Raw genomic sequence first — 72,089 nt, forward strand, 5'->3', positions numbered from 1 at the left:
CGAGCGTGACTGGTTTAATGTAGTTGAGTCGTGACAACTTAGTCCTATATTAACTTTGACAAACACCTAAATTCAATGAAGTCTGAAATTCCGTCTGACAAACACCCTAATTTCTTTTAATAAATGGCTAATTCATTTTGACAAACCCGTGGATTCGCTTTGACTGCACCTAAATTCCTTTTCAAATATAACTTTTGAACACTAAACCGGACGACAGTGCCTCTTAGCGTTCTTTGTCTCTGCGGCAAGTCCTTACCAAGCATTAACGAAATTGATGATAAATTACCCAGTTACTCTTAAAGAAAAGAGCTTGTTGCAGAAGTCGAATATTAAGGTGGATGTGTTGCTTAAGTGGACGCTAATGCCACTTTATGAAGTGTTATCGGGAATAACGTACTGTGCTTTCAGTGATGGAGCCCCATTAAGTCATGAGTGCAAATGGAACATGCCTAATTAAATACAGTGTAACAAGGTGTAATGAGCATTAATTTTGTTCACCAGGCTCTCTTCAGGGTATACTTCACGCTCATATCAGCGACCATTAGCAAATTTACTGCTCGTTATATTAATCAGACAGTGGAACGCCCCAGTTTAACTGGACTAAGATTTCAGTGAATGTATGGAACTATAAGGTCACGGTGGCTATTTAAAAACACATACATACTCATACGCACTCTCGAACGCACGTGCCTAATGTGTGTAACTGTAAGGTCACATACACACTCATACGCACTCTCGAACGCACGCGCATAATGTGTGTAACTGTAAGGTCACATACACACTCATACGCACTCTCGAACGCACGCGCATAATGTGTGTAACTGTAAGGTCACATACACACTCATACGCACTCTCGAACGCACGCGCATAATGTATGTAACTATAAGGTCACATACACACTCGTACGCACTCTCAAACACATGCGCATAATGTATATAACTGTAAGGTCACGGTGGCTATTTGAAAACACATACACACTCGAACACACGCGCGTAATGTATGTAACTGTAAGGTCACGGTGGCTATTTAAACACATATACACACATACGCACTCTCGAACGAGCATACACACGCGCACAAGCACACACACACACGATGTGTGTGAATGGAAGCTAGGAAGATGGAAAATTGAATATTTGTAGGGAAATATGTGCATATACAACATAGCCTACTCATCCAAATTCACACACTCTGACATGCATAACACTTGAAAATGTCTTAGCAAGAAAATAATTATGACGGCTGATGAGGTCCAGGAAGATGGAGCGTGAATTTTAGTCAGTAGGGATGGTGGAAGAAAGGAATTAGCTGACTGGTGTAGGCATGTAGGAGCAAATGTCATTGATGATGATAGGAGTAGAGAAAAGGCGATCCACGGAATAGGTAAGGCAGAGGACGTGGTATGATATTTGTTTATGTGAGTGTATGATGGGATTATTGAGTCAACTCTACATTTATAAAAATGAAGTAAATGAAGTGGGAAGTTTGAATGCCTTAGCTCCATTTGCGAAGTCATCCTCTTAGTGGTAGCTGGAGAACCTCCTCAAGGACTGCCTTCACTGGGATGTCTTGGCCATTATTCCTACAGCGAGGCTGTCCTTCGACGTACTTCCCTACCAGAGTGCCCTGCCGCCCTGTGTAAAGTAATCTCTTGAGAGGGGCTAGAGACCCTCCTCAAGGCATGTTTATAGCTAGGAAACCTTGGCCTCCACCCATATGGTGAGGATGATTTCTGGCATAGCAGGAACCCTATTGGGAAGGCAGCACCAGAAAAGGTCTTCCCTTCTGGAGTTTCTCTGGCCCCTTCTGGGAAGATATCATTCGTGGAGGGACCCTTTCCCTAGGAAATCTTGGCCACACTCTCATGGAAATGATTCCCTGCTTGGCAAGAGCCCTGTCTCCATGCTGGGGCTGCAGTCCCTGAGGAGACCCTTCCTGGTGGGATGTCAAAGCTCCCTCTTAGAAGGCATTCATATGGGAAGAGCTGGAAACCCACCTTAGAGATCCCTTCCCTAGAAAGCCTTGCCCTCTACCCAAGTGGTGGGGCCATTCTCTGAGGATGCTTCCCGACTGGCAGAGCCCTGCCTCCCACTTGGGGCTGCAGCCCCCAAAGGAAGGCCACCCTGTCAGAGGTATCCTGCCTCCCTTCGGGAAGGCATCCCAGTAGGAGGGGCTGCAAACCCTCCCTAAAGATTGTCTTCCCTAAGAAGACTTAGTCCCTAATCCAGTGAAGAGGCCCTTCTCCAGTGACGTATCCCCTGCCTCACTCCTGTTGGGGATGCCCAGGCTTCTTCTCCTCTGAGAAGGTATTCCTAGGCAAGGGGTTGGGGAACCTTGTAAGGATGGCATAGAGTGACATACTGGCTGGGTGTTGTCTAGTTTATTGGTGATTCCTTACTGACTGCATGTACAGAATCTTCGAAGTTGTTATTGGCTGGTGCGAGCCGCAAAGTAGTGTCTACACACAGACAGGGCAAAACAGAGATTATGTTTCGGACATCTGTGCCCGTGGACAGACAAACAGATGGCGATTGTGAGAGACATAATAAACGTACAATGATAAAACATATATCAATGGAAAGGCCAGGAAATTCCACATATGGCCAATAGCATGAGATTCGAGACAGATTAATGAATACAATGCAGTAGCATAATATATGTGAAATGGCGAGACGTTTGGCGTCTTCACAAACAGAAACATACATTCAGTTTGATACATGATTGGAATGCTTGCATGGCAATGCAATTAGTGGTGATTGTACATAAATCGAGACAACAATGGTTAGGGAGAAACAGACAGAAATATTGTATGGTAGAAGTTGCGTTCCTTGAGAGAGAGAAAACGGGATGCTTTGTCTTGCTTTTGTCTTGTTTCCTCCGATGGATGACGCACACACACACGTGCGCCCGAAAGACCGTAATGCGGTCTCTTACAACCTTCTTATGGGATACCTACCTAGGAAGGTTTGGCCCCAGCACCTGAGGTGAGGTCCTCCTCCGAGGAAGATTCCAGTAGTGACATGAACCCTGCCTCTTTAGTGGGAAGGCTACTCGGGGGAGGTCGACCCTGGCAGGAATACCCTGGCTAGCTTTGGGAAGGTATCCCATGAGATGGGTCCTCCAAAGGCCAATTGTTTTTGATGTTGTAAATGACTTATTTTCATAACACGGTACATGAAGAACAATAAGATATATTTCTAGGTTTAAGTCCACGAAAAATCAACCTCAAGGAATCTGGGGTCTCTTAGAAGACTTCAGCCTTTATAAAGAGGCTCCAGAAGCTTGTATAATGTTAGTAATTGCCGGTTTTAGATTGAAATTAAGGCTTCTGTGAATTCTTTCCGGTCGTTGAAAAAAATTCTTTATTAAAGATTTCGAAGCATATTTCTGTGAAACATTCGGGGAAAATCGGTTGTTTTTCCAAAATCTGAACTGGAAACTGGCAAGATAGATTATATTTTTGAAGCAATAAAAACAGTCGCAATATGAAAATAGCAGATAATAAATATCTGCCAGCCTTTTACCAATTTAGAAAAACAGGGGTAGGATAAAGGAAACAATAATTTCCAGTTACAATAAAACCAAGGTCAAAGATTTAAGAAAAACTGACAAATAGTTTCAAAACACGTAATTTCGCCTCCAGTGTTATGCAATAGGGAAAATAGAACGAGAGGTCTTGAAACTGTGTGCGAATTAAACTTTGCGTTTTTGCATTCAGTACAGTTTAATACTGAATTTTTACTTGCATTACCAACGACTTTGATGAAATCTGATATGAGATTAACTGACCAAGTTACGATGAATGAATACAGAATAAGGACACAGAAATATCTCTGAATTAGCCCAAATGAATGTTATAAAACTACCAGTCCCTCTCGAAAGCATTCTTCTGAAAAACATATGGATTATTGGACAATCTTCGAAGAATTTGCTGAAGTGTTTTTGTTTATTCACATGGAATAAACAGCAAAGGATATTGAAAATCAGACACAAGCGATTGTTTTTCCACTTCATCTTTTCACGGATCTCACCAGTGCACCGCAGCCACATTGATATAAAACCTCTTTTATATACATTGTGTTCTAGATGTGAATTTTCTTCTTTTCTAATTTTCTGTAAAAGAAAACTATTGTGCCGGCTTTGTCAGTCCGTCCGCACTTTATTCTGTCCGCACTTTTTTCTGTCCGTACTTTTTCTATCAGCACTTTTTCTGTCCGCCCTCTGATCTTAAAAACTACTAAGGCTAGAGGGCTGCAAATTAGTATGTTGATCATCCACCCTCCAATCATCAAACATACCAAATTCCAGCCCTCTAACCTCAGTAGTTTTTACCTTATTTAAGGTTATAAAGTTAGCCATAATGGTGCGTCTGGCAACGATATAGGACAGGTCACCACCGGGTCGTGGTTAAAGTTTCATGAGCCGCAGCTCATACAGCATTTAGCGATACCACCGAAAGGTAGATCTATTTTCGGTGGCCTTGATCATATGCTGTACCGGCTGTACAGAAAACACGATTGCGCCGAAGAAACTTCGGTGCATTTTTTTCTTGTTATTTTTTACGTCTTCTATTAAACATCCTGTTCTGAGGATGTTCGCTTCATGAGTTGAAGTCCTTTAAGACTTGAATAATAATAATAATAATAATAATAATAATAATAATAATAATAATAATAATAATGATAATAATAGGTTGAAGAGCATACAAAAACTATGAATATGTTTTACTGTACTAACATCCACTTCTAGTTGCACACAAGGCTTCCCATTCGCCAAAAGTCTCTTTCTCTCTTTCTCTCTTTCTCTCTCTCATGCGCCTAACGATGATTTTTCCATTTCCTGTCTGCATAAACAGACAATTAACTCGCAGACTGAAAGCATGACGACGTTAGTATTACAACTTTATTAATCTTTTAATGTAAAATCTAAATCGACTGTTTTTAGTTAGAATCTGTCATAAACACGCTAACAGAAAATATGAGAGCCAAAGAAGCACTTATTAAACTATCTTTCACTCTTTAAGAATATAGTTGCTTTTTCGGTCAAAAGTATGCACTGTAGAATTTGCCACAGTACGTAATAGATCTACCAACAGTCGCTTCTTGAAGAATAAAAGATGCTCTTTTTTTCCTAACTTTATTTTTGTTACAGCTTTGTGACTATAGCGTTTCGGGCTTCTACGTACTTGTTTATTCAAGGAAAGCATTACAACAGTTTCTAACCAGATTTGCAGTCATGGGAAAATCTGCACAAAATGCGTTAACGGGAGGGAAATTAGTGACAACACAGCTACGACTAACTTTCATATAAGTAGATAAGATTATCTATGTAGGAAAGGAACGCTTAAAATGAAAGTTAGTTGTAGCTGTGTCAGGGGCGTCATTTTGGGGGAGCTGGGGGGCAACGGCGCCCCCAAGACTCAAGTTGCCCTCCCCCAAGCCTCAACTTAACCCCCCCCCTCACACCACCAAGCCCCAAGAAGTAATAACAGCCGGTTTTCCATTATTCCTACCGAAATTCAAATGTGTCACCACATTAAGTTATAAATCTATCTATCTATCTGTCTATCTATCTATCTATCTATCTGTCTGTCTGTCTATCTATCTATCTATCTATATTTCTCTGTCACACACAATGTTTGTTTGTCTGCCTATTTTGCTGAAATACCTTGCTCATGTGGCTTCAAAAAGCACCTAAAATAGCTCAAATTCAAAAAAAACCCAGCTGGTTAGGTTCGCTTTGGTCGCCAAACCATCTTTGCCCGCCCCTCCCCCACAACAAAAATCTGAAATGGCGCCCCTGAGCTGTGTTGTCACTAATTTCCCTCCCGTTAACGCATTTTGTACAGACTTTCCCATGATTGCCCATCTGGTTAGAAACACTGTTGTAATCAGGATCCAGAGAAGAACTTCTCTGGATCCTGGTTGCAATGCTTTCCTTGAATAAACAAGTGCGTAGAAGCCCGAAAAGCTATAGTCACAAAGCTGTAACAAAAATAAAGTTAGGAAAAAAGAGCATCGTTTATTTTTCAAGAAGCGACTGTTGGTAGATCTATTATGTAATGTGGCAAATTCTATAGTAGATAATCTTATCTACTTATATTTCACGAAACAGCTCCCATACAGTTGAAAATTAAGATCTGGTATGAAAAAGCAAGGCGGGTGCAGCATTTAATGGCGTGAATGAATCTCCTGATAAATTGGAATCCGATCCATGGAAGTGCATAAATCGTAAAATGGAAATAATCTACTTTTCATAAATCTATAAGCTAGCCCTTGCCCGGGTGTTTCATGACTTGCATATTTTTCAACTTAGAAAGGAAATAGTGGCACACATTCGAAAGGAAACGGAGTCGTGCGTGGATAAAAAAAAAAAAGTCCATCCTGCGCAGTTCCTTCAAAACGTTTTCGGATGATGGCGTTGTTTATCATCTTGGTAGAGCTTTTACCATAATGATGAAACGATATCTCACAACGGATTTTGTGTGAAACAGCTTCCAGGTTGTGGAGACTTGGTGAAGAAATGAATGGCATCAATTCAAAACAGTTATGAAATAGAAGAAGTACTTATTCGACAAAAATACCTTCTGTCTGACGAACCGGATAAAGGGAAAAGAAAAAAAGAGGTTCCAGAAATAAACCGGGATGATGATGATGATGATGATGATGATGATGATATTACCAGCACCAAGCACATCAAGGACAAGTTTTCTCTTGTACCTCTGCCAGGGGAGCACAAAGGGTAGGAGGGGTACTGAAAGTGAAAAAAATATTAATCTGCAACAGAACTATCTCCTTAAGAAGACAAAAGTGAAATGGCCCTGATGCCTTACAAAATGAGGCAGCCCGTACTAGAGAGATGGACCACCAAGGGTAGGAATTGTGCTCAAAATGAGAGGAAAAAGTAGTAGTTTGTGACGAAGGTGTCTCCCCAGAGAAGCGAAAGTGATATGACACTTGCCTTGAAAAAGAGGACGAGCCATATTAGAGTGCCGCAAAGGGTAAAATGGGTACTGAAAATGAAAGGAAACAAGTTTTCTGTACAGTGTATAATGCTGCATGAAACTCTCAGCCACGGACCGGTGGTGGCCTGTGTGGCTGGCACCTATAGCGGTGCCAGACGCACGGTCATGGCTAACTTTAACCTTAGATAAAAGAAAAACTACTGAGGCTAGAGGGCTGCAATTTGGTATGTTTGATGATTGGAGGATGGATGATCAACATACCAATTTGCAGCCCTCTAGACTCAGTAGTTTTTAAGATCTGAGGGCGGACAGAAAAAGTACGGACGGACTGACAAATAACCATCCCAATAGTTTTCTTTTACAGAAGACTCAGTAGTTTTTAAGATCTGAGGGCGGACAGAAAAAGTGCGGACGGACAGACAAATAGCTATCTCAACAGTTTTCTTTTACAGAAAACTAGAAATGAATAAGTAACCAGTGTTCCTCTCCAAGAAGGCAAAAGAGAAATTTCTCTAGTGCCTTAAAAGTGAGGCAAGGCAGGACTCTCTTCTAGAGTTTCCACAAAAAGGACTTCTTATCCCCAAACGTTCAAATACAGTTTTAAGCTCTGGAGAGATTCATAAGTACCTAAGATACTGCACTAAAGGTACTTAGAGAAGCCGTAAAAAATTACATGAGATGATTTGTCTTTTTTCAACAAGTATACTAATCGTCTGCTGTGGAAGGAAAGGGTCGAGGTAGGAGGAGGAGGATGAGGGTGGTGTGGTAAGGGTGAGGGAGTCAAATGAGGATGGGAAGGTAGGAGGGGGAGAAGGAATATCTTTCACTTGATCTGTAGCGTCCGTGGATTTCGTCGTTACTGCTTCATAAAAACTTTATACCGAAAAGAAATAATGAGCTATAAAATTTTGCTTCTCCCTGGAGTTTATCGTGTCCCGCTAATGTCAGCCTGATTAATCTCAGTATTCTAAAGCTTCTTCCTTCTCGTAATACTGCCGTCACAGGATTCTTTAAATGTATTCTCAAAGCAATAAATATTTATGGAAATTTTTGCCTTTAAATCAAAGAAATTAACTCATTAGAGAACAGTCCGTAGTAGGCTGGACATGGTATGACTCATAAACCCAACTCCCAGCGAGGACTCTTGATATCTAGATGGCGGCGTAACCAGTTTCCTTGAGTGGTATCTGTGGGTACTATACGTACTTTTGTTTCTTTTAGCATTTTATATTTTAAGCTAAAAATGCCACACTTTTTCTTTTATAAACCGTAGATTCATAGATTAAACAACCTTTTATCTTAATTCATCAAAACATTGAAATCTAGATATTTCTCATCAAATGAGTGATAGAGTTGTCTTTGTGTTAGCATTATTTGTTACTCCTTTTACTATGAAATTTTGAGCTATTTCAGCATTTTTTTAACGCATATTAGTTTCTATTGGCATTTGGTTCAAGCATTCCCCCTGTAGTGTTTAAGGCACTCTATTTTTTTTAATGTTGATGTATCATTAGTCAGTGATTCTCAAATTGGCATTTGCCACAGACAGTTCAAGGGTGCCGCAATATTTTCATGAGTTTTGTCTGCTAAACCATCTCAGTGAACATTTGCAAAAAAAAAAAAAAAAAAAAAAGGTTTTTTAATATAATTATTATTGTTTTAATGTTGATATATCATTACACACACATTACATATATATATATATATATATATATATATATATATATATATACATACATTTATATATATATAAAGTTAATTCATGCGATATTTGGGATGGTGAAGAAGGGTGCCACAGATGATTACAAAGTTAGGGTTGTTTTCAAAAAAGATTGAGAACCACTGCATTAGTCATTACATATATCTATGAGATTTCTTCATGGATCTTTTTTTTTTTTTAAGTAGATAGCAAAGCATTGTTTTAAGTGCAAATATGATTTCTCATTCTCAGTAAACTTGCGCGTTTGTCGAAAAAAATATAAAAATACTCTGGCAAAACTCAGTTTGATAAATTTGATCTAGAAATAATATTTGAAAAATACATTTAATTTTCATTATAATTTTTGGTACTCAAAATTATAGTAATTTATCGATAATGACTAATGTATAAGGGCTATAATACTAGATAATTTGAAACTCACAGGATTTTATGTTTCTTTTTTTTAATCTCTGTTTTATGTGCCTGATTTGGTGATAACATGGCAGAACCCCTTTACCATCGATAGTCTCATCTTACACACGCCATATTGTCTGAATATTGCTGCCTGCTATTGATATACACTACTTTTCCATGACTGCCGCATCGCTTATTATTGCTCAACTCATGAGTAGTCTTGTGATCCCGCGTCCTGCATGAACACTTTTCCAGCAAGTCCAACGCTTCCTTTTATTCCCCCGGGTTTTGATGCTCTCTATGGCTCGGTCACACAGTTGCAATTCACGGACGCGCTATGCGTAACCGTCGAAATTTTGCTAATTACGACGTCATTACGCTGTAATTACGACCAAATCACCAACAATCATCATGAACTGTTACCGCGTCGCCAAGTTTGGCGACAGGCACCAAGTAATGGCGGATGTTTTAACCATTTAAAACATAATATGCGTTCTGGTGTAAAGGCGTCAAACGCCTCTTCATTTCTGAATTAATCACGCCATGTATATTACCCGTTATTATTTCATATTTTTTATGTATCTCTCCATACGCATTATTGTCCGGCCTTTCCGCCGATGTATGTAACTACTTTGTATGTTTATTGTAAAGCAAATTATTCTCATTTATATGTCATCTAACAAACGCAAATTTTTGTCCAAATGCGTGACATAGAAATCCGCAGGTCGGTCACTTCCACGGTCGGTCACTCCGTCGGTCACGTACGCATTCCTCAATGTACTGTATACCTGGTTTCCGAGAAATAAATCAGTCATACTCAGACCTGTATTCTTGAACCTCACAACTGGCCGCTTCAACTGTCATTTGTCATGTCATTGCGCACTACGCTGCAATTAAGTCGCCATAACTCGACATGCATTTATGCACTACGCCATCCTGTCACAACCGCCAAATGTAGGCGTGGCCTAATTATCGGCGTAATACGCGCATGATTACGGATATACTTAGGTTCATCTCGAACTTCGCAATGTTGTCGCTATGGTTAATGGTGTATTACGCCAAGGTGTCATAATCAGCTGACAATTTTTTTTTCTGGCGGCCCTAGGCACGCGAATGATGGCGATGATCGCCAAAACCAGCCATTATGACATGCATGTCCTTGAATCGCAAATGTGTGACCGAGCCTTTAGGTTTGTTGGACTTGAGCTGTGGTGTTTTCTACTAGGACGTCTAAACTCGTTGAGAGTCTATCAGTTTTCCATATCTGAAATTACAGTAATATCTCCAGAGGTCGTAGCACATCTACGAGAAAATATGAAGTGCAATCAAAACTGAAATCGGTCGCTCGACGGTCTCTTTTAAAAGCTGATGAACATGCTATATTAAAGTAAGCCTATGCAGAAGTAGGTAATTAGCTTTAAATATTTATAGGCTTAAGCAGAGTGTAAGTAGATTGATGTTTTCCTTTTTTTACATGTGATATGTTACGCCAAAGGATTATTTTATAAACGAACACTGAAGAGTTGTAAAGACAAATAATCAACATTGTAAAACATTCGTCCAAGGGCTGGCAAACTTAACAGTATCTAACTATGTAATTAGCCAAAATAAACATTTGCTCTATAGTTATGAAAAACACCAATATCAGACACCAAAACACTGACCTTATAAGGAAGAGCTCATATTTGCCATACGTGAGATTCGTAGTTTGTGAACTTCAAAATCCGTTCCACATTAGCTTGTTTCAAATACTTGTGCAGCCCTCGAGTAAAACAGTGAATAGTTTCATTTTCATGGAACAAGCATTTACCGTCTGCTTTATTGGGTATGTTAATAAAAATGTAAATTACCCATAAATTGTTCTATTTCAAAGCATTTGGTTCATATGGATTCCTTTACATTTGCGATCTCACATTATCAAATAACGACGCTTTGATTCTAGAGTTAACAACGTACCAACTCCTCTGAACATTGGCAAAAAAAATATATATATATATGTGTGTATATATATATATATATATATATATATATATATATATATATATATATATATATATATATATATATATATATAATATATATATATAATGAAACACTTTCATATCGTTTTTCCTCATTAATTTCAAGAATGTGTTTAAATTACTTCCTCCAGCAGTTTGTTGTTCGGAGCTTACGGTAAATAGCGACTACCAATATCGTTGAAAGACTCTATCTTGCTTTTGAATGGCAGATGCATCTGAATTGTAACCATGGGCATAGCCAGGAATTTAGTAAGGAGGGGGGCGCACTTTCGTGGAAGATGAACCAGGCGAGCGCAGCGAGCCCCTGCAGCCGGGGTAAAAATTTTTAGTTTTTTACCAATTTTAGAGGCATTTTGATGCACGTGAAATGTATATTTTTGACATATCCAAGGACAGTATTAAGTGCTTCATCTGGTAGAAGAATAATAATAATAATAATAATAATACTAGTAGCTAGTTTTTTATATTTACCCTTAAAATCAAAGATAATATCTCATTACACATCACTTTCATATCTCAATATACAGGCACTTAATAGCCACACATTTTTTGAGCAGAACAATGAATAGAAAAACTTCTACAGTATTTTATTTATTTTTTTCTCACTCATCATACAAATAATGCAGTATCTGATCACAACAGACAAGAGGAATATAAACAGTAGCTGAACAATGGCAAATCTGGACTTTCAGTATGCAAAATACTGAAAATAAAATTAGATACAGAAAATTAGAATTTGACTTACATTTTGGCTGCTGGAAAAAAAACGTTTAATTTTCTGATGCTTTGCAGCCCTCCTCAATGTTTCGTTGCTCCTTTGCTGTTCACCAAGCGAAGAAGCTTTTGTCTTTTATGATCCGAGGACAACAGCAAAGTAACAGCAGACACTCGGTATTTGTAGATGTCGAGAAAGAAAATCAGTAGCTTATATGTAATGACTACTGATTGCCACTATCGTTCGGTAATTCAAAACTTCCAAAAGCATCTAGTCACTAGTCAAACGAACTGACTGTTGAATTACCAATTTATATAACATACTTACACACACACACACACACACAGACAGAGAGAGGTATGGCGAAATGCAATATCAAAGTTTGTTTTCTTGGTTAATGGATTACTGACACTAAGGTTCAAATGTCAGCAAGAGTATGCGGACTGTAAAGACGTCAGACATCTCTTCGTTTTCGCATCAATCACGTCATGGATTGCATTTCTTAATATGTCAAGACTCTCGTGTAAATATTCGTGTGTAGAATTTTCTGGCCTTTCCGCCGATATGTATTTCATCATTGTACATTTATTATGTCTCTCAAAATTGCCATTTGTTTGTCTGTCAACAAACACAAATTGCTCAGAGTACAGGTCACGGCGATCGGAGGTCGGGGTCGGGCACCACGTTTCCGTCCGCACTCTGCCATGTATACCTGCGCTCGGGTAATAAATAATTACGGGCTGCTCTAGGAGCAAGAGCCCGTGCTGGCACAAGGCCAGCTAAATCTAAAACAACAACAACATAATAAATAAGTTAATACCCAGTTGACCATTCTTGTCCTCGCAACTGGTGACCTGAGGAGTGACAGTAAACACAGCAGTTTTGGCTTCGCCATTAATGGACTCACTACGGCCACTTTACCTTCAGAGAACCTTTAACAGAACCACACAGCGACAAAAGTCTAGGCCTCTGAAAGCTCCTTCCTCGGGGAACACCCACACCACTAACGGACTAATTATGGTGTACTCCTTCAGGTACGTTCTGGCGTGCTCAAACGGTTTGGCCCCGCCATTTACGATTCACGTCAACCGTACTCAGAAGTCATTAACGGAACCACACAGCGTATAGTTTTGACTCCTGATGAGCCCCAAACTCCGTTAACGGACTAAATACAAGCTCATCAAAACATACTCCATGCCTGTCCCAGAGAGAGCCCAACGCGCCCTCGACCTGATGACCCAGCCCCTGGGGGACACATCACCCAGGGACACCTGGGATGAACTCCGAGGTCTCCTGATGCTGCCAGGGGTCAACACAGACGGTCGGAGGAAGGAGATCAGCTTGTCGCAAGAAATATTCCTGAGCCGCCTTCCACAGGAGGTGAGGGGGGGGCAAATCATGTTTGCAGACGCCCTTTCAATGGATGAATTGGTGAACGTCGCACACAAACTCCACGAGACCACCAAGGCCTCCAAACAAGCCGCAACACCCGCAGCCTGTAACCTGGTAACAGAAGAAGATGAGGCAGAGGACACTAATGCAGTGTACAGGAGGAAGGTGCTGCTACAGCAGCAGAGGACGTGGGCAAATCCAGCCTGGTGTTACTTCCATCGGAGGTTCAGAAACGCCACGAGAAATTCCAGAGCCCCCTGTTCTTTCACAAAAAACAAGAAAAGCGGCCACAAGTAACAGCAGTGGCCACAAACCTTAAAGACTCCCGACCAGTAGGATTCTTCATCCACAACGCCATATCAAAACGATGGATGCTGGTAGACACCTGGGCGATGCAATCGGTGTTTCTGCCATTGAGAGAGGACCGCGACCGCACATCCAGCGCCGCAACCGCACTGGTGGCTGCAAATGGAAGCCCCATCCACTGGTACAGAACTTTGACCCACAGAATATCCATCCTGGGCCCTAAATATGATTGGTCCTTCATCACTGTGGACGTCAAGCTCCCTCTCCTGGGCGCCGATTTCCTCGCACACCACAGACTTCTGGTAGATGTCACCTGAAAACGCCTACTGGATACCAGAACCTGCCGCTCCCAACTGCTCTCCATCGGGCCAGGGATGCCCGCTGTCTGCTCCATCTCTTCAGACAAGTACAGCACAGCACCCTCCTCCACGAGTTCCCAGACGTCTTGAAGCCAGAGCTGTGTCAGTTTCCAGGAGCCCAGGCCAAACACAGCATCCATCACCATATCACCATGACAGGTCCGCCAACACATGCCAAATTCTGGCGCTTGCCACCCAAAAAACTCCAAGACGCTAAACAGGCCTTTGCCGAGATGGAATAGATGGGCATCTGCAGGAAGGCATCAAGCCAGTGGGTGTCCCCCCCTCCACATGGTAAAGAAACCAGACAGCTCCTGGAGGCCCTGTGGGGACTATTGTTGCCTGAACCTAGCAACGACACCCGACCACTGTCCCTTGCCAAACATGCAGGACCTAACAGGCACCCTGCACAGGGCCAAAGTATTTACAAAAATGGATGTACTCAAGTCTTATTTTCAGGTACCAGTGGACCCCAATGACGTTCTGAAGACAGCCATCTCTCACGCTGTTGGAACGTATACCTTCTCCCACTCTACCTTCGGCCTCAGGAACGCCAGGGCCACATTCCAGTGCCTTATGGACACCATCTTGGGTGACCTACCTTTCTGTGTTTGCTACGTAGATGACATCCTGATCTTCTCCAGGTCCCCAGAGGAACACCTGCGCCACGTCCGGGCCGTGCCAAAGCGCCTGCAGGAGAATGGTTTGGTCGTCAGGTTCGACAAGTGTACCTTCGGAGCAGAAAAGGTAGACTTTCTGGGCCATGAGATCTCCCCAGCAGGTGTTGCCCCCATGGCCTCCAAGGTGGATGCAGTAAAGAAGTTCCCAACGCCAAAAACTACCAAGTCCCTGCAGGAGTTCCTCAGCATGGTCAACTACTACCATCGCTTCATACCAGACGTTACCCGCATCATGTATCCCCCGACTGCAGCCCTGAAGGGGAAGCCAAAAGCACTGGCGTGGGCAGCTCCACAACAACAGGTGTTCGAGCAGACTAAGGCAGCCCTCGCCAAAGCCACCACATTAACACATCATGACCCCACTGCCTCCCTGAGCCTTACCACCGACACCAGCAAAATCGCTTGTGGGTCGGTGCTGGAGCAGGTGTTAGACGGCTCCCCACTCCCGCTGGCCTTCTTCAGTTGCAAGTTAACACCACCAGAGACCCGCTACATTGCATCCGACAGGGAGCTGCTAGCAATCTACCAAGCTGTGTGACACTTCAAGTACCTCTTGGATGGCACCCCTATTACCATCCTTACAGACCACAAGCCTTTAGTACATGCATTCACAAAGGTGGGAGATGCATGGTCTGCGAGGCAGCAGTGGCACTTGGCCACTATCTCCAAGTTCGGCTGCACCATTAGCTACATCCCCAGCAGGAAGAACCCAGTAGCCGACGCCCTATCAAGGGTCAGGATAAATTCCATCCACCTGGGCATAGACTACGAGGACCTGGCGAAGGAACAGGCCGCAGACCCAGAAACAGCAGCCTACTGCACGGCACTCACCGCACTGAGATGGGAAGATGTGTCGATAGGAGGATCCAGTTCAACACTTCTCTGCAACACCACCACTGGCCGCCAGCACCCCCTGATCCCCTCTTCCAGGAGAAAGCAGATGTTCAATGTCATCCACGGCCTGTCCCATCCATCAGGCCGAACAACAGCGCACCTGACGACAGAGAAGTTCGTGTGGCATGGCATCAGGAAGGACGTTCAGCAGTGGGCAAAGAACTGCATACTGTGCCAAACAAGTAAAGTCACCCAGCACACGGAATCAGGCATTGGAGAATTCCCTCAACCACTTTGGCACTTCACTCACATCCATGTAGATGTCGTAGGTCCTCTGCCACAGTCAGGGGGCACCAGATACCTCCTGACAGTCATAACTGTTCCATACGGTGGCCGGAAGCAACCCTGATGACGAAAGCATCAATGAGCGCCTGTGCAGAGGCCCTCCTGTCGAGTTGGACCAGCCGTTTCGGTGTGCCTGACAGCATAACTATGGAAAGGGGCCCGCCATTCTTGTTGAAGCTCTGGGTCGCCCTGGCATGGCTGATGAGGACAACTCTCCAAAGTACGACAGCATATAACCCTGCAGCCAACGGCATGGTGGAAAGGGCCCACAGTTCATTGAAGGCAGCTCTGATGGCACACTGTATCGATGACAATTGGAAGGCCCAGCTCCCCTGGGTCCTGCTGGGTCTCCGCACCGCACCGAGGGCAGGCGACGACGAATCTCCTGCAGAGAAAGTCTACGGCGAAACACTAGCCGTTCTGGGAGAGTTCTTCCCCATGGCGTCGGATGACGCAGATACCTCCCTTCCAATGCTGAGGGAGGTGGCACAGAAGTTCACGCCCTGCCGAAAGACTTTCACGGACAGGACCCACGTCTACAGCCCTTGGGCCCTGAATACCTGCACCCACATCTTCATCAGGATCGACACCCACCCTTGACCAGACCGTACAGGGGCCCATACCGTGTCGTCAGCAGGTCATCCAAGGCCTATCTCATCAACATCCATGGGCGTGAAGACTGGGTTTCTGTCGACCGGCTGAAACCAGCTTTCCTGTTAGACAGCGAAACTCGGGAGGAAACCGGCAGGCGCCCCAGAATTCATCCACAAAACGTGGCCGCAGATGATCCCGTCGCCATCCCGAAACGGGGTCGAGGATGTCCCAAGGGCAGCACTAAGGAAGTCATCTGCTCAGCTAAGCCACTGGGCGATTCGGCAGTCGAGGCCGCCCCACATCCACAGGTATCAAGAACTCGGGGCCGGCTCCTGCTCCCAAAGCGGTTCCGTGATTGATTTTTCAGATATCTTCCAATCATTATTTTTGTAATTATTGTCTTTGGGGGGTTGAGTTGAGTTGAATATAGAATTTAGGCTTTAAAGGCCAAGCACTGGGACCTATGGTCATTCAGCGCTGAAATGGAAATTGATAGTAAAAGGTTTGAAAGGTGTAACAGGAGGAAATCCTCGCAGTTGCACTACGAATCAATTGTTAGGAGAGGGTTGAAAGTAAGAGGAAGAAAGAGAATATGAAAGGAGGTATAGTAACAGGAACGAAAGGAGTTGTAACTAGGGACCGAAAACACGCTGCAAAGAACCTTAAGTAATGCCTACAATGAACCGCATGAGGTGCACTGACGGCTCTACCTCCCTACGGGCGTCTTGGACGCGGTGGGGGGGGAGTACTTGTAAAGACATCAGATGTCTCTTCGTTTTCGCATCAATCACGTCATGCATTGCATTTCTCAATATGTCAAGACTCTCATGTAAATATTCATGTGTAGAATTTTCTGGCCTTTCCGCCGATATATATTTCATCATTGTACATTTATTATGTCTCTCAAAATTGCCATTTGTTTGTCTGTCAACAAACACAATTGCTCAGAGTGCAAGTCACGGCGCTCGGAGGTCGGGCACCACGTTGCCGTCCGCACTCTGCCATGTATACCTGTGCTCAGGTAATAAATAATTACGGGCTGCTCTATGAGCAAGAGCCCGTGCTGGCACAAGGCCAGCTAAATCTGAAACAACAACTAATAAATAAGTTAATACCCAGTTGACCCTTCTTGTCCTCACAGGACAAACACGTAATGAGATGATCTTGCTGTTTCGCGATTTATGTTATGCGCGACTCTCCAGTTTTTAATTTAATAAGCCCAGTCTGCATTAAGTATCTATTTTTCCCTAAGTGGGTTTGGCATCTCTAAGGTTAATCTTTTGTGGCGTGGACGGATTATCTGTTTGGTTTGTCCAGTTAATCTTGCTCCCTCTCTATATTTTGTTTAGCTTTTTTTCCTAGATCTGTCACTTAGTAGCTCAGATCATAAAGGGGGCCGCGTGCCCCTAGCCCCCAGCTACGCTACTGGTTATAGCCTCTAGTGGATGGTGAGAGCAGGGTTCTGGATTATCCTCTCTCTCTCTCTCTCTCTCTCTCTCTCTCTCTCTCTCTCTCTCTCTCTCTCTCTCTACCCACCCGCCTACGTACCTATCTACCGAAAACCCAACGACCTACCCACGACCGTGTTATTGAAGGGATCTATGAATAATCGCCTAATCAAAACAATGAATTTCTATAGTATAGACAAGCTGGAACTGCTATGAGATAATGGCAATTGCAAGAGCGATATTTTAATGTGTAAAATAATATAAAAATTAGAAAGAGGTGGGCTTAAAATATGAAAACGATAAGATCTTCCACGGAATCAAAACAAAAGGGTGCAGGTAGCAGAGTCAAACATCATTTTCCACATCTCTCTACGGCTAACGTCAACAATACTCTATCGTCGTGAAGTCACTTGTGAAATCCTTAAGTGTCATTAATCTGTAGACGTTACCGGTGATGTCGGCGGCAGCGACAGACGGCGAAATGGGGGACTTTGAACCCCTAGAGCCAAATCTGAAGAATATCGTCGAACAGGAGACTCTGAAATGGGTATTTGTGGGTGGCAAAGGCGGTGTTGGGAAAACCACAAGTAGGCAAGTTTCTATCCCGTGTGGTGTGTTCATGGAAATGTTTGGCCTGTTTTCTTGCATAGCCTTTGTGTATCATAGCATCTGGTTGTTAGGATAGAATAGCATAATAATTTCACGGCTCTAAATCATTTACGTTTTCTTTATTTGTATTATCATATGACCCAGTTGTTTGCAGTAAAGGTTATGTTGGCCTGGCATACGCAATATGGGTAACTTCTAGAAAACAATTTTACCAGAAATTGTAACTTGCGGCAGGTGAAGCAAATGCTCTTGGCTGCTTGCCACATGATGGGCTTAGGGTGTCTCTTCCTAATTTTGTATTGATACGAAGTTTGCCTTTGTTGAAGCATCAAAATGGCCTAGTCTTTCAGCCTAGGCTAGTACCGTTTAGCAGCTGGTCTTCTATGCTAGTTTCCACATGTGTGGTGCTACAGTATCTAAATTAAGAGAAATATGCTTAAGGCTTCTTAATGTTGAGTCCTTCTGAAGTGAATGTTATAAATGGAAAGTTGGGGTAAAGTTTAAAAAAAAATGGGAGCACATGCCAAGATATTCAGTCATTCCATGTGGTGATATGGCCAGCTAAAAACAAAAAAGTTTGGTTGGATGATATTAGAAATTTTTGGTTTTAAGCTAGATAGGGAGAAGCGACAGAGTTAACAGTATGTGAAATGGATGAATTTAAGTAGCCAAACGTTATCATTTTAGAATTTTGTAAGGTTGCAATATTTCACAATTACTTAATACCCAGCTATGACTATTACAGCACTCTTGACCTTATGGCAGAGGGAATAAAGAGAATTTTGTACTTCAGTGTTGATAGGCTGTCTAGAATCATTGGAAGTTAATCTTTGAGAATTCAGTTGCTTGGCAAACTAGAAAGAAAGAGTGCTAATGTTTGAATAGTGGTTATGATGATGATAACATATTTTCCACAAGGTGTGTGAAGGGGCAAGTTACCAATAAGTAAGATATTTTCAGGTTCATTTGGGAAGATTTGTAACTTTTCTAAATCTCTCAAGAGACTTCTTCAGTATTTTGCAGAAGTGGGATATTTTACCCATTGGTTTTTCCACCCATTTTATAATCTCATGTCTTATATTATTGTTTCATTACCTTTTTAGTCAATGAAAACATCAAGTTTTCTTGTTTCAAAGTTTTGCACCTCTTTTCATATTCATCCTTTTCCACACACAAAGACACTTCCAGCTCCAGCATTTTTCATTGGTGACAGTTGAAATGTATAATAAAAAGCAGCTTTACGATTTCTTCAAATCATGTTCATAAATCTTTACCTTGAATTATCTTATATGTCCATGATGTAATTAGTTTTCTTTAGATATGCTAGATCTTGATGAATTACTGAATGCCTTGAGAGTTTTTGAAATACTGATGTCACTGACTAGCAGAATTTGGCAATGGGGGTTTATAAAAGTGGACAGGTGATGGTGAAGTCAGTCTGCTGAAGACAGTTATTGATTAAGTAGGATGTGGTACCATAAGTATTGTTAGGCTGTATGCTGTGAATTGTCAGTATTAAACTTTTTCGGGAAAGGTTAGTGATTTGAGTATGTCACCATTGCTCTAAGAGTTATTTATGTATTTTTCTCTTTTTTTCCCAAATGAAAACCCCTGTTACCTGCTATGGTCCCCCATAATTGTTAGATGCATTAACAGTAAAAAATAGTCAAAGCAAAAGAGAAGCTAACCAGAAGTAAATGCTTCATGTTTATTTGATGAATTTTATGTCTAATTAACCAGAATTCATCACTAGATATACAGTAGCATATTATTTATGGAGGCTGAATTCTCTTTTTTTAAATCATGAGTTAACAATGCAAGACCAAATTCCTGTATTGGTGTAATATTGGGATAGATAATCACTAACCAAAGATAGCAAAAACCTTAGAAAACCTGACAATGAAAGATTTAGGCTAAAGTGAAGTTATATGATTGACAATGCTCATACATTTTCATGGAAGACATGTTACCAAGAAGCTGTTTACTTGAATATCAAACTTTGATAGAATATACAGAGGCAAAAGCAAGAATAAGAAAGACAGTACACTTACATGTAGCGAAGGAGTAACATTCAGTAAATTATAATTGATTGTAAATCTTTACTGTAAATGAATAAATTAATAACTGCTGAAGAAATTACAGTTGATTGTAAATTTTTATAGTAAGTGAATAAATTAACAATGGCTGGAAATAATCTAAATACTATACTGGAAGCTGATACAAGGAGAATGAATTTAAGGTAACATTATAGTCTTTCTCAAATTTAGTAGCATCAGTATATAAAAGTGAAAGTTAAGTGAAAATCTAAATACTGTATTAAGTGAATTGAATACAGTAGTATGATTGCAAAGTAATTAATAAAAAACGTAGGAAAGCATAATAAGAAAACTCCAAATGTAATTTTATTTAACATGTATCAAATTTAAAGGTACACGAGAAAAGGGTAAGTAGACTCATATATTTACAGTATTTTATAAAATATGCAAAATACCTAAGAAAGAAATTAAGAGAAATCTTAATATATATGTGTTTGTGTTTGTATCCCATTTAGGGTAAATTAGCTTCACCAGGTAATTTACCCAGTCCTCAGCTATGGTAATTGTGCTCATAAAGTGAATAGTTATGATAATAAAAGTTGTAATTTTTATATCCCAGTTGGGATTTCTTTTGCCATAAATTTGTCACTGTTGTAGGTGAACGTGAATTAATGTTTTTTAATTTTCTTAATTCCAAAATACATTGTACACTACTGTGCAACATCTAGTATCCTATACAGCCATGTGAGAGCAGTTTTTCCTGTCAGCTTATGTTAGAACTTTTGTATATAGCAAGTTGTTAATTTTATATTAATATTTTTGCTCATGGAAAAATTTAAATGCAAATTATATTTTTGTACTTACAGTTGTAGTTTGGCGGTACAGCTTGCTAGGAAAAGGGATTCCGTTTTGATCATCTCAACAGATCCTGCACACAATATATCAGATGCATTTGATCAGAAGTTTTCAAAAGTTCCTATAAAAGTAAAAGGCTTTGAAAATCTTTATGCTATGGTAAGTTTGGGACCAAAAAGTTCTTGGTTTAACTAATTGTTGATTGCTTTACAGAATTGCTTATTGATTTCATGTCAGTGATAAAGTATTTCTTCTTATACATATGAGTTTTAAATCTTGTCCTCAAAGGAAATATTATAGTTAAATGTATACACTTCGTCTATAAAACTGCTGCTAGAGTAACATGCCTTTTGTAAGAATTTAAAAGTTGCTTATTACACCATGCACTGTATGTATGCAATCAGAGGAACATTTGGTCCATCGGTACTACTGTACTAGTTAGGGATTAGACCTGTGTAGTTTAAGGGTAACTTGTGGCTAGGAGGCAGTGTGCATATCCACAAGGAGCTAGTGCTGGCAGAAAAAACCTTCAATATCTTTACTTTTCTAGCTTGAGTAACATATGCTGCTCAGTGTTTAATTTTTGTGTGCTACATGTTCATATCAAATTGATTATCTGTGAGTAGTGGGTTAATGTGGCTTTTCTTTAGCAACATTCACTTCAAAGTGTGAAGTCCCTGCCTACACAAGTCAGGGTAGAAGAGGCTCTTTATCCTTGGTAGGCAACTCTTGTAGGAGAAGGTCACTCCGAAATCAAACCAGCGGGTGGAAGGGACCCTTCAACCTTGGTAGGCAATTCTTCTAAGAGGAGGTTACTCCGAATACAAACCTTGTTCTCCAACCTTGGACTGTGCCATAGCAATTGTATCGTGGCCTCCCATGGTCTTGGGTTTGAGTTCCCTCACATGAGGGTGCAATCAGGCATTTTTTCCCTATTTTTTCACTTTCCCATTTTTTCAAAAAATGTGTAGGACAGGCTGAGGGGAAAGCAAAAGTTGCTTGGTGTAATATCAGGTAAGCACCTTCTTCTTTATCTAATCTTTTCCTTCTGAGCTCTTTATGATTTCTAAATCCATTGTGACTGTCCTGCCCAGTTGTTATGGTGAGCCTGGCAGGTTTCTTAAATGCCTTATAAGGTGTGCTAGCTCCACCTTATTGACCAGTTGCTTTTGGCATATTTTCAGTGACATATGATTAAGTTTATTTATACTTTCAATGTAATTTTTGTAAATAATGTACTGTTGTTGATTGTATTATTATTTTTATTCTGTTGATTTTTATATGTTCCTGGTGTTAAGAGTCAGTTTATTAGTTTTGCTACTGATTTTATGATTTTAATTTTAATTCTTTTGGGAGACATTTGGCTGAACCCCTGGGCCTGCTGTTCATTACTGTAATAAAAATTGCAGAGTACTTTACTCAGATATTTGAAGTTTAAGGTCACAGTTTCTTGGTCTCCAGAGTTGTGCTCGTAACTATGATTTGATGTTTTTATCCGAGACACTAGTAAGTAGTAACAAGTCAAAGGTTGAGTTTTCAATCCTAGGACTTGATGGCCCTGAGTTTATTTATGGTCTTAACGTCCCACACGCACAAGGTATGGCTGTCCTTTATACACTAAGTCCATTAGACCTATATATCATCAGAAAAACTTGGAGTGTAGTCTCCATGAAGTTCTTTGTTTTAAGATTTTCATTAAGTTCAACTGCTGTTTACCACATTCCAGATATTGATGATTCTATAGATGACTGTCTTGGAGAGAATTAGTATGGCTCAGTCACAGGACTTAAAAACTTCATTTGTTATTTGTGAGACTGCAGTGCAAAGCACAGCGAGTTGCTAAATTCAAACTCCACAGACCAACATGGCCAGTCTGCTCTGGAGTTCAGTGTGTTCTCCAATTTTTTCCAGCTAATTGAGGAACCCACGCATATTTCTGGTAATAGATTAGACCTCATATTCACAGATGTTCCAGCTATTGTCAAGTCTAAGGTCTGCAAGTATATAGGCACTTCCAATCACTGTGCCATTGAGATGGACATATCAGTCAATCAGTATATTCTTAATTCCACCATTGGAAAAGAGGTCTGGCTGAAATCTAGAACCAATTGAGATCGCATAATTGAAGCTTGTCAGACACTTAATATTTCAGATACTATACAGTATTAGACCCAGATCACAAGAAGAAGTTAAATGAAATGGTGATGGTTATTTTAGTAGGGTATGTCCCTAGAAAGGTCATTACATTCAGGACAAATGACAACCATGGTTTGATGATACATGTAGAAGAACTTACCAAGACAAACAGACCATATTCAACACATGGAGACGAAATCGTTCACATGAAAATTACACCATTTTTGTTGAGTCTCACTGTACTGCAAATAGAATTTATCATATAGCTGAGAGAAATTACAGTAACTCCATAAAGAGGAAACTTGAAGGAATTACTGAGCCACATCTGTGGTGGACCAAATTGGCATCATCTGTCTTTGGGTCAGGCCCATCTTCCATTCCTCCACTTCTGACAGATGATGGTAGATTGGTTACTGGCCCTAAGGTAAAAGCTGAACTGCTTCATTGAGCTTTTGAAGCTAGCAGTCATCTTAGGATGTCCCTCTCCCTGATACTTGTCATCCTGAACCTGTTCTTACAAAATTTACATTTTGCTGTAGGGATGTTAAAATACAGTAATCTTGATAGCTGTTGTGGAGAAGATCCTGATGGTTTCTTCCCTTTATTTTTTAAAAAGGTTTTTGTTGTGTTGTCTCTCAAGATTAGTAGATTCTATAGATTTTTAGGGTTGCATAGTACCTTTGCGGATGAGTACAAGCTTTGCAATATATTGCCTGTTCCAAAGAATGGCGCATCTGCAGACACTAGTAACCACAGGCCAATCTCTGTTCTTCCTGTGTTCTCCAGTGTTGCAGAAAAACTAATTTTTAAGCCACTATATAAGTATGTGGAATCTAATGGATTGTTAGCTGATAGTCAGTATGCATATAGAAAGCAGTTAGGTACCTGCAATACTTGTTTGGATTTGACATGCCATTTGCAAGAGAACCTTGATATTGGTTTTGAATGTAGAGTAATTCAAATAGATTTTGGTGCTGCTTTCGATTTAGTAATTCTCAAGGCACTTATTTCTCAACTGGAGAATCTTGGAGTTGTTGGATATGTTTTATGTTTACTTGAAGATTCCCTTACAGAGGCAGGAACAAGTTGCTGTTGACTGGGTCTTTAGCGAACCAAGACTTATTGTGTCTGGAGTTCCACAGGGTAGTGTTCTTGGTCCACTGTTATTTTTAGTGTACAGTATACAATATGCAGTAAATGTGCCTTGCTGTCAAACTTCTCAGTTCCAGAGGTCTTTTATTCTTCACACTGTTGGACTTTGGAGCAGTCTCCCCGAGGATGTTCAATTGGAACTTCAAAAGTTCAAGTCAAGATGCAGTGCATTACTATCCTAATGTTAATTTACTTTTTCTTTTTTAATAAGTGAGATCTCTTCTTTCTGTGTCCTTTTACCTCCTCTTACTTCTTCCTAATGAACACCATTTTCTTTGGAAGCATGAATTTCAAGTCAGTGGCCCCTGTGGGCTTGTTTCTTATGAATAGGGTTCGTCTTCTGATAATAATAAAAATAATAATACATAATCTTATCCATTCTCTTACAAGTATTCTTAGTAAGCCTATTATTCTACTACTTCAGTTTATAGAATCTGAGAATATACAAAAAAAAATTACTGGGTATCCATTGGGTCTCAGTTTAATCAGAGTGCTGTATGGTGACTGTGTTATCATCCCCCAAGTAACACATCAGCATACTTGAAATATGAAGTGTAAAAAATAAAAAAAAAATTTCTACTCTGTAATTATAGTTATTTTTTTATTTTACTGCTCTCATCTCAACCCCACTAATTGTTTTGAAAATTAATCTTTAAAAAATATGATGTTTACTTGGTCACACTGTGGCACACAAAATAGTAGGTTTTTTATGTAAAACCTGAAAATTATGAGTTTCAAATAATTATGATCCTGATGATGATGTTCACAGTCCTTCCATGTTGAAGGAAGGGTTTGGTACAAATCAGGAAGCCTGTCAGTCTGTTTCTTGTAAGAGAAAGTCTTTGTACTTGGAACTTTCAGTATTCCATTAAAGATACCAATATATTTTGTTTCTACAAAATGGCTCCTGTCGTAGCATTATGATTGGAACTACACATAAATCGTCTCTAACCTCATAAGTGGTGGTGCAATATGTTCCTCCAAGACTTGACTATTGTCATTCATTTTTCTTGAACATGAATGAATCACTCCTATGTAAAGAATATTTTGTGTACTTGGTTACACTGTGAGCAGTAATGCACATAAAATAAGAGGTTTATACTGTAGGAGCCAGAAGAGACAAAGTGTCAAATAAAGTAAAGGCAGATGGTTTCAAGTGAAAATTTATAATGCTATACAGACTAAATTGTCCTTAATATTAATTTATTCTATAAACTAACTAACAACTGATAAATGGAATTTTGGGCTCCTTTTACCATACTGGGCGGCCAAAATTAGAACAATAATACTCAAACATATACTGTATGTGCACACAAAAATGCAAAATGCAAACTGTTAAGCTTTTTAACAAGACAAACTACAACATACACACTCAATCACACCAACTTTCTACAACTACTTAATGATGAGGGATTAAACACAAGCAACAAAATTTGCATATCAAACGAATTACTCTCTGCCTGCAATTCAACATAAGAGAATAGTACAGCAATACATACAAAATAGACTAGACAGATTATATGGACAATTATATACTTCGTATTTACTTGTCCCTTCAACCTTAGGGTCTTTCATCCAAACAAGAGAACACATATATATGTATATATTTCCCTTTACAACATTAGGGCTCTCTCTAATCAAACAGAGAAATGCTTATCAATAGCAATAATAAGATATAGTCCACTGCAACAATGTGCAGAATGAATTTAATTATAATGGAGAATTGTCCATTATGCAACAAAACAACACAGGTCCTAATGGAGATAACTGTAGCAGTGGAGTCACTAACTTGAACTGAAAGTAATTAAAATAAAAATATTTATTGAATACATTCAGCTAAAAAAGACAACTAAAAAAAAAAAACTAAAAACCCAATAACAAAAACATAGATGCAAAACAAAACATCACCTTATCATTTTTGTTTCCCTTCTCAAACCAAACCCATTCAAAATAAAATAACAAACAAAAAACCTACCACAATACATATGTAAACCTGAAAATTGTGAATTTTGCATATTTATGATTCAAATGATGATGCTGACAGTCCTTCTGTGTTAGAGAATGGGTTTATTACAAATCAGGAAGCCTGTCAGTCTGTTTCTCATAAAAGAAAAGTTCTAGTGCCTGGAACTTTCAGTATTCCATTAAAGATACCAGACCAGCAGTTGTTGTAGCACTATGATTGGAACTGAATCATCTGTAACCTCATAAGTGGTGGTGCAATGTGTTCCGAAAAGATTTGGCTAAAGTCATTCATTTTTCTTAAACATGAAAGAATCACATGTTTAAAAAGATGAGTTTTCCTTTCTTTTCTAATTCACCCTTCATTGATTAATCCAAGTTCATGTTAATCACATAGTTTTTGATGCGGGATAAGCTTCCTCTTGCATGAAGACCACCATTTATGTCTGATGCCATGTTGTTGAAAGTACATGGTAGTATGTAGTTCCCTTTCCAGACTAGGAGGGTTATTATTAAAACACTGTATTATAATTGGTCACAGCTTTGTAACTGTTCAAGTCTTGTTGGTAAAGAGGTTTCAGCTTCCATCAGCTAAGGTTTCACATCCTTATTGTAATAGGTATGCACCAGTGAAGTTTAGAGGTAATACAATCACTGTTGGGTCTTCAGTCTTAGTTTCCTGTGTCATCAGCATAGTTGTATCCTTTTAGGAGTTATCAAGAGAAAAGTTTAATGGAATTACGGAGACAAGTTTTTCTTTGTAAAAAATGTCCCCTAATAATTTTTTCATTTAGCATATCTAAAATTTCTCCAAGTACAGTACTGTATTGTTGATAATGAAGCTATAACTAATAAAAATTTTGTTAAAATTTTTGTGTTTCATGTTTTTATCCATAGCTTACTTTTTGTTTTGTGTTTCTTCATTATTACGCAGGAAATTGATCCAAATATAGGCTATGGAGAACTACCAGATGAATACTTTGAAGGAGCTAGCGATGCCATGCGCATGGGACGAGATATTATGCAAGAAGTCTTAGGGGCATTCCCTGGAATTGATGAGGCAATGAGCTATGCAGAAGTAATGAAGTAAGTGATTAAAAACATAGAAATAAGCAATTGGACATCAATGTTTAGTATACTGTATTGTGACAATCATTTTAGTTTATATTTTTGTGATCTTTGTAGCCTAATTATCTATATTGGATGATTTTAAATTTGTACAGTAATTCTTTTGCATTACATAGACTTACAATGGAGATGGATTATGCACTTATGTATTTATGTCTATTTCTTTTTAGGTTAGTTCAAGGCATGAACTTTAGTGTTGTTGTGTTTGACACTGCTCCAACTGGTCACACACTGCGATTGTTGTCATTCCCACAGGTGATAGAAAAGTCTTTGGGGAAACTTTTGAAGCTCAAAAATCAAATAAGCCCATTTGTCAACCAGGTTAGTGTTACTATGTGAATCTTTCAATTTGTCATTGCCTAAGGAAGTTTAGTAAAAATGTGTCTCTTTAACAATAGACATTCCTGTTATTTCATATGTGCCAACTTTAGACAAAATAAAGTACTGGAGTCTCTATTCCAGATGAAATCTCCCTCCACCAGGGAAAGGTTTGTTTTTACCAAATTTTTGCAAATAATTTAAACTTGTCCTGCATAATGAATGGAAATATTACACATTATTCCTCACTTCACTCACTTTATCCTGTTCATTGCTTCTAAGTCTGGATATTGATTGTTACTGTGTGCATTTGGTAGGTTGTTAGCTAAGGATTCTAAATTCAATGGGTAGAGAAGGTTACTGACAATGTGCTGTTAATTGTATTGTCTTATTGGGCACACTACTACTTTACTCAGTCTTATGGGCAGAAGTAAGAGAGTTCTTAGCACATGTATGCATATAGTATATAGACTTACTAAAAGGACCTAATTCAAACTGGATGGTATCTAATGGAGTATTTGTTCAGAAAAAGTTACAAGCTTTCTTGGACAAACAGTCCACATTATCAAGTATCTGTACAATTGTACGGATACTTGATAATGTGGACTGTTTGTATAAGAAAGCTTGTAACTTTTTCTGAATAAATACTCCATTAGATACCACATTATCAAGTATCCGTACAATTTACGGATACTTGATAATGTGGACTACTTGTCCAAGAAAGCTTGTAACTTTTTCTGAATAAATACTCCATTAGATACCATCCAGTTTGAATGAGGTGCTTTAGTAATACTAATGCACAGAACAATTGTGTATGTGATAAAGTTAGTATATAGACTGTATGTGCAATTAAAGTACATAAATGCAGGTGAATTAGAAATAAGAAGTATAACATTCATGGAATACAATCTACAAAAGTGCAGTATGCAAAGAAAATAAAGTAGAAGCAGTCAGGTAACTCATGAGTACATATGGACCTGGACTTCTTTGCCGTAATGTGTTCACACAAAACCACATTTGTCAGCAAGTCTCACTTTGATTCAGGTGCATTTATAGCAGGATGTGAAATCCATGGTATTTCAGGTGATAGTGTATTGGAAACAACCATTTTTATATAAGCTACTTACCAATTAATTACATAGCTAATAGTTTCTATTAGCAGCTATGTAATTATTTGGTAAGTATATATAAAACTTTATTTTATTATAAAAATGTCATGTTCCCTCAGAGAAGTTAGTCTAAACATCCATGCAGCGAATGCAGGTTTCAGGGGTTTAAGCAGGGACACTCTCAAGAAGGAGGATGCTTCTGACAAGTCAGGGATTAGGGAATGCATCACTATGGCTGATTTAATACAAAATTTATGAGGAGGGTTGGATCATGAACATGACCAAGATTACCTAGATTGAGGAGGAGATGAGAGTAATGGAAATGACCAATATCAGCAAGACAGAAGAGGAAATATTGGTTGGACAATGATGAGATCTCCAAGGCAGCAGAATAGATGAGGATCACAGTCACAACTGAGTTTGACAAGGCTGAGGAGAAAACTTGGTGACTAAAATGTAGACTGAGCAAAACGTATGGATTACAGATATGACCAAAGTGACTTCAAATGAAAACAAGTGTTGCCACTTTTCATCAAGGTTTAGAAAATCTTGTAGTACAGTCAGTAAAATGATAGAGGAGATAGTGTCCAATGATAGAATCGTCCTGCCTCAAGTTTTTAAATGACTGAGACTAGACACACCCAGTAAGGTTACATAGTTCCTCGTTGGGCGAGTGGGTTCCGCTCTCAGCTAGTACTCTGCTGGCCGCGAGTTCGAATCTCCAACCGGCCAATGAAGAAAAAGAGGAATTTATTTCTGGTGATAGAAATTCATTTCTCGCAATAATGTGGTTCGGATTCCACAGTAAGCTGTAGGTCCTGTTGCTAGGTAACCAATTGGTTCTTAGCCACGTAAAGTAAGTCTAACCCTTCGGACCAGCCCTAGGAGAGGTGTTAATCAGCTCAATGGTCTGGTTAAACTAAGATATACTTACTTTTCAGTAAGGTTACAGGATGCACAATGAGGAGAGAGGACTTATCCATTCATGAGACATAGTTAACACTCAAGAAGACCAGGATATTTTTTGAATGATAGAAAAAGATTGGGAAGACATGGCAGCTTCAGTGATATCTGGTTGGTAGTTACTAAAAGATGCTGGAAATTACCAGGTTGGGTTCTAGATGCAAAGAAGATAAAGGACAGCTTTTTCCCCATATGGGTATTGGCAGCACCAATGGGATTTTGGGCAGGATAGCTACAGCCATTTTATGATGACCCTTTGGTTCCCCTTGATTATGTGGGACATGACAGTTGGGTGTCCCAATCTTGGGGACCTGAGTGTTTTCTTTCTCAGTTCCAAAGGAAGAATGATTATTTATTGTAATAAAATAGTTCTGTAATTTAATTAGGCCATTAAGGATAGTTATCCCCTCTCCAGGATTTTCAGGGTATTGTATGTTGTTTATAAATCAAGTGGTATATTTATGTTTGGAGGAAGCTGACTTCCTCCAAAAGATGTAATTTTTATATACTAAAGTTTTTTAAACTAACCTATTATTTATAAGGATATGAAATTTGTGGTCGGTGAATTTTATAGAGCACCACTGCACATGCACTGCGCAGATCCTGAAGCCCTGGCAGCAAAGAGATATACTGTACTTATAATTGGCATGGATCACAATTTATGGGAAAGGTTGGACTGCTGAAAAATGTATACATTTGTCTGGTTTGGACAGATGTCTTACTTACAGGTACAAAGAGAGGTGGATGACCATCTAAAATTGCACGGTACTGCCATCCACTATCTTACCGTATGCATTTGAAATAATACGCCGCTCTCAAAACAAAGTGGCTTATCATAGTATTTCATGTTTTTCAGGAGAGCAGTTTAAAGTTTTTGCTCAAATGTTTTCATTTACTAACAGATTGATAATAAAGTTATTTAGATGTTGTTAACATAGACAGATACATCAGAAATTGAATTCTTTCATACATATACTCAGATTTTAGTTAAATACAATTTTAGGGTGTTTGGGTGGCCTTAAAGATGATACGCCTGGTTGTCTTGTGACAAAAAATGTGTTTACACTGGAAGGTTGTAGTTATGCCACAGATACACCTGTTTGTTTGTGCCTTAAATTTTCTTCATACTTGAAAATGGTGTGGTTACACCACTGATACGCCTGTTTGTCTTTGTAATTAACAATCCATTAGAATTGGTCAATTATAAACTTCCCGCAGGTTATAACGGAGTTACGCCTGATGTTGTCTATTGGGCTTGTTAAACTTAGAATCAAGTCATAAGTACATCCTGCCAAGCTGCATGTTTAGGTAGTAAGATGATAAACAAATCTAAAATGGAAGAAAAAATGCTAATTAACTCAATAGTGTTTATTGAAAGAAAACTTGTCACCATTAATGTGTGACCAGGAAAATTAATAGAACTGAACCAAATTTAAATCTTTGATGAATCCATAACAACCACTAGTCATTCTGTTACTAGGATAATTCAGTAAAATTTTAAAACAATAATATTAATTCTACTTTAGGCAGAAAAAGTTTATTATGTAATTTGAAAGAAAAACAATCATGCTTCTAACTGCATATTGAAAATTTAGCTGAAAATAATTAAGGCTTCTTATTCCTTTGAGACTAGTGGATAAAGAACACGTCTTCATGTAGCCTGTTAGTATTTTCATACTCAGCAGAATAAAAGTCGGCTGATTAGGCCTACCTTGCTTCACACTAACACATAAGTCCTCTTTGGAGGAAACATTGAAAAAAAATGAATCTTTTGAATCCAGTCCCATAACAAAAATAATATTGTGTAATACAAAATTACATTTTTTGAACTGTCACTTAATATAAAAAAATAAACTTGTCTATTCCCTTATGACTGGTTTTGATAAATCAGATTCACAGCCTTCTGTTATATAGATACTGAACAGTATCTGTTGACCTTCCTTCAGTTATAAAAATGTGACTTCACTTTAGAGAAGACAACGAAAAAGAAAATCACCCCTTCCAAACGTCACTTTATCTCAATGTGGTAAAGATTTGAAAAAATTCACATATCCCAATGCTCTAATCACTGGAAAAGCACCTTCACATAACAACAGTAAATCTTCATATTTGTTTTTGGCAATTTTGGGCGCTTGTGAATATAACTTATGAAGCTCATTGGTTATACCAGAGTCTAATGCTACACTCTGTGCATGTTGTTGCCTCAGAGTTAGGGACATGTACTCCTCTTGCAAATGGCTGCTTTTGAAGAAGATTCTGTTGGTCTCTGTTTTCTTAACCATTATCTCTTTCATTTTCGTCCAGTCCACTGCCCTCCTTGATCATCAGATCTAATGGAGAGGATTTGAAGTTCTTTTGACAGTAGCTTAAAATCTAGGAAGTCAAGAGTCTGGGGTGTGTGTACGATATAAGGTTTCTTCCTTCTCTCCAGTTTGAAAACTGGGACAAGTTGTGTGGGGATATACAAATCTCCAGCATTGTCTAATGCTGTTTTGATTGCACTATGTGCTAAGTCTCCCTCATTCTGGCCATGATAAGGCTCAAAATAAAGCAATGAGATCTTTTCAATTGAAACCTCCAGTATGCTGATATAGTGCAATAACATTGTTGCAATGATTGAGTTCTTGTTTTGTCCAGGACATCCATCTGCAAACATAATCACCTCTTTTATCCCAGCAGTGTTCATATGGTCTAAATAAATTTTCAGGCGTGTTCCAATTTCTGAAGAACCTCTTTTACCCAGGGCTTCATGCCACGTGAAGCAATGGCACTCTCTAGTTTTCAATTCATACACCGTCAGATTATAGTTTGCTAACTTCCTTTTATAGAACAGCTGATTGTCATTAGTTTGTGGTAGATAAATAACCTGTTGAAGATCAAATGCTGAAGATCAAACTACTATACAGTTATCAGTTTCTGTTTTTGCCTTGTCTTTCTTTAGTCGCACAGCTTCTTTCTCTCTTTTGTGTTGCAGAAATAATTCCTCAAGTGCTTTCTTTTTTCTGCATCATCTTTCCTGTAATTTTCACATATTTTGCACATGTCTTTTTTGGGGTTGTGAAATGAAATATTCTGTGTTTTCAGGATGTTACAGTACGTTGAATAAGATGCAAAAACCCCTTTTGAGGCATACTCTTCTTTGAACATTTCATACATTATCTGTTTATTGAGATTAGGATGCAAATACTCTCTCTTGGAATCTTGGCGAATATAATGAGACTCTGTTCTGGGAAATCTATTGATGTGCTCTAGAATTGCCTCTCTTCTTTGCTTATCTTCTAGAAATTTTTTGGCCTCCCTCCTCTCCTCTCCTTCTCAACAGTGCCTGCCAACTGCCTTTTACTTAGAGCTGTCCGCAATGTTTTTTCTGAAATGTTGAGGGTATTCAGAAACATGGTTTTACAAACTGGAATAGGCTGACTATCATTCCTTGGTAAGTGGTACAAAAAAGAAATTGATCTCCTTGATGCGTGATTTTTCACTGTTCTCTGTTTCACTTCTGTTGGTTGCACAAATCAAACAATGTATTCTCTCTGCAGCTGAAGACTGCCAGTCCCATAGAAAGCCTTAACTATAGTCTCTCTTTGCTCTTCTGAAAAAGAGAAACATTCTTTATCCATTCTGGTACATCCAATGCCATTGCACCTAGGTTTTAAATAAATCCTACCAGAAACAGTTTTTCCTGTCTTGGGACTGATATATGCTTCACCTTTGACTCTGCATTCATGTGCCTTTTTTCTCTTATTTTCACTTCTTTTTGTTAAACGAGCAAGTGCCCCTTCCTCTCTCTTTGGTCCTTCCACCTTAAAGTCTTCAGGCTGCCTAGGGATGGCAAATTGCTTCTTGATCCTCACTGGTTTAACTCGATGGATGATCTTATGATCATTTTCATATGGCCCATTTTTTACAAAATGATTGTAGCACAACAGCTGATTGCATATGTGGCAAGAACTAGAGACTTCACCTTGACAGTCTGACACTTCGCAGTCTTTGACGTGAGAGTCTGGCACATAAGGAGGATCCTTATCACTGTCGTAGATGGGGGATTCACTATCCTCACCGATTTCATCATCACTGGGAGAAATTTTGAGATCACCGTTTTCAGCCTGTTGTTCCTGTATTTCCCTGTTCAGAACTCCTGTATCAGCATCCTCTTTTGAAAAGCTAATGGAAGATTGGGTGTCATCAGTATAGCAAGCATATTCTACATTGTCTGTCCCTTGCAGTTTTCTTTTTTTCTTCCCTTTTGTAATATGACTAAGGGGTAAGTTCTCATCACTATCAGTCTCCTCACTAGTAACTGATGCTGTTTCGATTTCTATAATGGTACCAAAATAGTCATCATTATTCCAATGCATTTTCACTTTCTGTCCTTTCCTGAATGTTTCTCCACCTCCCATACATTCAAGTTCACTTGTATGAACTACATTTTTTGTGCCATCTTCCCATTCCACCAAAGCATCCATGTTAAAAAGTTGCTCTACCATTCAATCTGAAAAGAATTAAATTTTTAATCTTCAGCAACTACTAACACACACATACAATCATAAATAGACACAGACATACAGATTATGCACACACGTTTATACCTGTGCAAAAGCACGTCACATACCCTTTTACACGCACAGAAACACGTTTTAGCTACCAGAGCGAATGGGAGTATCTCAGTTTTTTACCATGTGCCTGCCACGTGTTTGGCAGTTTTTCAACAATACATCTTAATTTTCAGTGTCATGTATACACATTACAAGTTTATCAATTGTTCCCATATCACTGACATCTTCCATGGCATGTATAAGGTAACTGATGATTACCAAATATATGAATGAGATACGAAAAAAGAGCAAAGCTTACCAAAAAGATCAGCATGAAAGATTTCGATGCTTTCGCCACACTAGTGTTTGCTGGAGTGACAAAAATTTTTCTGTCATTAATAATTTATAGAAAGAAAATGGAACACAGGCTTAACTAAATTAAAAGTATATCATTAAACCCCAGAATGAAAACAAACTGGCATATCATAGCATACGCCTATCAGACTTAATGACATTGGCTACGCTGTATCATGACAAATGGGCGTAACTCGAAGAACGCCGGTATGTCTTGTGAGTAGTAATAATTTTTTGAGTTAAGCTGACACTCACAGGTTTATTACCTCCAGAACTAAGCCTCGTGGAGATGTGCCGATCAGAGGGATCGATAGATCTCACCACAAGGATTTTCATGGTAGTAATATCTCAAAATTGCCAAAAATTGAGACACGCCCCTTTGTTTTGAGAGCGGCGAATAGTACAGTGTAAGCATGTGAAAAATCATATTCTTGTTGCTGCCTCCTTGAAAGTCCTGTAGAAAAGAATGGCATGGATATGTTGCTATCCTTGGCTATTTTGAGATATAAACATATCAGTCTGACAGAGCAAAGCAGAAGATTTTCCTGGTGTAGAAAGAGATGGAAGGGCAAGCAGTGCATTAATCTGAACCAGGCTCACAGGGAGATAGAGAAAGACTCCATAGTACCGATGGTGACCCTTACATACAACTCAAGTAATTGTCTTTGGAGCCACCTTCCTTCTGAATGCCTCAGCCTCTAAGCTTACATGAAGAGTCAAAGGTGTGCCCAAGCTTCCCTACAACTTAAGGAAGATTAAGCATTGACAATAAAAGGAAGGCTTTTTATTCATTGTATACATCCATGTATATACTGTGGTGGACTGCAGTTACATGCTCTGTAATGAACTTCAGGTTATTTGGAGTGACAGTAAGGCCTCTACATTTCTGCTGCCACCCATTTTATTCTTTTCAGGTATTAAAAGCAAACGTGTGATGTATGAGGAAAGAATTATAAATAAATCATTCACCTTGTTGCTCTACTGATTGTTTGTCATTATCCCTGCCTTTGCCATTCACTCCCCTTATTAGGCATTGAATGTAAAAAGCTGGTTAGATATGTTGAGTATGTGTGATGTGGAAGGTTGATTATATACCCTGTAAAGTTTGCAGTTGGGAACTGTACTCAAGATTGTGGGGGGTTATAGTCGGTTACCTTTCAAGTTTTGATGAACTATCTGGTCCTAAATCTATGTCTGTATGTATTGATGGATGATTTTTTTATTGATTTATTATCACTTGGTGTGATATAGAGTACTTGGCTTAATATATGAATTGCTTTTTTAAATAAGGATAATATTTACTTCTTATTTGTTTTCCTTGTGACTCAATATTTCTTATAAACTTCATTTATGTATATTATCAAGATACTTGATATCTTAAAGGTTCCATTTCTTTCTTTCTTTCTTTAAATCTTCAGTTGAAAACCCTTATGGACAGAGTCAATAGACTATAAATCCAAGAGGTCTCCAAAGGGAAATTAGTCTGCAAAGAGACAAGTTATTTGAAAAGGTGGTAAATAAATAAATATGAGGGAATAGAAAATATAACCACTACACTAGAAATCAGGTGATATCAGCATAGAGCAGGAATGAATTTGTTCTTTGCTTAAATATTTTGAGATCAGAAGATTCCATGACTGCAGTAGGCAAACTATTCCACGTGTTAGTTGTAGCCAAGATAAAACTCACAGCAAACTGATTAGCATTAAACCTGATGGTAGAAAACAACAATCTGTTTGCAGCAGCAACCTCTCTAGTGTTGTGAGCAAAAACTGCTAGGTCAGTTAAAGAAGAGTGCAGAGGATGTTTGTCATTGTAGTGCATTTTATGCAACAAAGATCGTGAACTCACTTTATGTCTATGCCACAAGTCAACATTAAGAGTTGGAAAAATAAACTTAACTGATGCCATAAGTTTGTCCAAGTGTTTGAAATGATAGTCAGCACTGAAAGACCACACTGGAGAACAGTACTCAAATCAAAGAAGAAAAGAATCACAACATTTAGATATAATAGCTTTATCCTGAAACATTTGAACATATTCCTGCAAGATACCAACTTTTTAGAAATAGAGGAAGCGGTATGATACACATGGTTTTCAAAAGTCAGTTTCCTATCAAAAGTTATACCTAAAATCCTAAAAGAGTCACTTACATTGATGACTGTACCATTTAAATGTAAATCAGTATGCAAAAGCAGAAGTGTTTTGCTTATACTATAGTCTTTCAAACTGCCAGCTGTATCACAAAAATCTTTAATACTAAAGCAAATATCTAGGTTGAAGAATCATAGTAATTTGTACTAAATTTTTTTCAGATTGCTGGTCTTCTAGGCATGCAAGAGTTCAATGCTGATGATGTGTCTGGCAAATTAGAAAGTATCCTTCCTGTTATACAAAAAGTCAATGAACAGTTTAAAAACCCAGTAAGTATTCAGTTCTACTCTACTATGTTGAGATGTTTTTAAGAAAGATAGTGTGGAAACACAAGGCACAATCCTCATATTTTACTTAGGCCTGACATATGGAAAGACTTAGTCAAATACTGTGTAGAATTGTTCCTCATTGTTAGGGGGAACCCATCTCTTCCCAGCAAGCTGTCCAATTTCTTTAATTGTACTTTGCTCCAATCTTTACTTCTTGAAGAAAACATCCTTTGTGCAAGCCCTGTGAGAGTTTAGAGTTGTGAATTGGGTGTCATTAAACTACATTATAAAAATAATAAAAATAGCAGCACCTCACATTATGCATGTCATTCACAGTTTCCCTAGCAATCTGTGTAGTTTAGTTATCTGTACATTTTCACAATTCATTTATTCCATGATTCCTCTTGAACACTGGGCAGTCTGAAGTACTGTAATTATTCCTTGTTATTAGTACTAGGGATCTAGAGAAGTTTTTATTTTTTTTTATATTCAGGATCCTTGTAATTTTTTTCTAGATTGTTATGCTCTATTACAACCCCATCACTCATGTAAACCCACCTTTGTGATCTTTGAATGTCCCTAGATGCTTTTGTGTAACAGGTCACAGACAGATCAGTATTAGCACAGTGTGCATGCCACCTAGAGTCTCAAGTTCCCATCAGTCACTTGCTTCACTTTTTGTTTTTGTAGATCCGTACACAGCTGTATGGAATTTCCCAGTTGTTTCCTTTATTGAAGGATCACCAGTATTCGTCACTAATTCATTAATTCATTTATGCCACTAAATTAATTTCATTTAACTTTCATCCCTTTTAACCTTTCATGATTGATGAAAATATTTAATTTTTTGGCCTGTCACATTAAGAATCATTTGCTCAATCTTGAGAATTTTGTAGGTATAGACCAAATGATATTTTATCATTGTGTTTTGTGAAAACTGCTGATTACTTAGATCCAAAGTTATCTGTTAACTTTTTTAAAGTTAGTTAGAAGGGATTCTTTTCGCACTTGGTATAATGTTAATTCATTAGGTAAATCTTGATAAATGGCTCTATCCTTACTGATCACCTTGCTGTAACTCAAAAATTGTCTAAAGGTTTTGAACATCTGTTGGCAAAATGTTTGAATGAATATGCTGAGAGTTATCAGCTGTCCTTTAGTTTGCAGTTTGGCTTTTGCAAGGTCCTGGGTTCGTGTGATGCTCTTCTTCCAAATATCAGTTTCATACAGAAATCCCAAGATCCTGGTCTTCAAGATTTTATGACTGGTCTTGAATTTTAAGTTGCTTTTGACTGTTAATCATGAGGCTATTTAATTCCAACTTGGAGAGATGGGAATTGAAGAGTAGTTGTTGATGGGCACTTTAGTGACTATAGGAATGTAATCTCTGCTGTTTACCAGGGTAGTGTTTATAGCGTGTTACTTGATACATGCTTGTGCAGTAAGTGGTTTTGCCTTGAAAGCAAGGTTACTGCTTATGCAAATGAAGCTGTTCTCTACATTGAGCCCATCTCTCAAGTGTAGACCTGTGGTTGCTGAATCTCTAAGCAGATTTAGCTAAAATTAATGCTTGCTGCAAATTATGGACGATGAAGTTAAATCATAACAAAACTCAAAGTGCAGATTTTAGACATTGGATCCCACCACCTAGCTCTTTTAAGTGTCTGTGATTATGTGCAAATCATTTAAAATTCTAGGTGTGTTCTTGATTGCAGATTCATTTTATGAGAAAGATTTCTAATCTATCCCATATTCATTTGCACAAAAAGTTGGTACAAGAATGTTTTTCAAGATTTTTGTAGACTATATATCCTTAGGAAATGTTTTAATTCTTTTATTCTTCCATGTTTTGAATATCATCTTAAATTCTTGTACAAAAGTTGAGTTTTATTAAATTTCTTATCCACGGATTCATTATTAATCTCTGGCACCATCGTTTATTAAGTCTTTTATTCTCCCATGTTTTGAATATTTTTTACCCTGTTTGGTCTTCAGCAGCTAATTTTCATCTCATATTTTAGTACAAAATTTGAGTTTTATTAAATGTCTTATTCATGGATTCATTATTAATCTCTGGCACCATCATTTAATTAGCTCATTTTGCATGCTGTATATACTGTAATAATAATGGTAATATGGTAGTACTTTAGCCTGTCAGATGCCTTTGGGTCTGACCATCTGATAAATGACAAAATTCCAGATATTTATTTTGATGTGTATGCATTTATTATCTAATGGGTTAAGTCTTTGAGATCATCTGTTTTCTCACACAGATGTTCAGGTGTTGGCCTTCTACACACCACACATTCTCTGTCTCACATATTCACAAGCATAGGTTACGTGTTGCCAAGTAGACATACAGTATTTCAGATTTCACTACAAACCACAGAATCAGCCACCACTCTTTACAAAAGACAAAGCAGGTCACTTTAATTGTTGTTACACTTATTATTCTTTTCAGAATCATAACATTTAAAAGAACTGAAATATGGCATCGAGAATAATTAGTCGATAATAGAATTCAGGCTAGGGTGGGGTGATGTACATGTTGCATGCTTGTAATTCACTTGTCTCTGGATGTATCTGCTTGTGTTACCACTACCTGTTTCCAGAATGTTTTATATATCTTCTTTGGTAACTATGTGGTCATTTTGATACCAGTACTGTTTTCTATACACAGTACTGTACTGTGTCATTGTTTCCAGTAATTATGTCTAAATTTAGGTATCTGCATTTTCTGTACATTTTGTCATTGCCTTCATTAACAGCATTTTCATAGACATCCTTCTGTAAGTGTTCCAACTCACAGTACAAAAAAAGTGTTTTATTCTTTATAACTTCACTTTAAACATTATGTAACTTTCAAGGATTATGTTACTTAAATACTATACTTGAATAGTCAATTGTCCTAGTAAAAAGAACTGTGGTAAAATACTTTGTATATTATATTTTGTGGGATTTGTATGTAAAACAAGGCAGACTTACTTTGCAAATTTTATGAGACTTCATATGTTTTTAAAGTTAAACTGCCATAGCATTATTTCATTTGTATTGAGTAAGGAAAATTTTTTACAGTACAAGGTCTGAATGTTTATTATTCTTATGATATATCTAATTGTATTATATTTTCTAATGTTTTTAATCATGGATATTTACAATTAATTTCCTGGAAATATGGGCTTTTAATTTTTTCTTTTGTATTGACAGGATCAGACAACTTTTGTATGTGTTTGCATAGCAGAATTTCTGTCTTTATATGAAACAGAGAGATTAGTTCAAGAGTTAACAAGATGCGGCATAGACACCCACAACATTGTAGTAAATCAGCTGTTGCTGCAAAAGCCAGGTGATCAGCCTTGCTCCATGTGTGCTGCAAGGTGCCGTATTCAAGCTAAATATCTTGATCAAGTGAGTAAAATTTTTGTTTTTGTCATCAAGCATATGAAGCTTAGATTTTTATTATACCACTGCATTAGCTTACACTTAACCCAGTTGTATAGCTGTATAGTATAGAGCACTTGATTTTCTTTGTTAACTTACTATCAGAGTGTCTGCATTAATTCACAGTGCAGACTGTTGTCTAACCAGAACTTTTTACCTCATTGCACAAAAGCAATAGTATCTTAGGAATTTATAAAGATTAAAATCTTGAGCTTCCTAGAGATGGAGGGATGCCTCCAAGATTGTGATTTGACCCTCATTCCCTTATCTCCTTGCTTTCTTTCCATTTAATGCATCATTCTTATTTGTTGTTATTCACCATTTTTTATATTATTAAGCATTCTTTGAATCTACCAAATGGTTGCTCTTTGGTAGCTAAACATTTATCCCTGTTATTTCCTTTCCTGTGTTTTATTGTACCTTCCAGTTTAGGCAGCTGTGTTGTGAGCAATGTTGTAAGTGCAAAGACAGGGTTAGGCCTAACCTAGTATTTTCTTCTATATGTGATTACAGCTGACTCTGGGTTTCTGATTGGATTGCATTCCTTTATAATTAATTGTACAGCAAAAGTAATTTATAAATCCAGTGGAATTTAACATGCAAAAGATAGGGTAGGAATATTGACCTAGATCAAAGATTTTTTGTCCTCATACATGTTTGATTTCACTAGTGTATTTCACATAGAATATAAGACTAACAGTTAGAATTTGGATTAAGAACAAGCTAAAATAGATACCATAAATACTAAAATATTTATCATCTGTGTACAGTCCAAGTGACAAGTTTGATGAGGTTAATTATTATCATTGTTAAAGAGCTATCAGCTCTGGTGACAACAAGATTGTGCAGGTCCTCATGCCATGGCAGTACTATTGCCACCATGTCCTTCATTACTTTTCACATCCTTATTTTAGACCATCAAAAGTTACTGGATTTGGGCAGCCTCACTATGGTTGTTTACTGTATACCTAAGCCACACATTACCAATATGTAAATGAATTGCCCATTATTTATCTTATCCCCCTTGGGAACTTAGGTAATCACTGAATATTGTCAAACAAAATAATTTTTAATGTATTACTCCCATGGAGTGACTGTCATATAAGAAAAAATTGTGAATCAAATGATTGTGTATCCTGATCTCAGTGTAGATAATTTTTTTAAGTGGTCATCTGTACAAAAGCTCTGCTTCAATCAACTTGAGTGGAAGATTTTATTTGTGAGTCAAAATAATTTTTAGTCTTTCTCAAAATTTTATTTCTAAGTATCTTCAGACACCTTTCACACTGATGCCATCAAGGTCAGAAGGTAAAATGTTCTTTCTTAGGTAGATGCATCAGATTTGTTTCTTCTCGAGTTAGACCCTTATGAAATATAAAGATGCACCCTTAATTATGTTGGGGTTATGTTCCAAAAACCTATCTCTAACCCATTGGAGTAGTCATTTTGTTGGTGGAGTATTGTTTTCATTAACTGACATAAGTAACCAAATGAAGGTAAAGACATGAAATTTATAATAGAAGTATTGAAACTCAGATATTAGAAAATTTCTTGTTCCAAAAGTAGTTGAAATAACTTTACCCATTTAAGTGAAAAGATAATTGGCAACATTGTAGAGTACTTATTTATACTTGGAAAGTATAATGCCAAAATCTACAGTAGTACAGCACGTCTGTTTACATCAGTTTTATTAGTACAGGCAGTTCCTGGTTATCGGCGGGTTTCCATTCCCCAATGGCGTGACGATAACCGAAAATTGCTGCTAACTGAAAATCAGCGATAATAGCGGTGATCCCTGGTTATCGGGACCGATAACCTGTTAGCGGCACCGACAACCGGTGATCAGTACCGCCGATAAGAGGCGATCGGTGCTGATAACTGGTTATGAGCGACGAAAATCTGCTTATCATCGTCGCTAGACAACCGCCGTAAAACCGGATTGCCGGTAACCGAGGCTGCCAATAACCAGGGACTGCCTGTACAATAATTAAAATATATACATTCATATTGTTAGTTAGAATACTGTTGAATAACGATACAGTTGGAGTTAGCTTCCTGTGATTAACATGACTGATGTATCGTAGCACTAAAAAAAAAAAAGGCAATTAAAGTAGTAAAAAACAATAATGTACTGTAAATGCACGCATTCCATTTTTCTTTTATTCAATAATATACTATTCGTGGCTATTTATTCCATGAAGATCTCTTGGCTGGTCATGCCCCTTCAGATGTAAACATAGAGTGAAAGGCGTTAAGTTTGAAATTCGCAGCAGACATGGTGCTTCGACATCTGCTTTTGTTTTTGTAACCTAGCCTAGCTGAAACATGCTTAGGAGACTTACATGTTAACTGCTGGATGACAAGAATATTGGCAAAGCTGCAGAGGCAGGGTTATCTGCCGCTCTTCCTTTTTAAGAGGCTTGAGAATAGCTGGTCGAAGGCACTGGGGCATTGTCAGGTTTCTTCAGGAAGATATCAACTTTAGACTAGAGAGTTTCTTTCGTTTTATAATTTTTACATTATTAACAAAAGCAGTAACCATGTATTCTTGACAAACTGATAACAGAAGCAATAACCATGTATTAATAACAAAAATTATAATCACTTTTCGTTTGTGAGAAAAGGATTGAATAACGAACATGAACTTTTGTTGTTTGTTTCACTTTCCCTGTCGAGCATGATCTCCGTAGCCCTGCCAAGCACTGAAAAAAATTGCTCTCAAAGAAATAAAAGAAAATGCACTGTAATTGTACCTATTCTGTTCATCATATTTTAAAAAATGCTCACCTTGAAATTACTTATTCATAGCTGTCTACTCCTAAAAATAATATTAGGTAATACAGTACACCGATTTTTGTCACCATTCTTGGCAAAGTCTTTTGAGCAAAACATTTATTGTAGTTTCTTGAAGAATTAGTTTTGAGTTTATTGCACTATAGTTCTTAATTAACAATAAGTAAAATTGATGTAAGACTATATTAAAGTATAATTTTGATATCACTGCTACTATTTATGGAAAACTAATTTATTCATAAAGATAAACAATGAAGCAAAAGTGACTATAGAATTTATTTTAATCCTATAAATTTCTGACTAACTTAAAGCATGATATTATCCATTTCAATGCTAATAGGAAACTTGATGGATTAAAATGTAAGTTTGTGTACAAAAATGTATATATTGTAAAGTATATTATATAATACATAATGACAGATTGGATATAAAACATTCAGATATCTTTTTGACAATTTTTAATGGCACTATACTGTCTTTTACTTTGGTGTTTGTTACTGCCAACGAACATCTCATAAATGCACAGTAACTGGATTGTAGGTTTTATGAATTTCCTAATTAAGGAATGTTGAGATAATGTATTAAATGAGGATTGCTGAGTATGAGTAGGATTGTCGGCAAGCTATTATCCTTTAAGGTGGTTGAGATTAGTGAGTGTGAAAGTCTAAGTTCTCATGCAAAAGACATTGATAAACATTACAGGCATATAGCCTTCATGCTTGCCAGGTATCTTGAGTTTCCTTTCATGATAAATTACCTTCATCTTCTCATCAGTAGTTGGTGGCAAATGGGCATTGTTAGACATTATAGATGCTTAAAAACACAGTGTAGATACAAGGTTATAGAAAGTGTTTTGTGTTGGTAACAACACAAAACACTATAGAGTAGGTAGTTCATACATTAGTGACCAAGTGGCAGATAGTGAGAAGTGTTGCGCTGATGCTTCCTGGCTGCCCAGCATTCACACGAAAATTTTGTACCCAGCACAGCCTGGCCGTAAAAAATAAAAATAAAAAATTAATTTTTTAGTGGTATATTCTCGCTGTTGTTATCCTAAATTGAAAAAACCTAAGTCTGACAATCTTAACCCAGGGTGCATCTGTACTGACGTTCTTAAAATGAGAATATATTATGGTATTTTTGTAAAATTTCATCTGTGTGAATCTTGGCCTTGAAACAGTGTGTAAAAAATGAACAGACATTACCATTATTTGATAGTAAGATGGTGCTTCTCCCTTCCTTCTCCTTCTTCCTTTCTTTATGACTGTAATTTTCCTGTTCTTGAAAGTTAACACAGTTCAACTTTTGCTCCATAAATCTGTGCTTCTATGGTTATCTTTTTTTTTTTTTTTTTTTGCTAAGTTTTCTCTGTGTTCCCTCTTAAACAAATTACCCTCTTTTGGTTTAAGCTTGCTCAGTTTCTGAAAAGGAAACATAAAGACTATTGATCCTCAGTGCTATTTCAAATCTAGCCAAATGGAAAATTATGATATAGTGATAGGTTATATCTTTCTTCCACATATTTATATATGCTTAAGTGGATTGCATTCCTTCTGCTGCTGGCTATGGTACATTCTCCTACTATTTTACATGCTTTGAATCAGCCCATCACAGTTGTGAGATTTAGAATTGTTGTGTCTCTGGGCTCATGGTGGTTTTATCTTCTCTGTAACCCCTCCTGTGTGTAGAGTATGGACCCTGTTGCTCTTGGCACTGTTTTCATGTACAATCAGTTTGGTTCTGGACACTTGTAGGGAGTGTGTTTCTTATGTCTGTGGAGTTTTGCAGTCATTTAATGCTGTTAAAGATTGCTAGTGCATATGAGAACAAAATATACTTGTTTATGAAGTTTTGGCTAAGAACAGAATGAGATTACTGTGTGTTGTAGTTACATCCAAATCATACTAGAGCAAGGGGTATTAATTCTATACTTCTCTTGCCAGGATGCAGTTTTACTGCCTTGTGAAACATTATTTAGGAAAAGGCCAAGGGACTTCTCTCTGAAAGAAAAGACACTGTTCTAGATGTGTTAGGTGGGCAAGGGTATTCCAGATCTGTATCAGCAGAACCTATAGTCCTAGTGTTTACTTCTTGTGGGTTATCTTGCCACTGGAGGTTATTCCACCTAAAGAGGGGCTGGATACTCTGTTGCAAATACTGTTCTCCATACAGGTACATCCCCATTTATGATGGTCCATTTTATGATAAATCGAGTCTGTGATGGAGTTAGCGGTTGCGATTGTTCCGAAGTTACAAAGTAATAATGATATGAAAATATTGAAAATATTTTTTAAACTTTGTGTGCAACAGGGACAGGCAGCAGTGTACGTTGGCATCATGAACTTGGAGTTTTGTGTATGATACAGTAATTCATATTTTATGTTTATGATACAGTGATTCATATTTCATTAAAGGATATGTATGTACAGTACTGAGAGAGAGAGAGAGAGAGAGAGAGAGAGAGAGAGAGAGAGAGAGAGAGAGAGAGAGAGAGAGAGAGAGAGAGAGAGAGAGCTGAGACATGTTCTCATTAAAGCCTAATGCAGTAACACACACTCTTACACTATTTTGTTTATATATTATGCTATATGTAGTATTCTTGTTTATATTTTTACTATGTTTTCTCATTTTGTTTTAGTTTTATAAACCAAATTATAAATGCAATCAAGTCTGTAAGTTACGTACTATGCCCAACCTCAGTTCCACGCCATTGGTGAACTTGGTACAGCCTGTTGGGTTTTGTCTTGCCTACGTATGAAATGAGCATTTTCAATGTTTTTATGGTGATTGCAGATGAAATATTCTCTTGTTCACTGTTATGTGCGCTAATCATACGTAGAATAAACTAAATTTGTAATAAAAATGGTACAGTACGTGTAAATCAAACAAAGCAAAAAAAAAAATTTAACACGTACTTATGTGTGCACGCACTCATTCAAAGGCGTCATGAACTTTTGTAATTTTATGTTTGTGATACAGTAATTCATATTTTATTAAAAGATATGTACAGTACTGAGAGAGAGAGAGAGAGAGAGAGAGAGAGAGAGAGAGAGAGAGAGAGAGAGAGAGAGAGAGAGAGAGAGAGAGAGAGAGTTTACATTGGTAAACAAACGAATCAGCGGGAAATAGCTGTTTTGTGATTGTGAGGGGTTTTATTTTTAACAAAGTATGTCAGTTTACCTTTGTATACCCAGTTTACATTTATGCTAAAAAATAATAACAATAATTCCATTGATACATTCATTTCTTTTAGCAACTAAAATAATTATTTTCCTAATTCTTTTGGTAGCAGGCTGAATCAGCTGATTGTAGGAATCACTTTTTTGCCACAGGTGGGACAAATGTTTTTTTTATAAATATGTATTATGGTGATAATATATCAATATAATAATACAGTATAAATGGTTTCTGTAAATGAAATAACAGTTTCATTACTATTACCTTTAATTCTTTCGTTAGTAGGCTGAGTCATCTGATTGTAAGAATCACTTTTTCACCACAGGTGGGACAAATGTTTTTTTTATAAATATGTATTACGGTGATAATATATCAATATAATAATACAGTATAAATGGTTTCTGTAAATAAAATAACAGTTTCATTACTATTACCTTTAATTCTTTCATTAGTAGGCTGAGTCATCTGATTGTGAGAATCACTTTTTCACCACAGGTGGGACAAATGTTCTTATTATACTTATATATTACAATGATAATATATCAGTATAATAATACAGTATAAATGGATTCTGTAAGTAAAATAACAGTTTAATTACTATTAAATTTATTGTAAATATAGCTGTACAGAAATAGCCTATTTGACTTTTGCAAATGGATACTATGATTGTAACATCTGGGCTAGCCTAGGTCTACAGTTCACACATAACCTATACATTTTTATCTCGTGTATGGTAATACAATATGGTAACAACTGATAAGGAAGTTGCTGTATATAAATAATGGTCACAATACCATGGTAGGCTGTGGGTATAAATAAAATACCATGTAGGCTCACATTCTCATACTGTAACACATACACACAATAAATACATTTACTCATGCTTCCACACTAAAAAGGTATATTAAAATTCATAAGTTAAGTAATATTTAAAAAAATTTAAATTTAAATTCATGCTTTTATTATTTACTTTTTATATTTTATCTATCAAACCACAGTTCCTCATGAACATCAAAATTGGAACGACTGAAAATGTAAAAGATTCTGACAAAATTTCATTTATTGATTTATTCCCAAAAGTTGACAGTCACTGTTGGTCATACTTTGGACACTCATGTAGCACACGTCTGACCGTTATTATCACCCTGCACTCTAAGCACTCTGGAGCTTGGCCACGTGGCTGCTCATTAAGTCCCCATGTCTCAGACGAGTATGGCCTATTCTGAGATGTGTTAGAATTACTTGTGCGCGTCTCTGTCTCTGATATGATGAGCTCCATTTTTTAACATTAGGTTTTATTTGTTTAAATTTATTATGTGTAGGCTAGGCTACTGTATAAGCACAGATGTACTGTATACCCTGTTGTAGGCTAGGCTAATTTCATTTTATGTTTTTTTCAAGAAACTGTGGTTTTTTTTTTTTTTTTTTTTTTAACCTAACCCTGTCATAAATGAGGAAATACCTGTAGGTTTTTCCTACATGCGCATTTCAAAGGCCTCACTTTGACAGCTGTTGGTTTAGATGGGCAGTAAGATGTATTTGGTCCTGTTGAGGTGACCATGTTTTACACACATATTGAGCAGCAATGGTCAGTAGTGCCACTCATTGATTCAGGATGGATCCCTCCTTTTCTTACTTTAAGCTATATTTCTCTTCTTCACCCTTCAACATGTAAGTAGTTGTCTAGCATGCTGGTTTCTGCAATTATCATTCTTTTTGTAATACTCTAGATGAAAAGTATGCTAACCTTAAAGAGGGTGTAACTTGTGAAAAGGAATTATCCCTCTACCTTCTTTATCTTGGATGTCATATGCCTCTTTTGAGATGGAAAGATTACAAGAAAGCTTTATTGAGCTAGTGATGATATTATACCCGAACCCAGGCTGTAGATGATGATGGTGTCATGTATATAAGAATAATTTGAAAAAAATGATTTAGTGTTAACAGCAGAATCAGAGGTAGAGGTAAAAAAGTTTAAAACATGAAACACAGTACAGTATTAGAGAGGAGGAGGAAACTGAAAATCATTGTAAGAAAATGAAGCTTATGGTGACTGGTAAGGAAGCAAAGGGAAAAGTACACTTAGGAAAGTGGCTATGTGATGAGGTAGGATAGGTGTTGGGTGAACTCAGTAACTTATACAAATTGTAATGGGTAATACCCAAAGAGCAGCTTGGGGTTTCAGTGTAGCATAAGATCAGATGGAGAAGAGAGGGAGGAGTGCCAAGTTATCATGGCAGAGTAGGGCTTAGAAGAGGTAGTATAATTATGTTAACCTGGCAACACACTAGACTTTAAAGAAGGTATTTAGAGGGCAGTAAGAAGAGTAGCAAGACCTTGAATGAAGTGTAAAGAGGTTACTATACAAATCGGAAATAGAAATATCCAGTTAGCAAACAGAGCAAAGTTTTCAGATGTGTGGCCTGTATTATTCAATGCAGCGTTCATTCATTTAAGTTAAGCCAGCCTTATGCTGGTATGGAATTCAGAGGCATGGGTACTGACAAACAAAATAAAGGAGATTTTGAAGAGGTATAACTTCAGAAGGCTAAGATCCATAGCTTGGAGTGTGTTAGGAAGATAAAAAATGATGTGGTGATCAGTGGCTTGAAAATAAACCTGACTCTCAAGGACTGAAATCGTTTGGACATGTAAGAAGGGATAAGGAACATCTGGTCAAGAAAGTTGTAGATTTGGACGTAACCAGACAAAGATCAGTGGGGAAGCCCAGAAAATTATAGAAAAAATAGTAATGAAGAATGCTCACTTTACATTTAACTTTTTAATGAAAAGTATCAAAGAAGATGGTGACAATGTTTATTTATAGTAATTTGCCTAACTGTGAGATACGGTAGATATTTTAGAAACGAGAAAAATGGTTAGGAGAGTTTTTAAGCCAGTGGTGTCCAGTTTACTTCTACTTTTACCAGCCATTTCATTTTGCATGATGTTAGTGATTTTTGATTTTTACCTTCAACACTTGGATCAGAGTACAGTATTCGTTATGGTCATCCGTGTTGATTCCATGAAGATCAACTGTTGAACTCTGTCCATCCTTTCTCAGGAACTTTAGTAGGTGTTATTCAATTGTTTCCAGCAAGGCTGAGGCATTGGACAAGATGTAGCTCAACCAGACTTTTTAAAAGGCAATTTTGTCATTATTTTAAAGAGAGGTTTGTCATGATTTTAAAAAACAATTTTGTCCTTTTAAAAGTAATTTATTATTTTTAAAAGCAGGTTTGTCACAACTTGAAAAAAAAGTGTCCTTCAGCACAAACTTTTATTGCACTGACCAAGTACCATTTTGGCATCTATTCTTGGCTCAGTCTCTTGAACATAAGAAATTTACAAACTTTTTTTGGCCATGAGCATAGTTTTACCTGCTATATGTGGGAATGGAATTGGTTTAATTTTATTAACTTGACTATAAAATATCGATGATACTGTTGAACCAATATTTAAAGAGCTTACTGAAGCTTAAATTTTTTATTTCTATGTTCTCCCCCACAAGTGAATTCATCTTTTGGTTTGAATAGTTCACTTGATGGATCATATTTTGATTTCCCATAATCATAGAATGCAATACTTAAAATGCACATCAACTTTATGAATTCTATACTGTATATTACTTTTAAGGGAAGTACTGCAATGTATACAATGTTCATATATTACAAAGTTTATTATTAGAGTTAGCAGTCATTACGTATACTTGTTTAGATTAAAGGGTGGTTTGATTACAAATTCATATAATAAAAGTTGTTCAGCCTAATGTACACAAGTTTAAACAGTTAATAGTTAATTTTAGTGGATTTTAGAGTACTGTAGATCTGAATTTTTTTAGTTAATAGGAACATTAAGTTACTGAAGATGTGGATTAAAAACAAATGCATTGTTAGTGAAACCATTCGTGAACCATTCACACTCCTTTGAAATTAATCTGGCAAAGCTTTTTGCAATCTCTCGTCTGACTGGATTAAACATTAAGATGTATGTAAGCTAAACATTCCTAGGATTTGAACAAATCATTTTTCCACTAGTAATCACTGTGCTTCATTTTGTGATGGATTAGAAATTTTCCATGCATGTATATTTTGCCATGTATAGTATCTCTGTTATAATAGTAGTTAATTGTATTTCATGTTAATGTGGGTGTTTAAAAGGCAATGAAAATAGGAAATATGCTACATATTCTGCCTGTGATTTTTTTTCTATAATTTCATGATAAACTGAGTTTTGTTCTCTTTACAGATTGCAGATTTGTATGAAGATTTTCATGTGACCAAATTACCTCTACTAGAACATGAAGTTCGGGGTGTAGAGCAGGTTAAGCAGTTTTCAGAATACCTTATAAATCCTTACTCGCCATAATCTTTACCGAACATTAATTTTTTAGAGCATTGTGATTCCACTGAAAACCATTCTATACCAAAAAAATTATATGAAACCATCAAAGCAGATCATGTACCCAGAGATCGACATGCTCAAGTTTTGCTTTTCGATTGTATGTCAAAATTTTGGTTATGTATCTTTGAACCACTGCAAATTATCATATTTTGTTAAAGGTATGCCTTTTGTATACTTTACTAATGCACAATGCTGTGTATTGTAATAATTATAATTCTATTGAAGAACCTAGGATGGGTAATTGGTATCCAATTATCACTGTTCTAGATAATAACCCCAAAGAAGTTTGAGATTTGTTCTTGTGGTACTGTGTTTGTCTGTCGCTGATATGATTTTCATTTATTTATATTTTCAACATTCTAATGGGATTGGTGGCTAATGCTGAATAGTAATGTTTTCTTACACCTAACAAGCACAGGATTTGATTTTTCTTGTTATATCCAACATTATATATCTACCTCTAGTTTTGTAAAATTTATGTTATTCATACTACATACTATGGTTCAAATTTTTAATTCATGGAAATTTATTTTATTAAGTTTATACTATTTGTTGTTACTACTAGCAACTCAGAGGACTAGTTGCTTTAATCATTTCATGAAATACAATCCCTAGGACTCCATGTTCTATCCAGCATGTAACATCCTTGATTATTTGTATCCAACATTCAGAAATTAACATTGCTTGATTACAGACATTTTCATAATTCCTGAAATATGATTTTTGTGTGATTTTTCCCATTCTCAAGGGTTAAGGAAAAATATCACCATTCCTTTCTTAAAGTGGGTAAAGGATAATTATTTGTCAAAGTTTAACCCCTTTCCAAAATACCAGCCTGCAAACCACGATTCAATACCTGTTGGTATTTTATAGAATATAGAAGAGTTTAACCAGTCTTCACACACATTGAGCAATAGTCAATGTCTTTTTATGTAGTTTAAGGGCATGAAGAGGTTCTGTTTATACAAGTGAAGAATTGTAAATGCTTATGAGTTTAAATTCTTGTAGAGTCAATAGGAGAACTCTTTTGAAGATGATAGAAAAATTTGTTTGTTTGCTTTATTGATAAGATGAGCAGTTCACTGCTTGAAAATTGCATTGTAGATAGTAAATTTGGTTGATTTTGAGTGGATGAGTGCTTCCTCTGGTTTAAACATGAAGAATCCAGTTAAGGGACCTATTTTCTTTAATTTTAGCATATTTTTTGGGCTGCTGAGATTATATAATTTGCTTTCTTTTTTTATTAACAAATGTAACAATTGTACAAAACAGTTCTCTCTGAAAAGTGGATTTGGTGTCTTAAGAACAAAATAATGTACTGTATACACTTTTATATGATACTGGAGTTGTTAGTAGATTTTGATACCATGGAAGATGTGATGCCAAAGTGCACTATGCACTATTTTATGCAGTGTATCTCATTCGGGTGGTTCACCCTTGTCATCATTATTCATGTGTTTGTATGAGGAGCATTTTTTAATACATCCCAGGCTTTGTCCTCTTGTATACTTATTACAGTTGAATTATGGTGTATAGTATATATTGTTAACAGTATTGAAGTTAGAATATTAAAGAGAGATAGGTAAGAAATGATTAATTATCCTAAATGTATATTTGTATGAAAGTACAAACACTTCTGAGTCTCAGGTGTGTTTGTACTTCTGCATAAGGCATTATTTAATGCAAAAAGTTGTCAGCCCACGAGATGGCTACTTACATAATGCAATATCGAAGCTTCATTGTGTGTGTGCGCGCGCATGTTCGAGCTTCTTGTAGGGGGAGTTCCTTATTCTTTGGTGCTTGTCTTAAAAATATGCTGAGCATTCTTTCTGGGAAAACAGCAAAAAATCTAATTGTTGAATTATACCAAGCAGTGGGCAAAGGTTTCAGTAGTTGGCAGTGTCAAAGGAGAGTTTTTCTTGTAGAAGCTATTTTCTTAGTTTGCCTCATTGAGACTAAGAACTATCAGTTCTTAGCTGTGTAAGAGGTGTGGACTGTTTTTTCAAGTTCTGCTTCTCATGGTCTAGCCATCATATCTATCTGTACTCGGGGTCGCTGTCTGCGGTGTGCCATATGCAGTGTATACTGCAATTTCTTTTGTCTTTATTTGTATTGCTTTCTGCCTATCAATTTTCATATGTTGTGTATGGCTTCAACTTCTTTTCATTTTCTAATATCCACTTCTTATTCAAGAACAAAGCCTTCAGGAAAGCATTAGGATAGTCTAGGTTATATTTGTGATATATATGCATGTTATATATTTTTTCTCTTGTATTTAAGAATGTCCACTTAGTTTGTCGCCATTGAATTTAGCCATTTGCTCCTGCCAACCCACCATGGGCTCCACAGTCCTTCATTAGACTGTCTTCTGCCTTCAATTACATTATCAGTATCCCAAACCCTTGGCACTTCTGGAGCAGCAATGTCCGGTTATAGTGCTTACCATCACTGCAGTAGCAGTCCTTGGTACATTTACTGACCTGATGTGGGTGTTTGCCATTGGGCTCAAGAGACAAAGGTTTATCTGCCGTTAAGAAGGGATTTCTACCCCCAAGAAGTTCACAACTCTGTGTTCATCTTTCTTGAGGTGTGGGGCATTAGAATACCAGTCTATCGGCAATGCGAAGGCTGTTGATGATGTAGGTTTTATGGTTTTAAGGTAACCAATGAGCAGCAGAAGTAAGGAACAGGTCATATGCTGTCACGCAATGCCCTATTGACTAACTGTAAAACTCAACACATGATCAGTGCCCAAGGCCCCTCTCCACCCATGTGAAAATGTAAACCAGTGTATCCTAACCGTCATTTGTAGCTCAAAGGACACCCTTCTGGAAATGTAGACCTATGTACCCCACCCCCGATCCTCAGCTCAAAAGGAAAGGAAGGTTGTGCGCTAGTGGGTATCTATCATCCCTTAACACGGGTAGGGACCAATGCAGAGGAAAGTGCTGTTGATATTACTGGGCTACCATGATATTATAGAGAAGACAAGTTGTTTAGAGTGGTGATTTAACGAGATTGTATGGTGGAAGTGATTAGTGATTAGTTTGATGTAAAAATATAACTGGTAAAATGGTGTGTCGAGTCTACGGTTTCAGTACCTCTATAGATGGAGTAATACAAGAGAAAGGTGCAGATTTGTGGAATAAGAAAATGCATTATGAATTGAGCACAGACTGTTTGATGTTTGCAGATGATGAGCGTATTTTGGGAACAGTGAAGAGAAACTACACAAACTAGTAAGACCTGAAAAATGTTTGCAAGTGAGAAAGTCAAGAGTAAATGTAAGCAACTGTAAAAACCAGGAAGGTGGAGGTGTGGATGATGAAAGAAAGGAAGCAACTGAGTATATCCTATAAGTATTTGGGATTCAATTTTAATGGATGATGGTGGGATAAGAGAAGAAGAGAGTTATTTGATAGGTGAAGCAAGAGGTAGCAGACTATGTGCATAAGATTTGGAAGAAGCAATTTGCCTATAACACCCAAGGTAGGAAACCATGATGGAATTGTTGAGCCATCTTTTCCCAATAAAAATGAATTGCAATTCTTAAATGCAAATGAAAGGAAAAGGTTGAAATGGAGATAAACTGCTTGCATAGTATATGCAGTACAGCTTAAGAAGAATTAGTAGGGTGAGAAATGTGTAGATACAGAGAAATGGTAGAAAGAATGGTGCATTCGGTTACAGTACAGTGTATTGAGGAGCTTACATCATAAGGAAAGAATGGACCCTGGCAGACTGGTGAGCAGTGTTAAGGGGATGACCTATTAATGGTTAGATAGATGGTGTGAAAGAGTTACTGGAAAAGGAGGCCCCAGGAAGCACAATAATGCATAAAGTGCTTGATGACCTCATAGGTCCCAGCACTTGTTCTTTGGCCTAAATTCTATATTCCATTCCATTCCACAAGAGTACATGTAATATATTGTTAATAGCACTGTGTGTTAGGGGAGCTGGACACACTGCTAATGAGCATTCAGCGCTTGTGCATTAATCGGCTAATGTGGAAACATCCATGTTTCAGAAGTCAAGTATATATATATATATATATATATATATATATATATATATATATATATATATATATATATATATATATATATTCATGAAGCTACAAATATCTCATAATATCAAATTCACGCTACGTCAGGAAAATCCCCGATGGGGAATTATCACCTGGCTCAGTGGGCAGACCGTCGACTGGAGTCACTGGATAAGTATCTGTGTCGAGGGATCGAGACCCAGCAGTACCCATCCATTTTTCACTTGTAAATTCCCCTTCGGTGATAATTCCCCATCGGGGACATTTCCGAGGTAGCGTGAATTTGATATTAAGCGACATTTGTAGCTTCATGATTGTATATAAATCATGGTGTGATAAAAAATTTCATATATAATATATATATACATATAAATATATATACATATACATCTATATATATATATATATATATATATATATATATATATATATATATATATATATATATATATATATATATATAAATATAAGACAGTTGAAGGAGGAAGTACATCTCAGGTGGTCCATAAAATATATTTATTGCATCGTTTCAAAACACAAAGGTTTCATTTTCAAGCTATGAAGGCAAAAAACAATAAAATTAACATTAAAAGCTCTAAAATACAAATACAAGACAATACATTATATGTAGCAAAATTAACAAGTAGTTGTAGCAGAACCAACCATCAAGAGAGGAAGGAAGGACGAAAGTCAGAAGGAACAAACCAGAAATGACTGGCAACAGCTCACGTAAGATAAAGAGTTGTCGAGGAAGACTGCATGTTCAATTGGGGAACAAGTTATTTAATAAACAAGGATTCCTGGACTGTCAATAGTTTGCCATTCGGTGCCCGTCCCAATATTTCAAAATCTTTGTATTGCATGTTATGTTTGCATTTATTGGCGTGTTGCCTGATGTTGGAAAATTCAGGATTAGCAAGTTCGATAGCTAACGCCCTTATGGCAATCAGTTCTGACCCTTAGTGACCTCTGCGTGGATCCCACGTAGGTCCCTAGATTACATCTAGGGCAATTGAAAAAACTTGTACACAATACATGAGGTCATCAAAGGGTCAAGTTTATCTTTGAATTTAAACAAACTATCCAAAGTAAGTGGATTTGTCGGGATGATATTAAATTTAATAGCTGGTATATAATTAAATATGAGTTTTCTCAGTGCATTATAGAAATTTTGGTCATGGATCAAAGGTACATTTGCATAAAACGGAAGCTTAGGCACATCAGGTAAGGAGACTTTTGGAATAAAAACGTTATTAAGAAGTTTAAAAACATACCTGTGAAAAAGTGTGGTGGGAAAATAATTACTTGTATATAAAATATTGATGTAAGAAGTGGATTTCTTTGTGAAAAAACTCCCAACTAGATGTCAATGAGGAGGCACTATGAAGTAATGTAGATAAAGAGTTTAATTTAAAGCGTAAAAACAGTGACTGTAAAAATTTGAACCTTAGTCCAGTAAAAGTTCTCTTCCTCTAAACTGAAGTGTTAAAATGATCATATTGTCGTAAGACTAAAACATCTAAGAAAGGTAATTTATTATCACTTTCACACTCCATAGTAAATTTTATATTTGGATGTGCCCTATTAATAAAATCAAGAAACGTTTCGGCGTCATACTTGGATTTAAAAAGAGCAAAGGTATCGTCAACGTACCTTTTGTAGAACAGCGGATGGTAACTCAAGGGACAGACGTCTAAAAAATGCTCCTCTGGGGAGCACATAAAAATGCCTGCAAAATGGGTCCTAATGGAGAACCAAAAACCATACCATCTATTTGAGAGTAACAATTGTTATTAAAAATGAAGGCAGTGTCCTGCATGCCAGTTGCAATGGTTTCTTAAAATCAGACTTATTAAAATAATTAAAAGAGAGTCAGTTTCAGGAAAGAGTTTGTTGACAATAATTTCAATAGTTTCATTAACAGGTACGTTGGTAAACAAAGACTCAACATCATAACTGACCGTAAAGAGGTCTGAGTCCTGGCTAAGTATGGCTTCTTTGAAGTGGAGGATTTTTTTTATATTATATTCATTTTCTATCAGGGGAGACAGCAGGGAAACAAAGAACTTGGCTAACCCGTAATTCGGGGTATCGTATGACGCTAGTATAGGTCTGATGGGAAGCCCTTTTTTGTGTGTTTTAGGAAGTCCAAAAAAAGGTACGTTGACGATACCTTCGCTCTTTTTAAATCCAAGTATGACGCCGAAAGGTTTCTTGATTTTATTAATAGGGCACACCCAAATATAGAATTTACTATGGAGTGTGAAAGTGATAATAAGCTACCTTTCTTAGATGTTTTAGTCTTACGACAGTATGGTCATTTTAACACTTCAGTTTACAGGAAGAGAACTTTTACTGGACTAGGTTCAAATTTTGTTTTTACGCTTTTAATTAAACTCTCTATCTACATTACTTCATCGTGCCTTCTCATTGACATCTAGTTGGGAGTTTTTTCACAAAGAAATCCACTTCTTACATCAATATTTTATAAACAAGTAATTATTTTCCCACCACACTTTTTCACAGGTATGTTTTTAAACTTCTTAATAACGTTTTTATTCCAAAAGTCTCCTTACTTAATGTGCCTTAGCTTCCGTTTTATGCATATGTAGCCTACATTTGATCCATGACCAAAATTTCTACGATGCACTAAGAAAGCTCATATTTAATTATACACCAGCCATTAAATTTAATATCATCCCGACATATCCACTTACTTTGGATATTTTGTTTAAACTTGACCCTTGGATGACCTCATGTGTTGTGTACAAGTTCAACGGTCCTAGATGTAATCTAGGGACCTATGTGGGATCCTTGCAGAGGTTATTAGGGTCAGAATTGATTGCCATAAGGGCGTTAGCTATCAAACTGGCAGCAAACTTGCTAATCCTGAATTTTCCAACATCAGGCAACACGCCAATAAATGCAAACATAACGTACAATACAACTTGTTCCCCAGTTGAACACGCAGTCTTCCAACTCTTTACCTTACGTGAGCTGTTGCCAGTCATTTCTGGTTTGTTCCTTCTGACTTTCGTCCTTCCTTCCTCTCTTGATGGTCGGTTCTGCTACAACTAGCCTTTAATTTTGCTATATATAATGCAGCATGACTTGTATTTGTATTTTAGCGCGTTTAATGTTAATTTTATTGCTTTTTGTCTTTATAGCTTGAAAATGAAACCTTTGTGTTTTGAAACGCTGCAATAAATGTATTTTATGGACCACCTTCAACTGTCATATATATATATATATATATATATATATATATATATATATATATATATATATATATATATATATATATATATATATATATATATATATATACAGTATATATTATATTATATAAATATATATATATATATATATATATATATATATATATATATATATATATATATATATAGGCTATATACATATATTATATATAATTATGTACAGTATATATATTACATAATCTTGCCTGTTCTCGCCTTTTTCAAATTGGTCATTATTATATGTGAAGGTGTTTTATTAGTACTGGGGTAATACTATATTACTACAGTTGAGCACACTTCTGATGTCAATAGGTCTTTTTCAGCATGAACTTTGAAATCAATAAATCCATTTCCACCTTTTCATGAGTTATAAGAACTGACTCGTGAGTGGTGCTAAAACCACGTTTCTTTTAATTTGTAAGAGCAAAATTTTACGAATGGTAAAATCTGCAACCCGTGATGACAAAACCTGAAGAATGCTATATCTGAACCCTGAAACGAAAAAGCTTAAAGAATGCGTCATACCAATACTGTCCTGTCAGCTAAATTAAAACTCGATTTTTGTTGTTTTAGTAAAGGTTCATGTTGCTGGAATTACCATTGACAAGTTGTTAAGGCAAGAGTAAATATTGCGATCAGAAAGAACTTACAAAATGTACTGGCGTTGGCGTTGTAGTTTTTCTTTGTAGTGGACTTCCGCCAAGCAACGTGGATGTACGTTCGTACAATTCGTCTTTTCCATACTCCATGTATACAGTTTCAACTTATCGTTTTTACTCCACTAACTCGGTTGTGTGTACTGCTAATATTCTTTCGCTGTGGTTCCAATTCTTTTTCGGGGACTCATTCTGACGGAATTAAAAATCGTCGGTATTAGAATGCACATTGCAACGGCGAGAAAGATAGGTAAGTGCTAAACCCGATTTTTAATTGCGTTTTCATGTATTTTCCATTGACTTCGTGTTTGTTGTACTTACTTGTTTTGTCTAATATTTGCTGATGATTAAGATCTCGCCATGTATATGGTAATGAACTAGTCCTGGAAAATGTATAGTTTGGGAAATGCTCATTAACCCACACTCGTAGAGGAAGTAGGTTAATTGAACACTGCAAGAATCATTTCTCTTGTTAGCTGAGATTAGCCCATAGGCCTAGTAGGAGTGGAAACTTGCGGAATTGGCTAGTTTGTTTTGTATATATCACTATCTTGTTTTCACTGTCGCAGCAGTCACGAAAAAAAGGCACGGTGTTTCGCCTTCACCGTGGGCTAGTTTTCAAAATTGATCAAGTCATTTAGATACTGTATTAACTACATTATATGACTAGGCCTATGAATTGCCGGTAGAGGGTGTCGACCCTGCGGAGTTTTTTTTTTTTTTTTTTTTGCTGGAGTTGAAAGCATGATCTTATGTCGTATTATGTGTTTTGAACGTTTCAGACATTCATTAAGAAATAAGCAATTTTAGAGATACTGGACCCCCTTATATCCTACAGTTATGGGGAAGCACAGTAGGACAGCGGGATTTGTGTTTGGGGCAAAACAGAACAAGTAATATTCAAGGCTGTATTTAACCCAGCATACGGTGCCGGGTCCTTACCCGGCCGGCTTAATTTATTTTAAAACAAATAATAAGGTTGCAGCTTTACATAACCCATCTTAACTTAGGGTTCAGCATCCCAACCTGGGTAGGGGGCCTGATTCCACACCTAACCTATCTTAGGCATTGTAAAATTGTAAAAAATAACAGGCCTAGGGTTGCAATCTTACCTAACCTAACCTAACCTAACCTAGGGTACCAGATCCGTATGTGGCTCCCCTCTAACATAACCATCATTACCAGGTTCTTACCAAGTGCTTGATGTCACTTTTAAAATATACAGTAAACCGCTCCGTAATCAGACTTGCAGAAGTATCGTAGGATCATTGGAATAAACCCATGTATTTCACTTGATTTGTATTTTCATTCCCCCCCCCCCCCTACGCCCCGTAACCCACGGTTGTCTCCCATGATTGCACGATAAAGGGGTGGCAGTATCTTTAAATTACTAAGTTGCTACCGATATGGATATCAGAAACATCCAAAACACACAAACACGCATACATTCTGAGCGACCAAAATAATCCAGTTTAGTTTATATGCACGAAATGTTAACAAAATAACGCTTGCTTCTTGAAGCGTTTATCGTTATTAATTTACTTTAGTACCAGTCCTCGATATTGGAGGTTTTTGCATCAGAGTAGCCATGAATAAAACTGAAGCCGTTTTTTTTCAAGCAGCAGCTGAAATGAAACTTGGAACAAAAGAACCATTAAGTTCCCTTACACCGAAAAAAAAAAAAACTCTGGAGCCCACTCGCGTGACCGTCGAAACAGCAGTCGTTGGTAAATAGTCTTGGAATGGTAAATTTGCGATTTATTTTAATATGGTTTTAGTTTGAATCAAATGAAAGAGACTTCAGAACAAAGCAAAACCTCCACCATTGAGGACTTGTATTAAAGTAAAACAATACCGTTAAACGCTTCAAGAAGTAATTATAAACTAAATTAGATGTGTAGTATAATTTACGTGGACAAAGCCCGTTCGTCACTTTGGTTTTATGTTCAGCCCTCCACAGGGATAATTCCCTTTCTGGCGGGCCCTTGTACGTTTTCAAAATAAGGGGCTTCTTATATTTTGTAATTGTCTGTCAGTGTTTTCTCGTCAGTATCGTAGCTCTTGCGGAATAGGAGTCTATTTCCTTTTTAAATTTGCATTCTTCTTGTATGCTCTTCACTTCAGGCGGTATTTTGTTGTATAGTCTTTGTGCACAGTGTACAAATGCTCTCCCGCCCTGACTTAACATTTTTCTAGGTTCAGAAAGCCTATATGCTTCATTTGCATGTCTGATTGCAATATTCATTTCGGGTCTAAAGAAGCTTAAGCCGTTTCTCAGATATGTTGGTTCATCATATTTTAGTGCTTTAAAGACTGTAAGTAGTATTTTATATTCTATTCTAGCTTTTACTGGGAGCCAATGTTGCTCAATTAGTGCTGGGGTTATTCTGTCAGGGGAACGTAGTCCTTTTATCAACCTGGCTGCTCTATTTTGTACTCCTTGCAATTTTCTTAGTAGGTAGTTAGGGAGACCGTAGTGTGTAACGTTGCAGTGGTCAAGCCTCGATAGTATTTGGTTGCAAATTGCTGTTTTCAGAGTAACTTCGTTTAGGTATTTTCTAATAAATGCAATGTTTCTAATATGATAGTTACAGGTTTTTGTAATATGCAATATATGGTTCTTCATCGACAATTCATTATCAAAAAATACTTCTAAGTTCCTCACTGCCGTTACAATATTTATAGTTGACAACCAGTAGTTCTTCTTTTGAAGTGTTCATATTTTCGTAGTGCACCGTCAGATCCAAATATCTTTCACTCCGTTTCGTCTTCATTAAGTTTCTATTTCTTCGCCGACATCCACTTTTTGATATCTTTCATTATTGCATCAATTTTACGAATGGTGTCTTCTACCGTTTCGTTAGGAAAATAGAACTGGGTATCATCAGCATACAGTTTATACTTAACCTTGTGATTATTTAGAATTCTAGATAATTCAATTGTGTAAATGCCAAATAGCAGTGGACCCAGAACGCTGCCTTGGGGCACTCCTTTTGTAAGGCTTTTCTTTTCTGATTTCACATTTGATATAACCACTGTAACCTCCCTATTTTGTGAGTAGCTTTCGTACCATTTGTGTAAGTCATCTTCGATGCCTACTGTTCTCAGGTCTTCAAGCAGTAGATTGTGGTTAACTGTGTCAAATGCTGCACTTAGGTCAAGCATAACCAGGATGCCATATTTTCCATTGCTATACTATCTACCATATCATTTATAATTGCACACAATGTAGTCTCAGCTGTTGAGTTTTTTTTTTCTGTATGCTGCCTGATCATCAGGTATAACGTTGAGTTGTTTCAAGTGTTTCCATGTTTGTTTGTGAATTTCCGTTTCTATAAGTTTTGATTAGTACGATAGGTTCGATATTGGTCTATAGAAGCTGAGAATTTCATCACCTTTTCCTTTATCATGAAATTCTTTTGGTTTTAGGTTTTACAGTTTGGCGTTAATGTGAAGGATTACGCAGAAATCGATGCTTCAGTATTTCATTGGTGTTACAGTTTAAATTTACCTTCTTGTCACAAAAAAAAAAATGTTCGAAGGGCATCTTCCTTAAACGATGACTGACATAAATTTGCTTAAAAGCTTTTAACTAAAAATCAAATAACTTTTGCTTTATAACAGTTAATTATGATATACGTATATTATTTTGTGGAAAAAGAAATTATTTGAAAATCTTTAAGCATTAAACATACGCACTACGTGCTGATGCATGATCTGGATTTAATAATCAACGATTTATGACAATTTTTTTTTTTAAACCGAACATTAATTTTGTAACACGTTGCCTTCCGAGGTTTGTCAGGATGCCGACTTAGATGTTGATTGATTAGTAATTGTTTATATTAAAAGGCATTAATACTGAAGAAATAACCATTAGTACTGAAGAAATAACCTTAGTACTGTAATAAGTCTCGATATGGATGATGACGTAACAAATAACAGCTTGGTTGGTAAAGAAAAAAAAAGTAAAGAAAAGCCACGAATCATCCTATTTTTTCAGTTATAAGTTTGTTGGCGGTTGTACTCTTAACAAAGAAGCTACAAACAAGCTTTTTATACTTTGTTCCAGTGGCTATGGCTCAAACTCCGATTAAGTTAGGAATCAACTGAACAGACCAACGCCGTGCGCCGTAAACGTCATCTACCCGATTCCTCCTGTTGTCCGTCTATTAATCTGTCAGTCCGTCTGTTAACCTGTCAGGCAGTTACCCAGCCGATTCCCAACTCCATAGTTTTTTTTTTTTTTTCATCTACGTAGATCTTGGCTTTCCCCCTCGTCTAGAACCTTGTAACAGCTGCTTTACAATCCTTTGAGGCTGTAAACGAACTTCGTGACCAAGCCAAGACCGCAGCCAATTATTAGTCAAACTTGCATCTGATAGTAGAATATTTGAATGCAGTCTTCCCTTTTAATACCAAGTACCCTTTGCATGGCTTCACTTTCAAAAATTCTGAAACGTCGTAAAATCTTTAATTATCATACCGATATTCCCTTCCATAGACTTTTGAAATGTGTATACACACTCTGCAATGCAAATCTAATAGATAGCCATGCTTTGCTGAAGTTCCCTGTAACCTGATTAGCCTTCTTCAGTCTGTCAGCAAATTCGTTTTCAAAAGAATTCATTGCTAAGCCGACATCCCAATCTTATACCTTTTACTCCGAAATGTCAACTTATGATGTAGCTGCACCTACAGTATTTTAGACTAAAACCACTTTCCATCCGCTTTAGTCTGTTAACTATTGCTTGCAAATTTTGTACAGCTCTGTTCAGCGACACTGCATCACCTGCATGTTTGTTCATTTTTAATCCTGACAATGAATGTCAGTCATTTGACGAAAGTAACTCTTAGCTCTTGGCAAATCCGTTCCAACAAATAAACATTACAGACACACTAGCATTCTTCAATTAAAGTCTTAGTATTCTTAAACATAGTTTTTGTGTAACCTGTTTCTAATATCTACGATATGCATACTTCGCAGTGGAACAAACCAAAAGACCACAGTGTTGCTCACACCGATGTTAACTTAATTTCCTTTGACATTACAGCAAAATCAGTCTCGAATCTGAGAATTGGCCACGCCCCTTTACGGTTCCTGTCTAAGGTGAATACATTACAACATTAACAATAAAAAAATATTTGAAATCAGAATGCCCAAATTCCAAAACAGTCCCCAGAAAAATATTGTCCGAATCTTACACATTCCCAGGGTCTCTAATTGCAAAGTTACGAAGATGTAATTCGTTATTAAGTATTTAAATAATGATTAATTTATTCTGCATGATAAAAACACACTTCCGGCAAGCCCCTTCTAGTTAAAGAACTTGGGTTGTTAATATGTTAACTTCTTTATGACTAACCAGCTTAAATGAAGTCAATGCTGTTAGCCACTTAGAAGCAGTTTCCCGAAGCTTGCATCATCCAAGAACCGGAACAGTTTGTACCTCGATCCCTGGTAGTGTTACCGTAGTGTTATCATCAGACAATATATTGTTATAAACATGTTGAATCAACGTCTCTTGTTAGCATTTAATTCTTACAGAAATTAAACATTTTCAGCTTTTTCTTTAGATATAAAAAAATCCCCTCTCCTTTTATTGAAAAGTTTTAATCCCCTGTAACTACTCGTAGACTGAAACCGAATCCTTCTTGTACATCAATTAAAATTCTGCAAAAACTACTTGCTGTGTACTTTGGTAGATTTTATTGGAGAACTTTAAATACTTGTCATTTAAGCCACATATGTTTATTGATGCAATAACCACAATCATCATCTGTTATTGCAGGTTTAACAAAACCTTCAGTCGCGACTTGTATTGTAATGAAAACTGAAATTTGACATTTCTCCTCCCTGCTATCTTTATTGTGAATAGGGTATTTCCAAATGCTTCATTTAACATAGCATTCTATATATCTGCATTCATTGTAAGATGTTTTTATCGTAATGTGTTTCATATTTAACTTCCATCCTTGTTTTGTAGTGACATTTGAAATGTCACAATATTAACAACCTTTCCCGTTTACCGATGCATAGCGTCAAGTACTTGGGCACCTCAACAGTCGTTATCTTTTTTTTTTCATCAGTTTCAAGACAAAAGTTCTCGAATATATACGAACATAACGTATTTAAGTGGGAGTAATACCGCTTCCGCTTGTTTGTTCTCTATGACTTCCTGCATCACAATATTTTTTGTATTATCACTCATTTCCTCATTGCTGATTAATATATTCGTTCGATCGTTCTCAACCTCCTGAGATGTTGTTTTGTTTTAACGTTTTCGATGACGTCACTGGGAACGTTATTCCTCATATCCGTTCCCAAGTCTTTCCGTTAATTGTTGTTGTTTTTTCCGTTTGGTTTTAAAGCATCTTTTGTCGATAATATTTTGGATTTTATTTGTGTAAGACATCTGCTCTGACATACTTATCGTTCCAGCTTTGATCTGAATGCGAGAACTCATCGATTATGACATGCGTATAAATAATATATATTTCGTTGGAAACTTCCAGTCGAAAAGTTTCGTGGCGTAGATTATTATAATACCTTTTTCTAAGTGTTCCAGTATATGAAAGGTAGAATAACGGATATTTTGAAATCAAATCCGGCCTAATAATGAATGCATGTGTTGGTATCACCAACAAGATGAATGAAAAGGAACCAAGGGTACATTTGTATAATGCGTTTTATTTAAAATACAGTAGTACCATTACCATCACTACTAACGTCATTAATGTAAAATTTTAATTAACATGGTCTCATTCATTTTTTAGACTAGATAATAGGTTCAAATTTGTATAGTTTAATGCACAGAACTTTTAGAAGGCTTTTGTCTTGGTAAGGACAATTGATACTACACTGTCGAAACTTCAGTTTTATTACACCTACGAAATTTATAATGAGAACATTCATGCATAATTTTCCCTTATCAGAGCTGCTCTAAATCTTTCAAAGCAGCGAGAAAAAAACCATCACGAAGATTTCGTCAGTTTGCTCGAACTTATTCAGGCAAATTAAAAATTATAATAAATATAGAACAAATAAACCGAACTAGCCAGTCCTTCACATTATGGCGAATGTAAAGTCTTTCTCACATAATAGTAGGATGTTTTTCTTTAGTAATCAAATGTCGCTTTTCATCAGATGACATAAAATAATATACCCACTCTCACCATGCCTGACCTTGAGGCTGTAGCCTGCGGGGTACGCTCGGTAAACGTCAGGAGAGTTTGCTCAGGTTAACCAACACTTCTTGCGACAAAAATTAATTAATCTGAGAAAAGGTCTTGAAAATCATATGTACATAATCAAGGCGTGTTGACACGCTAGGTAGACCAAGCAAGTTTACATTCCCGACAGAGCAGAGAGAGAGAGAGAGAGGTGGAGAGAGTTGGTGGGGAAAGCAGTTTTCTGATTCAGAAAGGATGAGAGAACTGGGTACTTTTCGTCCATGTGTTTGCTTTCTTGGAGCTTTAGTCAGTTCCAGAATTGACGATAATGATACAGAGGCTACGCCAGTTAACATCACAACATGTTCCACCTGTTGTAAAATTATATAAGGTACGTCAGCCGTATTAAATGAGTTTCCTCATGTAACGACTTTTTTTTTTTAATTCATTTACATGCTAGTGCATTATTTATTTACCCTTTATCCTTTTTTTTCAGTAAACTTGTACACTATAAGATCATGATACAAAACATTGAGCAAATGTTTACATTGCGGAGGGACTATCATATTACGTGTACAAAAGCTATAATACACTTACGCAAGTATATGTGTGTGTCCATGCATTCATTGTGAACTTATTTAACCTCATCATTATTATTATTATTTATTTTTTGGTTGGGGATGTCTATCACAGTCATCCTATTGGACTGGGTGGTTTTTATAGTGTGGGGTTCCGGGTTGCATCCTGCCTCCTTAGGAGTCCATCACTTTTCTCACTGTGTGCGCTGTTTCTAGTAGCACGCTCTTCTGCATGAGTCCTGGAGCTATTCGCCATCTAGTTTTTCCAGATTCCTTTCCAGGGATCTTGGGATCGTGCCTAGTGTTCCTGTGATTATGGGTACAATTTCCACTGGCATATCCCATATCCTTCTTATTTCGATTTTCAGGTCTTGATACTTATCAATTTTTTCTCTTCCTTTCTCATCTACTCTGGTATTCCATGGTATTGCGACATCAGTGAGCGATACTTTCTTCATGTCTGGTCTATTGGCATGTATCACTTTATCTGTTATGATACCATAGTCCCAGAGGATCTTTGCCTGATCGTTTTCTATCATTCCCTCAGGTTGATGTTCGTACCAATGTTCGTACCACTTATTACTGCAAGTTAGCTGGCGTTTCTTGCACAGGCTCCAGTGGAGGGCTATTGCTACTGAATCATGCCTCTTTTGTGCGAGCGTCGGACATTCGCTTGCTACTATGTGGTTTATGGTCTCGTCTTTCATGATGCACTTCTGCATGTGGGTGAGATGTTATTTCCATCTATTATTATTATTATTATTATTATTATTATTATTATTATTATTATTATTATTATTATTATTATTATTATTATTATATAGCGGAAAGATTATTAATATTTAGGAAAACGATGTTATACAAAGAACTTGTAAGCGCCATTCCCAAGGAAGCGTGTTGTGCGGCACTTCAAATGTAGTCGATTCGAAAAGTAATACCACTCACTCTAAAGTCAACTTATAAAAAAAAAAGCAAGTTGACTCCAGAGTTTGTGCAAGACAGAGGGCAATGTAGCAGTGTGGGTAGGGGGCAGGACTCGCTGATGATGACTTGCTGTAGGAGTATGGAGCTGCTAAGGTTATAGTTTTCCGCACAGCGACTTTAAATTCAGTAGTTAAAAAAAATTGAAGGGAGATTTACTTGGAGATTTACTAACTAGCGGGTCCAAACCAGCGGGTCCACTTTGGCTACTATATTATCAGGATTTGCATACAGATTGTCAGCTCTAAAATTAATTTAATCTTCCTGTACAGTAAAATTTTTGGCAAATTAATTGTTTTGCAAAACTTACATTGCCGTGCTCTTTAATCAGCGTTGTCCATATTTTTGGTTAATGCTGAGGTGAGCGGATATTTTTTGATACCGTCTGCGAGAATCGACATCTGTCCAGTCAAAGGACAGATGTTCATGCGTGAAACAAATCTTGGATGTTTATTAAGATATTTGAAGATTATTTCCAGAGTGTTAACTTTTGTTAGTATCTAGCAAAAAATAAACTCAGTACTTAAGTACGTTCAAAACTCACATTTGCATATAGTGCATTCATTCGCCTTTTGATTAATGGAATATGCACTCACGGCGTACACGAGAGAGAGAGAGGATGTGAGTACATCATGATTAGATAAGATTTTTCCGTGTAGAAAATTACTGCAAAAAAGAAGAATGGAGAGAAGGAAAAATACGCGTCCACGGTATCAATTTTTAAATCTCTTCATTATGAGGCGGTCAAGATTTAAAGCTCATTTATTTCACCAGACCGCCTTCACGTGGTGCACTGTAGGCATTACTTAAGGTTCTTTGCAGAGTCCCTACGGCCTTAGCTGCACCCCTTTCATTCCTTTTACTATAACTCCATTCGTATTCTCTTTCTTCCATCTTACTTTCCACCTATTCCTAACAATTGTTTCATAGTCTACTCTCAATTTCACTTGCAGCGCTGAATGACCTCATAGGTTCCAGCATTTGGTCTTTGGACAAAATTTTATATTCCAGTCCAGCGAAACGTGTCGATCTGCATTCTCATTAGATCACCAGCCGACTAGTTCGTATCGTATTTAATGTCTTTATATTTTATTTTTTTGTTTTGTTTTGTTTTCATTGCCGAAGAATCATAATATCTTCAAAATTCTTATGCTGCTGTTAATGTTTTTATTTATTATTCTTAAAAATTTAAGCTAGATATACCATGTTTCTCCATATATATTCAGTCCTTTTTTTAACCAGTCGTTATTTGGGTGCTTGAAAAGTTATATTTATCGTTGCTTCTTAAAGGTGTCGCTTGAGCAGGGTTAATTTGTGGAATCTAAATAAAACATCTCGGCGTTTGTTTGTTTTGAAATTGTCGCATATATACTGAGATTAAGTATTTTTGAGGATTAGGAAGGATTATGCAGTGTAAAATTATTCTGGAATATTCAGGAGACCAAGGTAGAGATGTTTGTCACTAGCATCGTCACCGTTTTCTCTGTCCGTTTTCAATGCATGCCCACCCTAGAGGGGAACAAGATTTAGTTATTCGCTTTGTTAAGATTATGATTATGATTATGATCGCTTTTGTTTGATCCTTTATAAAATTTAATTAAAATCTTTATTGTTCTTTCCTTGGTATTTTTATTTATTGTTATTTTTTATGGTAGGAACGTACTTATATTGATTATCTAGAGCCCATTATTTCCCCTTTTATTTTTTTGTTATTGCTAGTGCCAGTGAAAGGGATAATTGTTTTCAAACATTAATAGTTATATACTTTCATTCCATGTTACTCAGGTGGGAAAACATGGTAGAATGTTAATAGGGGTTGTAAGAAAATTGATTTAAAAGAATAGCAGATGAATAAGTGAAAAGATTTTATTAATATTAAGAAAATGTTTCTGTAATTTCTTAAGCCCGAGTATCATTATTTTTTACTCTGAATACTCAGATGGGAAAATCCCGGTCTGGATTTTTGACACGTGTTTAATAAACTGTGCTCGCTTGGATAGTCAGAGTGCCTCTGTAATATCAATTTTTTTCTGAATCGGTGGTACTTAGAGATGTAATCGAATTAAATTTATCGCAGTGGGTTATGCGTTTCGCTTGGGTTAAACATTAGAGGATCATAGACATCTGCTATTTGTATTTTACACGAAATTGTTTGTTATCACAAAAACGTAAATAGTACCGACTACAATGCTCCCTTTTTTTTTAAATCTAATGTCACGCTTGCAAAAGAAAGGTAGACGTACAAGAATAATCATAATTTAATTTGTACAAACTGTACAGGCACAGTATTTGTGTTTTTAACTTAGACACATGCTGTTTGTATAATATTAGATGAACCTGTTTGTTAGTACCTTGATATTCATAAGAGTGTAAGTAGCAATGATTACAGTGCTCCCATTTTTCAAAATTCAAGCTATGTAACGTTTGCGGAAGAAAGGGAATTTTTACTAGAATAATATTTATTTCATTTAATTTTTAGAAGCTGAAGGAGTGCAGTATTTGTGCTTTTAAATCATATCTCACGTTTTAAAGTATTGTCTTGGTGCTAAATGACTCTGTCGAAAAATACTATAGAAATGTGCACAAAATCCATCACCCAGTTTTCTGATATTTTCCTTGTAACATTGTCGTGGATAAAACCCCCATTTTGCGTCCACTCAGCACTTAGAAGCATATAAAATTTCAATGCATTTTCAAATGCCAGGTCAAGGATAGTAGGGATTAACCCTCCGATTAACAGGACTCTGATTTTGAACGTTGATGGAAATCATCAACTGGTTTTTGGTCACAAAGGAGCACATGAATTTCAGAAGCAGATTGCATGTTATATCGCCTCTCTCTCTCTCTCTCTCTCTCTCTCTCTCTCTCTCTCTCTCTCTCATACATGCATGCAATCTCTCTTTCTCATTAATATATGCATTCAGTCATCCTCTCTCTCTCTCTCTCTCTCTCTCTCTCTCTCTCTCTCTCTCTCTCTCTCTCTCTCTCTCTCTCTCTCATATATGCGTGCAATCTCTCTTTCTCATAAATATATGCATTCAGTCATCCTTTCTCTCTCTCTCTCTCTCTCTCTCTCTCTCTCTCTCTCTCTCTCTCTCTCTCTCTCTCTCTCTCATGCTTATAATCACAAGTGGGTACCAGAGTATCGATTTCACTCGTGTATCATATATTTCTCTAGTTACTCTAGTACGTATTGGATGAAATACCTAACTTTATTTACCTCTAAAGAAATCATGAGTAAGATAATTACATTTTATTCAATTTGAAGAAATTAATATTAAGCAGTGGATGAAGACATTGAAAATAATGATGATTTTAATCTTACAGATAACATTAATCTATCAAAGAACTAGTGACTATCCACTTTTTTCATTCATTTTGCGTCAGTGACAGACAGCTTTAGGCTGAGGGTAAATAATTCCAAGATAATATTTTTGGGTTGTGTATTCGCACAATTTTCTTTCTTTTTCTCATTCAGCTGCATTCGACAATACTACAGCAATCGACCAGTAAGTTACTCCTTCACGCCAAGTGACGTCACTACGCATTAGTTTCCAAAGTTTATCACCCTAGACCGTACCATGATACGCCCTTGTCAGGCGGGTTTGAGCGTACGAAAGTTGTCGAATCATGGTCGCGGTTGCCGGTTGAGTCGGGTTGCTTTAATATCCTGCTTGATTTTACGTCCTCTGTGCTTGCGCGCCATCCGTTCTATATACTACTATTCTTTACGACTTCCAGGTGGAAATTTCATAATGATTTAATATCTAAGCTTTGATAAGAGCGACGCTCAAAATCGTTGATAAGGAGCTAACTACTGCACACTGCGGTTTGAAGGCGTATTTCAATCGGAAACTTCGGGGTCGAAATGCATTTCGACATGAATATTTGAAGGAACTCCTGCACGCCATTGTCGTCACGCATCTGTGTTCCTGTTAACGGCCGCAAAAGAGCCACCTTTCCCCCTTCATCTACGTAACAAAAATTCACATCTTTTAAAAACTAAATCGTAGTCATCGTCCAGAGTGAGCAGTCATTTTGTAAAGCGGAAACTGCGAAAGAGAGTGAAAAACTAAAAAAAGGAAAAAAAGAAAAAAGAGGAAAAGTCAGTTTATTCGGTTCCCACAGAGTATCAAGCATCTATTCCCTCGGGTGATGACAGACCCAGCTTTTAAAGCTAGATAGGTCATAAGGCTTTGGAAACAGGAAGGTGAGAGGCTCTTCTTGTTTGCC

At 37.1% G+C, this 72,089-nt stretch overlaps 2 protein-coding genes across 2 annotated transcripts; both read left to right on the forward strand.

Annotated features, from left to right (window-relative positions):
- The first annotated feature begins 15,792 nt into the window (after positions 1 to 15,792).
- Positions 15,793 to 16,329, forward strand: LOC136843044 (uncharacterized). The gene has a single exon (XM_067111034.1). It carries the CDS (start codon positions 15,793 to 15,795, stop codon positions 16,327 to 16,329), a length of 537 nt encoding a protein of 178 aa, XP_066967135.1.
- A 1,544-nt stretch (positions 16,330 to 17,873) lies between these two features.
- LOC136842540 (ATPase ASNA1 homolog) lies at positions 17,874 to 52,756 on the forward strand. Its single transcript, XM_067109971.1, has 7 exons — positions 17,874 to 18,362; positions 21,283 to 21,430; positions 27,456 to 27,607; positions 27,820 to 27,970; positions 37,244 to 37,351; positions 40,559 to 40,759; positions 51,011 to 52,756. Exons 1-7 carry the CDS (start codon positions 18,226 to 18,228, stop codon positions 51,128 to 51,130), a joined length of 1,017 nt encoding a protein of 338 aa, XP_066966072.1. The 5' UTR covers positions 17,874 to 18,225; the 3' UTR covers positions 51,131 to 52,756.
- Positions 52,757 to 72,089: the final 19,333 nt, after the last annotated feature.

This window comes from Macrobrachium rosenbergii, chromosome 10 (genome assembly GCF_040412425.1).
Source record: "Macrobrachium rosenbergii isolate ZJJX-2024 chromosome 10, ASM4041242v1, whole genome shotgun sequence".
NCBI lineage: Eukaryota > Metazoa > Arthropoda > Malacostraca > Decapoda > Palaemonidae > Macrobrachium > Macrobrachium rosenbergii.

What these genes read in the sequence shown, in the direction of transcription:
- LOC136843044 (XM_067111034.1), top strand. Translation starts at nt 15,793, where the DNA reads ATGACGAAAGCATCAATGAGCGCCTGTGCAGAGGCCCTCCTGTCGAGT.
- LOC136842540 (XM_067109971.1), top strand. Translation starts at nt 18,226, where the DNA reads ATGTCGGCGGCAGCGACAGACGGCGAAATGGGGGACTTTGAACCCCTA. An exon ending in ATGAACAGTTTAAAAACCCA is followed by an intron (nt 37,352 to 40,558) that starts GTAAGTATTCAG and finishes TTGTATTGACAG; the next exon opens with GATCAGACAACTTTTGTATG. An exon ending in AAGCTAAATATCTTGATCAA is followed by an intron (nt 40,760 to 51,010) that starts GTGAGTAAAATT and finishes TTCTCTTTACAG; the next exon opens with ATTGCAGATTTGTATGAAGA.